This window comes from Onychostoma macrolepis, chromosome 01, assembly GCF_012432095.1.
Source record: "Onychostoma macrolepis isolate SWU-2019 chromosome 01, ASM1243209v1, whole genome shotgun sequence".
In the NCBI taxonomy this organism is placed as follows: domain Eukaryota; kingdom Metazoa; phylum Chordata; class Actinopteri; order Cypriniformes; family Cyprinidae; genus Onychostoma; species Onychostoma macrolepis.
The window spans coordinates 45,811,190-45,883,278 of NC_081155.1; the positions used below are offsets into that span (position 1 = coordinate 45,811,190).

Sequence of the window (72,089 nt, forward strand, 5' to 3'; positions counted from 1 at the left end):
GGGACACAACCAGAACATATGAGCAGTAGTAGCAGGTGATTGTGAGCACCTACCGCATACAGGGCTAATATTTTGGTAAATCTTGGCTAGTTTAAAGTTAGTGAAATGAAGCCTATGGAGAACCTTAAATTGAACTAAGCCATGTCTCGCACAGGGCGAGGAGGAACGCACCTGATTTAAAGCATCTTCACATTCTACATCTGTAAATTCTGCGCCCAAATCATTTTGCCAGGCTTTACGAATATAATCCAGGTTCTGTGGATCTATAGATGTTATAATAGAGTATATGCTTGAGATTAGTCCCCTGCCATGTGGGTTCAAATCAAGCAAATTCTCAATAGGTGATGTAGGGGAGATTTCTGGGAAGGAGACAAAGACCTTCTTAATGAGACTCCTAATCTGCAAATATCTAAAAAATTGAGATCTAGGTAAAGCAAAATTACGTACAAGCTCTTCAAAAGAGCAGAAAGTATTATCTAGATATAAATCTTTCAGAAGCCTAATCCTCCCATATGCAAAAAGCTGAATCCATGTAAAATGGTGGGAATAAACTGTTAGAGACAATAGGACCCAAAATGGAAGCTGATTGTAGACCAAAATGTCTTCTAAATTGGGCCCAAATTTTTAAGGTGTGAGTCAATACAGGGAAAATCCTGTTTTTGTAATCCTGTAATAATAATAATAAAAAAATGCCACATTGATGGCTCAGGAAGGTGTATTGTTTCATTTTAAAATATAAAAAAAAAAAAAAAATTGTAACCCTAATGTGTATTTCAATTGTAATATTTCTTTAAAGTCTAGGGACAGAAAAGTGGACGTTTCTGTAGAATGACCCAGCTAACAAAAACATGTTATAAGAACGTTTTGCTTTTTCCCATTATTATTATAACTCACTTCTGAATGTTCTCTGAACGCTTAAAAAAACTTTTTTTTCTCGGTTGTGTAAACGTTAGCAAAAAATTAGGGGTATGTTCCATTTTATATTTTCACAAACATTATAGGAACGTTACTTTTGAACGTTCTCTGAACCATCTGAAACTAGTAGCATGAGGGAAGTTAGACAAGCGTTCAACTAAAATGTTTCAGAAAACGTTCAGTGAATGATGTTTAAATAACGTTTTTGTGCTAACATTTTGAGAATGTTATTAAAGACCCGTTATTATTTAAGTAACGTTACCAGAACGTTAGTTCATAACCGAGAATGTTCCTTGTTAGCTGGGTTGAACATAATGAAATTAAATTTTTGAGTAATTTAAATGACTGTATGTACAATTAAATGTAGAGCAGAATTTTTTTATTTTTATTTAGCTTAATTTAAATTGCATTTAGCAAACCAGTCGTTTCAGTTTGTAACTCAATCAGAGTCATGCGCAAATCCAGTCACATTTGATAAACCAATCACAACACAGTAGCTGAGTCCAACCAGCCAATCAGAACACACCAACGGAGTCACGAGCGCTAATCCAGGAATGAAAACAAACCTGTCAAGAGGCGAATGGAAGATGTGTGAAGGATTGTGTTCCTCTGTAGAGTTTCTCCCGGTGAAGTGGTTTGTATCGAACCAAATGCTTCATTTTGACGTTTTATCGTTGTTGTGTTGGCAAAACTAACTCAGTGTATCTTAGAAGCTGCGATCTGCGTCAGAACAGCCCGTCGATACTGAGCTAGCGTCGCGATGAATGTAAACTAAAATGTTCTCGTTGTAATGAATGAATGGAGTAACGGGACCAGCGGTGTTTACGTGATTTATGTTCACCAGAACACGCTAAAAATATCGCTGTCAGTGATTTTACCATGGTAAAATGCTACCCGAATCCTTGTTTACTATGGTAAAACGTGCAACTCAACGTCCTCCAGTGCTTTGCCTCAGTATTTCACAAGCAGCAACAGCGATACGATAAAAGATACACAAAAATCATTTGTTTATGATAATATTGATCAGTAATAATTAAAAATGGCAATTATATATTACAATTTAATAATCAGAAACAGTTAATATAATGCTTTAGCCTAAGCACGGCCTCATCACATTGTATTTTTAGTTAGAGGTTAAACTCTGCTATTTTGTGTTTTCAGTCCAGTTTTACAGTATTTAAAACTTTCGAATAAGACACATTAAAAAAACAAAAACAAACAAACATTGATGATAGAAAATATCAGAATATATTATTGCTAAAAATTATAAAACTAATACACATTTACTTCATTTATGTATTATTTCACATTTCTACATAAACTAGATTAAAAATGCAAAATATCTTTGTTAATGTGTAAGATTACTGGGTGCTGAATAATTAATTAAACATGAAATATGTTGTGTTCCTGACAGCTTGGCAAACTTATATAAAATTAGAATATAAATTTCAGTGTGATATAATATATAATTTAGTAAATTTACTTAATTTAGCAGTGCTGAATTATCATCTCAAATATAAAGTTATTTTATGTTCTTAATCAAATTTTATGCTAAAATGTGGAATAAGACAATTTTTCCAGAATTTGTTTATAATTATGACATTCTAATATAAATGTACAGTTATTTTGATCATTTGATATTTTAACATAAAACTATAAAAGAGCTGTGTTTATGTTTAAGAATAACTGGATGCTGCTCAATTAGTTAATTAGTTAATCATGCAAGTGATGATAATCATGTTGCTTGGAAACCTTAAGATAATGAGTTATATTTATACTTGTTAGTGCTTATCAAACTATAATTTACATTTGCGAGTAATATAACACATTATCTTAAGCAACATAATTGTCAACATTGCATATTGAATTAATTGAGCAGCACAAGTTATTATCTTAAACATAAGCACAGTAATTTTGTTTTTTCAAACCAGCTAAAATGTGAGAATGTCAAATAAGATGCAAATTTACAAAAAAAAATCATGTATTGATAATAATTAACAAAATTATAATTGTTTATAGTTATGAAATTGTAATATGAATATGCAAAGATTTCTTCTGACCATTATTAGTCAATAAATGATGAATTTGTGTCTTATTTGACATGTTTATGTAAACACATTGCACATCTCATTGCATATTTATTAATTTAGCAGTGTGAAGTTATTATCTTAAACACTGCATTCAATATACTGTATGTGACCCTGGACCACAAAACCAGTCATAAGGGTCCAGTTTTTGATATTGAGATTTCTACATCATCTGAAGCTGAATAAATAATCTTTCCATTGATGTGTGGTTTGTTAGGATCGGACAATATTTGTCTGAGATACAACTATTTGAAAATCTGGAATCTGAGGGTGCAAAAAAATCTAAATATTGAGAAAATCACCTTTAAAGTTGTCCAAATGAAGTTCTTAGCAATGCATATTACTAATCAAAAATGAAGTTTTGATATATTTACGGTAGGAAATTTACAAAATATCTTCACGGAACATGGTCTTTACTTAATATCCTAATGATTTTTGGCATAAAAGAAAAATGTATAATTTTGACTCATACAATGTATTGTTGGCTATTGCTACAAATATACCCGTGCTACTTATGACTGCTTTTGTGCCAGGGACACATGTATGATTTTTCTTGTATTGGTATATTTGCATGTGTTTGTGGGTGGAGCTTTGGAAAGTGGGGGCGTGGCTAATCACAGCACTTATGAATGCAGCTCTTTTGATCAGAATTAGCTTTATTGCCAGGTATGTTTACACACACGAGGAATTTGTTTTGGTGACAGAAGCTCCACAGTGCAACAGAATGACAGTGACAAGACACAGATAATAAAGATAATAATATACAAATATACAAAATAGACCATGTGCAAAATAGCACAAACATAATATACAAAATAGACAATTTAGTATGTACAGGTATGTTAGGTGCAAATTTGAAATGTAATAAGTATGTGTGTTAAATAAATAAATCTATGATAGTTTGTGTGTTTCATGTTTATTGTTAAGTGTTCATGAGATGGATTGTCTGAGGGAAGAAACTGTTTCTGTGCTGGTCGTTCTGGTGCTCAGAGCTCTGTAGCGTCGACCAGACGGTAACAGTTCAAAGAGGGAGTGTGCTGGATGTGAGGGTCCAGAGTGATTTCAGCCCTTTTGCTCACTCTGGATGAGTACAGTTCTTGGAGAGTGGGGAGGGTTGTACCAATGATTCGCTCAGCAGTCCGGACTACCCTCTGTAGTCTTCTGAGGTCAGATTTGGTAGCTGAGCTGAACCAGACAGTTATTGAAGTGCAGAGGATGAATTCAGTCATGGCGGAGTAGAACTGTTTCAGCAGCTCCTGTGGCAGGTTGAACTTCCTCAGCTGACGAAGGAAGTACAGCCTCTGCTGGGCCTTTTTCACAATAGAGTCTATGTGAATGTCCCACTTCAGGTCCTGAGAGATGGTGCTGAATGACTCCACTGCAGTCACAGTGCTGTTCATGATGGTGAGTGGGGGGAGAGTAGGGGGGTTTCTCCTGAAGTCCACGATCATCTCCACAGTTTTGAGCGTGTTGAGCTCCAGGTTGTTAAGACTGCACCAGACAGCCAGCTCCTTAACCTCCTGTCTGTAAACAGACTCATCACCGTCCTGAATGAGGCCGATGAGTGTGGTGTCGTCTGCAAACTTCAGGAGCTTGACAGAGGGGTCTTTAGATGTGCAGTCGTTGGTGTACAGGGAGAATAGCAGTGGGGAGAGGACAGAGCCCTGAGGAACACCAGTGCTGATCGTACGGGTGCTGGATGTGTATTTTCCCTGCCTCACAAGCTGCTGCCTGTCTGAAGCTGGTGATCCACTGACAGTCGGAGGTGGGCGTTAGTTTGGACAGGAGGAGGTTTGGAATGATAGTGTTAAAAGCTGAGCTGAAGTCCACATACAGGATCCTCACATAAGTCCCTGGTCTGTCCAGGTGTTGCAGGATGTAGTGCAGTCCCATGTTAACTGCGTCATCTACAGACCTGTTTGCTCTGTAGGCAAACTGCAGGGGGTCCAGTGATGTCCTTCAGATAAGCCAAAACCAGTTTTTCGAATGACTTCATGACCACAAATGTTAGAGCCACAGGTCTGTAGTCGTTAAGTCCTGTTATCTTGGGTTTCTTCGGGATGGGGATGATGGTGGAGCATTTGAAGCATGAAGGGACTTCGCACAGCTCCAGTGATCTGTTGAAGATCTGTGTGAAGATGGGGGCCAGCTGGTCAGCACAGGTTTTCAGACAGGCTGATGTCACACCGTCTGGGCCTGGTGCCATCTTTCTCTTGTTCTTTCTGAAGACCTGGCGCACATCATCTTCACTGATCTGGAGTGCAGGAGGGTGGGAGATGGGGTTGCTGGAGGTGTTAATGCAGTTTTTTCAAACCTGCAGTAGAACTCATTCAGATCGCCTGCCAGTTGTTGATTCTCCACAGTGCTGGGGGATGGTGTCTTGTAGTTGGTAATGTCTTTCAGACCTTTCCACACTGAAGCCGTGTCATTGGAAGATAATTGGATCCTTAGCTTATCGGAATAATTCCTCTTTGCCTCTCTGATCTCCTTTTCCAGTGTGTATTTGGCCTGTTTATACAAGACTCTGTCCCCATTCCTGCGAGCATCTTCTTTGGCCTGACGGAGCTGTCTGAGTTTTGCAGTGAACCATGGTTTGTCATTGTTGTAGGTTAAATGAGTCCTGGTAGGAATGCACATATCTTCACAGAAACTGATATATGATGTTACAGTCTCTGTGAGCTCGTCCAGATCGTTTGCAGCAGCTTCGAAAACACTCCAATCAGTGAGAAAGAAACTGTGTGTGTTTTTCAGCACGTCAGCATCCAGAAGAGATGGAAGCGTTGGGATCCGGAGCCGAAGCCGATGCTGAGGAGGCCCAGAATCACTCTGCCATGCTGTGGAGCATCCAGGAGGCCGTTCAGAGGCAGACGCTGCAGATCGGGGCCTCGGCGTGCGGAGCCACGGCGGTGGTGGATGTCTTGCAGGCGCTGGGCATCACGGTGACTCCAGAGACGGTCGATCACTGCGTCAGGACGAGTCTGAGGAGGAACGAGGCGCCGCTGCCCGATTACCTGCACTCCCGCAGCGAGGCCGGTACAGTCTGTGTCTGATGCTCTAAACAAGTCAGCCCAGCTGCTTAGACGTAACATATTTACTTAAAGCTGCAGTCCGTAAGTTTTGCCTCTTTGTCGCCATCTCTGTTTGAAAACCTGCAATTGCAGTTATTTGTGCAATTATCTTTATTATATTTACATTTAGTCATTTAGCAGACGCTTTTATCCAAAGCGACTTAAAATTGAGGACAATGGAAGCAATCAAAATCAACAAAAGAGCAATGATATGCAAGTGCTATAACAAGTCTCAGTTAGCTTAACAGTATATGTAGCAAGGTTTTTTTTTTTTTTAAATGATATAATAAATAAAAAGAAAACAAATAGAATACAAAAAGAATAAAAAGAAGATAGTTAGACAATAGAGAGGCTAGTGTTAGTTTTTTTATTTAAAGAAAAACAAGCAGTTAGTAAATGAATAGAGTGCATCAAACCGTGCAAATTATTATTATTGTTATACTTTATTCTCAAATTGTTAGTGTTAACAACATCAGCATTGTGTGACTGTGTATATAGTGTGCATTAGCGTGTAGATTTCAATTTATGTACAAATTTCTAATTGTCATACCATTCAAATTTCATATTAAGAAATTCTTTTAACCCAAAAAGCAAATTATTCTTCCTTTGAACTGGTTCTCTTTAAAATACAAATCTTGTGTAATCCCAGGCTATCTGTATTTAGATGCACATTTAAAACTGGAATATAATTTTATTTCAGTCACGTGTTTTATAAACTCATAATCCTTTCTGTATTACAATAAGTTTAATTATTCCAGCTTTTGTCAGAAAAGAATACGATCTGCTACCACATGTGATATAGCTACTAGCCGGGACAACTTCTTTATGTTTACAGACGTGACGTAATGATGCAGCAGCATGCTCGAATTTCCCGTGAATTCCTACCAGTACCTCTCAAATTAGAAAACATTATTATAAGCTAACCGTTGTGAATCGGGCTAAAGTTAAGGCGATAGTTTTGAACACTGGCTGGTTATGTACTTGCACAAATATTGATTTAGGATAATTTTTAACCGAAAAAAAGTTACAGACTGCAGCTTTAATTCTTATGTTATTAAGATTTCCCGATAATAATTCAGTAATTAACAGCACATTCATGGCAGACACTGTACTTAATTAAAACTAAAATCATAAAAACATTTTTGTTACTTAAAATAAATGCTAACTGAATGCTAATTTCAGCTAGTTGCCAAAGCAACACATTTACATTTTTATTTAGTTTAACCTGATGTACTAAAATAACTCAAACTTAAAGTAAAATAAAAATAAAACTAATAAAAATATAAAAAAATGACAAAAACACAACAAAATTGCTAAAATTTTAGCTGTACTTAAAAAGAAAACAGAAAATATGTCATTCAAAATTGCAAAAACAAACAAAAAAACTATAATAGTATCTCAGTGATACAGAAATAACTAATAAATAACATGATTCCCTGGTCATGTGACATGCAAGTAAACGGATAAAATATTTAATCATTTATTTTGATTGTTTTTATTTTATTATTATTTATATAAATTATTAAGAACTAATTTTTATACACTGCAAGTTATAATACTATTATTTACATCTAAAATTCTTCACTTTCAAACTTTAAAATCCTCAGGCTTTTTTCAAATCGTTTCATTAAACGATTTGAATGCACTTCGCTGTGCGTCGGGCGGTTCTTCGCCTCCACGTCATGCATTCAAATCGTTTAATGCACAGCTAGCCGTTGATTATCCCTTACATATACACACACAGTCATGGCCAAAAATATCGGCACCCTTGGTAAATATGATCAAAGAAGGCTGTGCAAATGAATCCACATTGTTAATCCTTTTGATCTTTTATTTAAAAAAAAATCACAAAAATCTAACCTTTCATTGGATAATAAGAATTTAAAATTTGGGGAAATATCATTATGAAATAAATGTTTTTCTCTAATACACATTGGCCACAATTAACGGCACCCTTTAATTCAATACTTTTTGAAACCTCCATTTGTCAGTTTAACAGCTCTAAATGTTCTCCTATAATGCCTGATGAGGTTAGAGAACACCTGACGAGAGATCAGAGACCATTCCTTCATCCAGAATCACTGCAGACCCTTTAGATTCACAGCTTCTTCTCTTCAGGTCACTCATGTTCTGCAGGGTTCAGGTCAGAGGACTGGAATGGCCAGCAGAAGCTTGGTTTTGTGCTCAGTGACCCATGTTTGTGTTGTTTTTGAGGTTTGTGTTTGGATTATTGTCCGGTTGGAAGATCCAAACATGGCCCATTATAAGATTTCTAACAGAGTCAGTCACTTATTGATTTTTTTATCTGTTGGTATTTGATAGAATCCACGATGCCATGCGTCTAAACAAGATGTCCAGGACCTCCAGCAGAAATATAGGCCCACAACATCAAAACTACAGCAGTATATTTCATTGTACACATGGGGTACTTTTTATCCCTGTGTTCACCAAACCCATCTCGAGTGTTTGCTGCTAAAAAGCTCATTTTTTAGTTTCATCTGAGCATAGAAGCCAGTCCCATTTGAAGTTCCAGTCGTGTCTGATAACTGAATATGCTGGAGATTGTTTTAGGTGCTGTTTGACAATTTTTTTTAAGGTTTTCTGCCCCCGAGACTCGACTATTTTCTGCAGTTCTCCAGCTGTGGTCGCTCAAACTGTCCTTCTCACCGTGCATTAGGACGATATAGACACACGTCCTCTTCCAGGCAGTTTCCTAACATTTTATGTTGATTGGAAATTCTTAATTATTGCCCTGATGGTGGAAATGGGGATTTTCACTGCTCTAGTTCTTAACTTAAAGCCACTTCACTAATTTGTGAAGCTCAATTATCACTTGCTGCACATCAGAAATATATTCATTGGTTGTTCTCATTGTGATGATGATTAAGGGAATTTAGGCTTTGTTTTCCTCCTATTTATATTTCTGTGAAACAGGAAGCCATGGCTGGATAATTTCATGTTCATAATCACCCTGGAGTGCTCAAAATTGTGAATATGAATATACTTCAGAGATAATTTCTAGGGGTGCCAATAATTGTGTCCAACGTGTATTTGAGAAAAACATTCATTTCATAATGATATTTCCCCATTTTAAATTCTTATTATTCAATGAAAGGTTAGATTTTTGTGAATTTTTCAAATAAAAGATCAAAAGGATTAACAATGCAGATTAATTTTCACAGCCGCCTTTGATCATATTTACCAAGGGTGCCGATATTTTTGGCCATGACTGTAAATATATATATATATATATATATATATATATAATTTATTTTTATTTTTTATTATAATAAATAATAGTATTTTTATTTATTATTACATTATATATAAAATAATTTAAAGAATGTTACTTGAAAGCTGAAATAAAATAAATGTTACATGGAAAACTTAAACTTAACACAAAATTAGAAATGTTTCTGTGGCAACAGAGTTGAAGTTGAAGCACTAATTTTACCAACGGAAAATAAAATAAAAAATCAAACCTAATTAATATTTAAAAACACCTAAAAGTTTAATAAAAGTTACAAAAAATTAAACTAAAATTAAAAGAAAACTGAAAATACACAAATAAAAGCTACTTGGCTACTTGTATAATAAAATAACTATAATAATAAATATATAGTACATATAATAGTACTTAATGCCATTTCTGTTTTATTTCAATTAATTGTGCAGACTTGTTTATTAAAATTTTATTAATTTATTATTTTAATAACATTTTAATTTGCTTAAATTGAATATTTATTAATGTTATACTTATAAACATTTAAATTATTTTAATTTATTAATAAACAAATAATTCAGTATTAAAATATCATATTTATTTATTGATTATTTAAAATATAGTTTAATTATGAGCTTTTCCTCACCCGTTTGGCAGCCGCTGCTCTAAACCAGCGCTCTTGTGCTCTTCCAGGGGCCACACACCTGCAGCTGGTCTCCGGGGCCCAGCAGGCCAGCGGGGGCCGTGTGGTGGGCCGGTTCTTTGGCCTGTATCCGCGGCGGAGGGTGAAGCTGGTGCCGTGGTTGGCGCGCTGGATTCGGCGCGGAGCCGTTCCCGTCGCCACTATGAACATGCAGCGGGCCGTTCCTGAAGGAGAAGAGATTCCCGACGCCTGGCATCACCAGCTCATCTTCGGAGTCGCACCCGGGGCTGTGTTCATGACCAACCCTCTGGACGTGGGTGCGTCCCAAATCACACATCAACAGACTTATTATAGTGAGAACCAAATCTCATTTTCATTTAGTTTAACGTCATGTTCTAAAATAACGAAAACTGAAATACTAATAAAAGTTCATTCCATCTTTATTTGACCCTCTAACTTAAAAAAAAAAAAAAAAGCCTCTTTTAGACTTGCACTCTATTAATTTACAAACTGCTTGTTTTCTTTAAAAAACACTAGCTTTTCTAAGATTTGTGTATTCTGTCTGTTTTCTTTTTATTTATTATACAATTAACAAAATCAAAAAAGGCCTCTAATACTAGCTTGCTCTATTCTTTTTCTATTCTATTTGTTTTCTTTTTATTTATTATATAATAATAAAAAAAAAACCTTGCTATGTGTACTGCGTTAAGCTAACTGAGACTTGTTATAGCACTTGTTGATGTTGATTGCTTCCATTGTCTTCATTTGTAAGTCGCTTTGGATAAAAGCGTCTGCTAAATGACTAAATGTAAATGTAAAAGCCATGTAGACATTTAAAAACAAACAAAACAAAAACGAATGAAATGACCCCAAAAAACTAAAACTTTAACTATAAAATAAATTGAACACAGAAAATATAAAAATAAAAACTAATGCAAAATATTAATAAAAACATCCCCTTGATTTGATAACACCAAAATCGTATTTTATTCAGAAAGCTTTCTGAAGGAAGCATTTATTAAAAGTGTCAACAGAAAAATGTCTTTTTAATATTTTTTTTATCTTAAATGCATCTAAAAATCTTATATATGCATATTATTTTAAATGGTCTTATTTGTCACCTTTTAAACATCTTTATTAATTAGCTTAAATAACTAAAATGATTTAACTGTTAAACTTTTTTTTTTTTTTTTAAATAACGAGTGATTATATATCATGGTAGTGCTATATATTGTTAATAGTTATTTTTAATATATATATATATATATATATATATATATATATATTAGTTAAATTTTTTATATTTTGTTATAAATATGTAGTGTGTATATTTATATATTATATTAAATATTATGTTATATATTATATTATGCTATATTATAAAATAATTTAAAAATGTTACTTGAAATTAAGCTGAAATAGAATATAAATATTACATGAAAAACTTAAACTTAACATAAAATTACAAATGTTGCTGTGGCAACAGTTGAAGTTGAAGCACTAATTTTACCAACTGAGAATAAAAATAATTAATAATTAAAAATAATTAATAAAAACAATCAATATTTAAAAATGCCAAAAAGTAAGATGAAAAACACATAATAAAATGACTAAAAATTTTACTAAAATGAAAAGAAAACTGAAAATACACAAATTAAAGCTACTTGTATAATAATAAAAAAACTATAATAGTATACACTGTACTATTATAGCCCCACTGATAGTGTACTCTTAAAAGATACCACTGATATAGACACACACACACACACACACACACACACAAGTGAATGAAATTTCTTGTTTCTTCTTGGATGCCAAGCTTGTTATTTTCTCCTCAGTGAGTGAAGAGGATGTTCATAAGCGTCTGTGCAGCGAGTCTGTGCTGCTCGTTCGCCGTGAAGACGTTCTGAAGCGACTGACGCCGGACGCTCATCTATCACAGATCTCAGATCAGCATCCCGACCTGCGCTGGAAAACATTAAACGTGGAGGGTGCGACAGTCTTTCAAGGGAGAGTTCACCCAAAAATGAAAATTCTGCCATTAATTACTCGCCCTCATGTCGTTACAAACCTTCATTCGTCTTCGGAGCACAAATTAAGATATTTGTGATGAAATCCGAGCACGGATCCTAACACCATGACAGAATTTTCATTTTTGGGTGAACTATCCCTTTAAGATACCCTCTGTTTATTTAATGACTTTATATAATGCTTCAGCTAAACACAGTGAGCTGACCGTGAGTTTCTTTCATTTATAGACCAGATCAGGCAGATGATCAGCGAGGAAGAGCAGAATGATGAAGAGCATCCTAAGATGATGCATCTCGCGATTCCTGCGGCGTACAGCTCTGGAGTGACTTTCTTCGCTCTTAGAGACTCGGATGTTGCTCAGGAGCTTCTCAGCAGCTCGGATCTGCCTCTGCTGTGATTTTACATCATCAAATCAGCGCTTAATTAAGTTATTCTTGACATTGGATCAGTATTTATGTCTGTTTTTATTCTTGGGATTTTAAATAGATGTTGTCATTTTGTGTTGACAGTGCTGATTCACTGATTATTGTGTCCTTTGAGAGTTTAACGGTTGACGGCATCGTGTTTATCAAATTAAAAGCAAGAAACGTACATGTTCCCCGTTCATGCATTTCTAAGAGGAAAGTTTAGATAATGTGATACCTGAATTGTAAACAAAGTAATACAATTGCAAACAATTTTTAGTGTTTGTGAAGCATTTCTGATTCATTTCAAGCAAATCGACTCGTTCGGACGGTTCGCTTCTGTTAATTATCTCAAATGAAATACTTTTTTTTTATTAAAGTACACATACAGGATGAACTATTACATTGTTATAACTAATTTAAAATAATAAGCAATACCGTAGAAGAATAGTAAAGTCTTCATCTTTTTTTCCCTCCAGAAGCTATAAGAAAGTTTTGACTTTTACATGTTAAGAACCATATACTTTAGCATATATGTACTTATTTACAGTTTAAGTAAGTACAGGATTCGTAGTAGAATTTCATAAAGTCAAAATTGCTAATGGTATTAAATACGAATCTTCTTTGAATCAAATTAAATCCTAGAGGACATTTATTCTTATGGTCCAGTCCTATTAGATATTGGATTATCTTTATTATAAGATATACAGGTGCATCTCAAAAAGTTCTTTAAAGTATGTTTATTTATGCACTCAATGGTCGGGGCTCGTCCAGCATCAGTGAGGCGTGGCATGAAAGCGATCAGCCTGTGGCTCTGCTGAGCCTTCAGCTCGTCTGGATTGTTGGATCGACTGTTTCTCATCTTTCTCTTGAAAATATCCCGTAGATATGGGGTTCAGGTCAGGCATGTTGGCTGGCCAATCAAGCACAGTAATATCATGGTCAGAAAACCACGTGGAAGTGGTTTTGGCTCTGTGGACAGGTGCTAAAGTCCTGCTGGAAAAGGAAATCAGCATCTCCATAAAGCTTGTCAGCAGATGGAAGCATAAAGTGCTCCAAAATCTCCTGGTAAGCGGCTGCATTGACTTCAGACCTGATAAAACACAATGGACCGACACCAGCAGACGTCACAGCGTCCCAAATCATCTCTGACTTCAGAAACTTCACACTGGACTTCAAGCAGCTTGGATTCTGTGCCTCTCCAGTCTTCCTCCAGACCTTGATTTCCAAATGAAATGCAAAATTTACTTTTATCTGAAAAGGACTTTGGACCACTGAGCAGCAGTCCAGCCCGGGTAAGATGCTTCTGGCATTGTCTCTGGTTCAGAAGTGGCTTGGCGGCCCTTTTCCTGAAGACGTCTGAGCTCGGTGACTCCAGCTTCAGTTCTCTCCTTGTGAAGCTCTCCCAAGCGTCTGAATCAGCTTTGCTTGACTGTATTCTCAAACCCTGCTGCTTGTGCATCTTTTCCTACCCACTTTCTTCTTTCCAGTCAACTTTGCATTTAATATGCTTTGATATTAGAAGATTACATACTTTTGGTTCTTTTCAGTCTCGTCTTAAAAAATGGTTACTGACAACTCAGCACTGTCAACATTAGTATTGTATTCTTGACAGTAGACTTCCTTGTGCTAATTGCTCTTGGCTATGTTGCCATCTCTCTCTCTCTCTCTCTTTTCCCTCATATGTTTACTTTATTTACTTATATTTTGTATTTTAGTAGAGATTTTGTTTGTGTGTGAATTTGTTTCTGTAAAAAAAATTCTCTCTCTTCATATGATGTGTATATGTGTGATGCTCTGTCTTTGTTTTTAGGGTGACCTTTTAACATTCTGTCAAGGGTCTACAGATGAAAAATAGCCTTTTGGGCTAATTCTGGCACATTTACAGTTATGTTTATTAATGTGCATTGCCCCTTTAAATAAATAAATAAACAAATAAACAGATAAAGCACTCTGTGAACAGCCAGCCCTTTCAGTAATGACCTTCTGTGACTTACTCTCTTTGTGGAGGGCGTCAGTGTTCGTCTTCTGGATCATTGCCAAGTCAGCAGTCTTCTCCATTATTGTGGTTTCAAAGAACAAGAGATACCCAGAATTTATACTGTAGGGATGGTCATTTAATGAAACTCAAATGTAAATATTCTAATATTTTGAGATACTGGATTTTTGACTTTCATGAGCTGTAAGCTCTAATCATCAAAGTTAAAACCAAATTATTATTTTTTAAATGTTTTACTTTACTTGTAATGAATCTAGAACATATGAAAGTTTTACTTTTTGAAATAAGCTACAAAAATAAATTAACTTTTTCACGATACTCAAATTTTTTAAGATGCACCTGTATATATATATATATATATATATATATATAGGAATAATGTCTTACTATTGGATACCATGCAAATTCTTGGAAAATTTATTGGACATTTTGAAATCCTGAAAGAATCATAGCCATATTGGGAGCTACGTTTTCAAAGATCCAGTTTTCTGTATTCTGTTGTTCCCATTAATCCTTAAGGATTTATTATGATTTAAAATGTCAGTAGGAAACCTATGTAGGAAATTCCTCAAAGATTCCAGGACTATATATATTAATAAGAAACTACATTTCCCATAATTCTCCACGACCCCCGACAGGAAGTTGATAAAAGTGAAACATCAATCTTCAAACAGAAACTTGAAGAGTATATAAAAAAGCTTAAACTCCTAACCTTTACATTATACATTAACTTAACATTTCCATCACTGAATTCCTATGAATTTTACTTAAATTCGCTCTTTGTGTAACGTGTTTGTGAAGTACAGCGTCAAGAAGTCCGATTCACTTCGAGCGAATCGATTCAATCGAACAGCTCGCTTCAGTTCAAATTAAATATTTATTAAATACTGCTGTTTATCACTATGTTTTTGTTTAAAGTACACATATTGTATGAAATAATGCTGGTTTTATGATCCCACCTCATTTTTCGATTCGATTTAACCAAAACATAAAAAAAGAGCTGATTCAAAAGAATGAATCATTTCGCGAATCGAACATGTAGCATGTGAATTACCAGGCAGTGCACGTGGTTTGTGGTGGGAAACACACGCTGGTCTTCTGTCCATCATTCACGACCAGAACATCACAGGATCCCGACTGTAGCCCGCTGTTCATCAGAAATCACGTAAGTCAGCAAGTACACCTATAGAAACAACGAATGCATGGTCAACTAACTAGTTGCATGAAAGACTTGAAGGATAATTCCCATAAAGTTTATCAAACTCACTCATTGTTTTTGCTAACTTACCTGTTGCATCTTTATTTCTGCTCAGAATGTTTGCATGATTGTGCATTTACGAAAGTTTTACACTTTTTGCCACGGTACTACACAGGTTTTTGAACAGTTGTACTGTGGTATTATTTTGTTTGTATGGTCAATACCATTGAAGTAGTAGTTTTGGACATGTTTATAATATTATGGCACATGCACTTTGATAATACCTTTCAGTAGCATGTAAATCTGAATCTTACAACCATATCAATGTACCATAGTACAACCACAGTTTTTCTTATATAAAGGTTTTGCCTGAAAATCTCAGAACAGTAAAACATGTTCATGCATGCTAATTGCTCACACTCAGGCACATGAATATAGCGATCTAATGCATTATTATGCATGCATATGCATTTACTGTTCAGACGATGCACTTAAATACTTTCATAGTAGTAAATGAGCAGCAAACCCTGAATCTCGTGATGTGGGCCACTCATGTGCTACTAGTTAACTTTCTGACTGTGATTGTTTGTTCAGTGTGTTTGATTGATTTGATCATCAGTTATCAGCATCCACTGTTGTTACTCAACATGAGGAATCCTGTCAGTGGGTTTTGAAGGCAAAGTTCAACTAAAACAGTCTCAGTTGATCATCAGTCTTGTTTAACTGATTGTATTTTCCATGCAAATGAAATGCAATGGTTTGTGCACATGCACCATGTTTTTTTTTGCATTTCGTGTGCATGGTGTTTCAATGTTTCTGTATGTTTTTTTCAAAGTCAATTAATGGTATTTTTCATGCAAATGTAATGCATTGAGCACATGCATCAGGATTTCAGTGTTGCAGCGCTTCTGTCTTTGTTTATGGATGTGCTGCTTGATGCTGCTGGACGTTTATGTGTGTTGGGATTTAAGGTCTTACAGCATCACTGAAAGGTCAGCGGTGATAGATGGGATCAAACTTTGCATCACTGCATCCTATTATAGGTCAAACACTTCATGCAATTAAACCACCTCTTCAGAAGAAATAAAAACAATTTAGCATGCAGATAGTGACATTTTGTGGGATAGAGGCTAATATATCAGAGATTATCGCTATTGGACATTAAACACGTCTGCTTGGAGACAGTTAGCAGACGTGTTAGCAGAACTATTTATTTATTTTTCATTACAATTATTTGGTAACACTTTAAAGTAAAGTAATATTTATTTACATTAGTTAACTCCATTAGTTAACATTAACTAACAATGAAAAATATTTCTGAAGCATTTATTAACCTTCTTTTTGATTTCTACATTATTAAATATCTACATTATGGATAAAATCTGTATCTGTATCTAATATTATTTAATGGCTAAGAATTTTGTATTTTTATTAACTAACCTAGCAACCACCAGAACACACTAGCAACACAACGTCCTAGCAGCACACTAGCAATCACACAAAACTGCCCAGCAACCACCCAGAACACCATAGAAACTGCCTAGCAATGTCCTAGCATCCTGTCAAAATAATCTAGCAACTGCTTAGCAACCAGATAACAATGCCTTAGCAACCACACAGAACACCATAGAAACTGCCTGGCAACCACAAAGCAATGCTGTGGCAACTGCCTGTGAACACCCTAGCAACCAAATACAATGCCTTAGTAACCACCCAGAATACTCTAGCAACTGCCTAGCAACCTCATAGCAATGCCCTAGCAACACCCTAGCATCTGCCTGTCAACACCCGAGCACCAAATGCAATGCCCTAGTTACCACCCTAGCAACTACCCAAAACTGACTAGTAACCACATAGCAATGCTCTAGCAACAACCCAGAATACTCTAGCAACACCCTAGCAACTGCTGTCAACACCCTAGCAACCAAATACAATGCACTAGTAACCACCCTGAACACCCTACCAACTCCCACTCCCATTTTCTTCAGAACATTTACATACTGTATCTTGTTTAAAATTGTTATTTAAAATGATTTACTTTTTAGTTTTCTATTAGTTTACTTATTGGAATGGATAAATGAATTTTTTCGACACTATAGCTATATATCACTAGGCTAAATTGTGGCATTTATTTCATGTTTGCGTCAGTAGTCATGCGTGGAGTTGTGTGTTTATCGTGATGTCTCCGTGTTTGTCCAGCAGACGTGATGGCGGAGTGCGTGCTGGTCATCGGCGGCGGCGGACGGGAACATGCGCTAGCGTGGAGGTTAGCGCAGTCGCCGCACGTTCAGCAGGTGCTCGTGGCTCCCGGTAACGCAGGAACCGCCAACAACGGGAAGATCTCCAACTCCGGTCAGCGCTAGTCACACTTTCCTTACGAATAAAAATAAGTGAACAGTATGCATTTAAAAATACGCTTAATGCACGTTCAGACTTTGTGTGTGCATGAAGGCTTGTTCTAATATTTATAATATTTTTTTAATCTTCTTTTTCCAGAGGTGTCTGTGAGCAATCATGTGATTTTAGCTCAGTATTGTAAGGATCATAACGTGGGGCTCGTGGTTGTTGGTCCAGAAGTTCCTCTGGCTGCTGGTAAGAGACACTTTGTCTGATGAATGATGAAAGACTGCCTTTGTGACATTTATTGCATTTAGTTTTTCATATTTTCAGATTAACTGATCATATTTGTGTGCAACTGTCTGATAAACGCCTGAAAGAGAGCAAGTTCACACGCAGTCTAAAGTTGCATGTTCTTTAGTAAAACTTTTCTTCCTGAGAGGGAAAAAATATTACCTATTTCAGTTTACATCCATTTTACGAGTAGAGTTTGATTATTTTAATATATTAATAATAATTTATTCATTTAAACACTGAGTCGTCCTGTGGCCTCCTTGGAAGTAACATGTTGTGAAAACATCTGCTAAATGTTGATTTAGTTATAGTTTCTATACTAACACTAATTATAGAATAATAATAATAAAATATTTAATATAAGTATTAACTAACTCATAATAAAACAAATTATAAGTAATAGAACAAAATTAAACACAAAAAATGTACTTTAAAAATAATACTATACATAACAAATAATGTGATATTATTGAATAATTTTATAATAAAATATTTCACAAATTGATAAATGTTGATTTAGTTATAATTTCTATAGTAACTATAACTGTGTGTGGTAACCATAACTATCTAGTGAAAACATCTGCGAAATGTTGATTTAGATGATGTTTGCTAATAGATTGTCTATTTAATATTTGTACAGTATATGTACTTTTGTGCAGATGTTTGAGCACAAATGTGAGCTTTAAGCAGGAAGATTTTCCTGCTGACTGAGTCTGCGTGCTGACCGTCTCTCAGGTATAGTGGATGACCTGATGGCCGCCGGAGTGTTGTGTTTTGGCCCGTCTGCGAAGGCGGCGCAGCTGGAGGCCAGTAAGAGTTTCTCCAAATCCTTCATGGACCGTCACAACATTCCCACGGCGCGCTGGAGCTCCTTCACCGACCCAGAGGACGCCTGCAGATACATCCGAGGGTAAGCGCCTGCAACATGCAGCAAACGAATGCAACTAGGGATGTAACGATTCACTCAACTCACGATTAGATTTTCTCACGACTTTTTTTTTTTTTTTTACAAAATGAGATTGAAGACATTATACAGTAAATGAGAAGGTGTCCTTGGCTATTGCTGCACGTTTCTTTGTGAAATTGAAATATAACAAAACTAAATTAAAATTTTAAAACAAACCCCAAATCAAATAAGCAAGTTACACAAATAAAATAAACCTCTTCATATAAACAAACTAAGGCTCATCTGTGCTCTTTCCATTTAAAATGAGAGGCAACCACTGCATTTTAATCATCATCCAAACAATGATGCAGCGTACATGCAGCATAAGCAGTTTTTAATCTAAATTAGACTGTATAATTTCGAAATTTGAAGCAAAAACAGAATGGTCTGACTTTAGTTTTATGAAACTCTACTACATAAAATATATCTGAAGGAAACATTGGATTCACTTTCTGCCAGCAGGTGGCGCTTATGAACAGCAATGATACAGTGTTTACTGCTGTAAACAAAGCAGAGCTGCGCTTATGAACTCCACTTTAATATGCATCGTTCAGAGTTAAGATGAAAAGAAAATACCACATTTCTAAAGACAATCAGTTCCCCTCAGAGATACATTCATATAAACTCCTATTGTATCGCGATTTGTTGAGCATCTCAACCGATTTAAATCATCACCTATTTGAATCGATTTTCAACCGGCTTGCGCTGAATCGTTACATCCCTAAATGCAACTTATAACTAGACAAAAATGTTTGTCAAGACAAACTTTAGGTTGGCTTGAAAAAACATGCTGTTAACATGTTTTAGCATTAGCGCGTTGCCAGCATGTTTCTAGCATAATTACCATTTGCTAGCACATTGTTAACATGTTGCTCACATGATTTAGCACATTTCTAACATGATTAGCATGTTTTTACCAAGATTAGCATGTCGTTAGCATGATTAGCATTAACATGCTGTAGCGTGTTTTGCTACCATGTTTTAACATGATTACCATGTTGTTAGCATGTTATTTGCATGTTCTTAACATGTTGCTCATCGTGTTTCTAGCATGTCACTACCACGTTTTTAGCATGATTAGAATGTTGGTAGCATGTTAGCATTATTAGCATTTTGTTACCGTAGCATGTTTCTTGCATGGTGTTAGCAATATTTAACATGTTAACAAGTTTGCTAGCCGGTTTCTAGCGTTATTAACATGTTGCTAGCATGTTTTAACATGGTTAGCATGTTTTAGCATGATTAACATGTTAGCATGTTGTTAGCATATTAGCATGATTTAGCATATTGTTACAATAATTAACATGTTTCCTTGTTTCTAGCATATTGTTAGCATGATCTAACATATTTTGGTAGCATGTTTTAACATGTTGTCAGCATGATTAGCATGTTGTTAAAATAAATTCATCGATAGCATGTTTTAACATGATTTAGCTTATTTTTAGCTTGTTATAGGGTTGAGTTTCGAAAACCGGATCCATTTTAAAACCGATTCAAAATTTCCAAGAACCAGGTATACGATAAGACGTGTGCATTTCGATTCTGTTTAACGATTCCTGCGTTCACATTTTTATGTGATTTAAAGCGATTTTAAGCGTTCTCGAACCGTTCTGTGCATTTCACTGCAGAAAAGATCGTTCCGGGCCAGAACTGACTGACTTTCATATTTATTGACCAGTATGCAGAAAACTACGTCATTATATCATCATAAACACAACCGTTTTTTTGCCTTAAGTGAACGTAAACAGATGAGAAAGAAAACGCACGTGTAAAGTATTTTAGATCTGCGTGCAGTCGGTGTTAAAGAGATAGCAGCCTAATAAAAGCACTGCTTGTCAATAATGTTTATCAAAGAACAACAACAAAAAAACATCTATAATCTATATTTTATTTATGAAAAGAAAACTATGCAGTGTTTCTAAACTTTTGATTACAGTTTCTGTACCTGGAAATTGGTTCAGTTGTATTTATTTATGCTATTGCTAATTGTTTTGTTTGTCCCTATTTTATTACTGACTGTTTACTTGTCTTTTAACACTTTAATATTTCAAATGTATATTAGTGTAGTTGTTTTAGCTGTGGTATTTTTGTTAAAAGCCTAGGCAAAAGTTCCTTTTGTTGACCTTAGTGTTCTGTAGGCTGCTGATTTTTGCTCATGTTATTCAGCAGCAACAGAATGCTTTGGAAAAAGACACAATAAATGTGTGACATCTAAATGTTTGACTTAATTTTTTTAATATTGGATTTTTTTGATCTTATTGGAATCGAAACTAGGAATCGATAAAATTCAAACGATACCCAACCCTATATATGAGGCATATATGTTATTTCTCTGTAGCAGCAAACGAATGCAGCTCATAATAAAAGCACATTTTAACATGCATGTAAAATCTCATTGCTGACGTGTGTTTGTGTTCGTTCAGTGCCGAGTTTCCCGCTCTGGTGGTGAAGGCCAGCGGTCTGGCGGCTGGGAAGGGAGTTGTAGTCGCTCGGGATAAACACGAGGCCTGTCAGGCGGTTCTGGACATCATGAAGGTCAGTCAGCGTCTCGCTGATGGTTATATTTTCACCGCAGTTCTGTTTGTGTCTCTTTGAAAGAATGTAATGCGTCCTTGAATGTTTCACGGTTCACAAAATAATTCACTGATTCAAAGCGCAGAGACGCGGCTTGCTGAGGACAAAAAAACAGTATAAAGATTTCAGGCGAGTCAAAGTAATGCATTAGAGATTACTGCTCTGTAACTCCTTAAATATACAGTTCAAACTCTTTACTGAATATGTAACAATTTGTGTGTAATAAGTGACACTTTTGATTATTTAATCATTCCTAACTTTTTGGAATAATTCTGATTTTATGTTTTTGAAAGACTCTTCTGCTCAAAAGAGCTGCATTTATTTAATCAAAAATACAGTAAAAATTGTGAAATGTTAATCAAATTTAAAATAGCTGTTTTCTATGTGAATATCTGTTAAAATGTAATTTATTTCTGTGATCAAAGCTGAATTTTCAGCATTATTACACTCTTTAGTGTCACACGATCCTTCAGAAATCATTCTAATATGCTGATTTGCTGATCAAGAAACATTTCTGATTATTATCAATGTTGAAAACAGTCGTGCTGCACAATATTTTTGTGGAAACTGTGATACATTTTATTTTTCAGGATTCGCAGATGAATAGAAAGTTCAAAAGAACAGCATTTATTTGAAATAGAAATCTTTTATAACATTCTTGATGAATGAAAGCATTAATCTCTTAGTTTTTCTGATGTTCCAGGATAAGGCGTTTGGTTCTGCGGGTGAAACTGTGGTGGTTGAGGAGCTGCTGGAAGGAGAGGAAGTCTCTGTAAGTATTTCCTGATGTTAACGAGCGTCTCAGGTGATCAGAAGGCACTGAGCGTCTCGTCTGTTCTCAGTGTTTGTGTTTCAGTGACGGCGTCACAGTGTCACCGATGCCACCGGCGCAAGATCACAAGCGTCTGCTGGACGGAGACCAGGGGCCGAACACGGGCGGGATGGGCGCCTACTGCCCCACACCACAGGTCAACACGCCCCATACATCTCACGGGTCAATTATCACTTGTGGCCTGTTGCATTTTTATACTCCCTTCATGAGCATCTTACTGTTTAATCAAGAAAACCTAGTATCAGATACACACAGAAACTCAAAGATCTTCACCACAACCTGTCAAAATAAAAGTTTGATTTAACTTGAAGAAATTGTGACAGAATATATATTACATATTATAAATAAAATTATATTATAAATATAACACAATATTTAAAAAAACAACTTTTTTACATTTTAAAAGCAATTTAAATGTTAATAAATAAAAATTAGAATTATTGATTATAATTAATGTTATAAATATATTATATAAAATAAAATTATAACAATTAATTATTTGTAAATACATTACATTAATATATAAATTAAATTAATTAGTGAACAAATTAAGTTATGAATTTATACATTATATTATAAATATAATATGCTTCTTTCTCAAGTAATAATAATAATAATACATTTAAGATTTTTATTTAAACTTATTTTTCATTTAAGCTTAATTTTTAAACACTTTTTTTTAAGAATATCCCTTTTATGCAGCACTTTGTTTACCAGAAAATAAAATTAATTGTTGAATTTTCATTTGATGAAATTTACAATTCTTCTTTTGATTACCACCATTTTTCATATTAAATTTGTATTAAATCATAAATTCATTATTAATTACGCCATTATAATGGTATACAGAAATATTCAAATGGAAAAAAATGGAATTTGAAAAAAAAAAAAAAAAAGGTTTAATAGGGCCCTAATATAATGTAATTTTTGTTAAACTCTTAATAAAATGTTGTTAAATTGTATATGTTCCATTATTTAAATTAAATTGACATGCTTTTTGATTATTAAAATTTAATTTAGCCATTAAAACGAATTCCTGAAAAAATAAATGCATAAATATATTTCTTTCTATATATTTCCAACAATTTGGGAAGAAATTATGTATATGTTCATAGGGTCCTGTGTTTAGTGACGTTATTAAAGTGTGTGTGTGTGTGTGTGTGTGAAGGTTTCAGAGGAAGTTCTGCAGGAGATCAAGAGATCGGTTCTTCAGAAGACGGTGGACGGCATGAGAGAAGAGGGAACGCCGTATGTGGGTGAGATTGACACAAACACACACTAAGTACACTTAACCTCAGATTAACCCTATAAACCTGCTTAAGCATATCTGAATGATCATCATGATCAAACTCTGCTGTTCACAGTCTACTGCATGCCTTCTGTCTCTGATTGATAGTTTAGAGTATATCTTATGTGTAGCCTATTTGATTTTATCAGACGGCGGCTTGATTTATCAGGATTTTTGTGCAGATTAACATCTTGGAAAGGAGAACTGGTTATTTAGTCTTAATGGGTTGCGTTTCAGTCACTATTTCATATGCATCCCGTTGTCTGACAACAGAAACAGTTAAATATATCAGTGAAAACAGTTTTATTGAGAATTTAGCTGCATCAAAATACAGTATGTGCGAACAGAAAGGCAAACAAATATAGTAATAAATGTACAGCATGTTCAGCATGTTCCTGTCGTGCAAAAATGTAAACCGGTTTGTGTCAGTAAATTGCTCCGTGCACAGAAAGAGAAGTAATGGGAATCTGGTATTTCTTTTTTCACGTGTCTAATAGACATGAACAAGTTCTCTGAAAAACATCTATGACCTTTGAAACATGTCTACTCTTCATGCTCTGTTGACTATGGTTTCACTAATAATAAACATACTTTTGCATAAAGCATCCATATTTGTCAAATACATTTGAGTATTAAAAAGTTGAAAAGTATTAAAGGTACATTTAGAACAAATAAAAATGTGTGATTAAGTTGCAATTAATCACGAGTTAACTCATGACAGTCATGCGATTAATCACGATTAAATAGTTTAATCGATTGACAGCCTATATATATACAATTGGTAATATATTATTAAATAATACGTTTTTTATAGTTTAACAAATATATATATTTTTTTGCATGGAGTTTTAACATTTTTATATATATATATATATATATATATATATATATATATATATATATATATATATATATATATATATATCTCGTGCACTGTTTCATGTCTTCAGAAGTCATTCAGTAAGTGTGTGTAAGAAACAGACACATGTATGTCATCTGTTCCTGTGATTGCATAGAAAGAGCATCTGTCGTGAGTGATTGATGTGTGAGTTTGATCAGTCACGGATTCCTTGAAAAGAACATGAGAACTCGAAGAGAAATGAACGTGATGTTCTGATTGTGATTGTTATTATCATCAGTCAGTCATTGCTGGTCTTGGATGTGATTGCAGGTGTTTTATACGCGGGTCTGATGTTGACTACAGAGGGACCGAAGGTCCTGGAGTTTAACTGCCGCTTCGGTGACCCCGAGTGTCAGGTGAGATCAGTTCTCTGGAAATCATCCGTTTGATTTGATAATGCCTGATTTTGACATGTTGATCCTTGAGGCAAAGTCACACCGGAATCATAAAATAACACAGCTACTGATTTAATGACATGCTGTACAAGAAAACAAGTCGATTACAGGGGTTCAGTCAAAGAGTCCTCATTTACTCTCTCATGCTCCGTGTGACACACAATTACTTTTACAATGACATTTTCAAATTGATTTTTTTACATTCACATTTATTCATTTAGCAGACGCTTTTATCCAAAGCGACTTACTTTTAAAACTTTTTTTTTGTTGTTGTTCAAACACCAAGCCATAAAATAAAATAATTATAATTAATAAAATAATTCGATATTGTAAATTAAATTTTTATATATATATATATATATATATATATATATATATATATATATATATATATATATATATATATATATATATATATATTTTTTTTTTTTTTTAACATTTTTATTTATTTATTTTTTTTCTAATCTTAAAAATAATATACTGTAATATGTTGTATATAATCTAAATATATTCTAGAAATTACTATAACTCTTATTCCTGTTTTGTTTGTGACCTGGATCAGTTCTCAGGTCATCAGCAGGTGTAATGTGGCTGTTGTTGTGATTTGTCCGTGTCTCTCAGGTGCTGATGCCGCTGCTGGAGTCTGATTTGTACGAGGTGTTGATGAAGACTCTGCAGACGGAGCTGAGTTTGAGTCCGGTGCAGTGGCTGCAGGACAGCGCGGCCGTCACGGTGGTCATGGCCAGCGGAGGATATCCAGCCTCATACAAGAAGGGTCTGGAGATCACCGGTGCGTTTACGTGAAAAATATATCTGTATCAGCATCCCCACATGTCCTTAAAGAATCCTAAATACATAAAAAGTCTTGAATATGTTAAGCAAAATCTTAATTATCATTTCTTTGAATGAGCAGCTCGAAATAAAGCATTGACATTTAAAAATAAGAGTCTAGCATAATATAATATAATATAATATAATATAATATATTATAAAATAATATCAAGTTATATAGCTTTCATCATTATTATTATTATTATTATTATTATTATTATTAATTATACATTAATCAATTAATTTTTTCAAATAAATGTATTTATTTTTCCCTGGATAATTATAGTAATTACTACAACATTTTATTAAATATGTGTTCTCTAACAAATATATTTTCCTTGTTTGGGGTTAGAAAAATTATAATTGCTATAATGTATTATTACATATTTAAAATATTTTTAACAAATATATATTTTTGCTTGAGTTTTATCTTATTATTATTATTAATTATTCATCAAGCCATTATTTTTTAATAAATGCATGTGTTTTAAAGAATAATTATTATAAAATATTATTAAATGTGTCTTTTAACAAATACATTTTCTTGCTTGGGTTTTAGAATAATTATAATTACTATAATATATTATTAAATACTATTTTTAATATTTTTAACAATATATATGTTTTGCTTTTAATTTAAGTTAATTTATTATTTTTGTTATGATTATTAATAATCGATTAATCCATTATTTTTGTTTTTAAATAAATATATATTTTTAAAAATAATTATAATAATTACAATAAAACATTAAAAACATTTTAAAAAATATTTCTTTTTTCGTGCTTGGGGTTTTAACATTCTGAACAAAATTGTCAAATGATCTGATCAGTTTTTATTTGATAATCAGGTGACCCGCAGTCATGAGGGTCACAAGGGATTTTATCTGTGCTTGTGAATAATCGTTTGCGGTTTCCTCAGGTTTGTCTCAGGTGTCGGAGATGGGCATTCAGGTGTTTCACGCCGGCACTGCGCTGAAGGAAGGGGGTGGGGTTATGACGAGCGGTGGGCGTGTCCTGACGGTGACTGCGGTCCGGCCCACCCTCGAGAGCGCCTTGCGCAGCGCTAACGAAGGAGTGACTTTGATTAGCTTCCCAGACGCAATTTACCGCCGAGACATCGGCCACCGCGCCATCGCTTACCTCAACCACAGCAGGTGTGTGAGCGCTAACTAACACTAACCGGTTAACACTGCAGGACACCGCAGAACACTAACTAACTATGTGTTTGAATGTTGATGTGTACTAAACAATTCACCTTTGATATCAGTGTTATTTCTGATTTGTTTACATATTTCTAATAAACAAAATCATAAATACAGTATTCTGTCTTCATTTACAACCCGAATTACGGAATTGTTGGGACGTTTTTTAAATTTGAATAAAATGAGAACTAAAAGACTTTCAAATCACATGAGCCAATATTTTATTCACAACAGAACATAGATAACATAAATGTTTAAACTGAGAAATTTTACACACTTATCCACTAAATGAGCTCATTTCAAATTTGATGCCTGCTACAGGTCTCAAAAAAGTTGGGACGGGGGCAACAAAGGGCTGAAAAAGCAAGAAATTTTGAAAAGATTCAGCTGGGAGAACATCTAGCAACTAATTAAGTTAATTGGCATCAGGTCTGTAACGTGATTAGCTATAAAAGGGATGTCTTAGAGAGGCAGAGTCTCTCAGAAGTAAAGATGGGCAGAGGCTCTCCAATCTGTGAAAGAGTGCATAAAAAGATTGTGGAATACTTTAGAAACAACGTTCCTCAACGTCAAATTGCAAAGGCTCTGCAAATCTCATCATCTACAGTGCATAACATCATCAAAAAATTCAGAGAAACTGGAGAAATCTCTGTGTGTAAGGACAAGGCCGAAGTCCTTTGTTGTATGCCCGTGGTCTTCGGGCCCTCAGATGACACTGCATCACTCATCGGCATGATTCTGTCATTGACATTACTAAATGGGCCCAGGAATACTTCCAGAAACCACTGTCGGTAAACACAAGCTGCCGTGCCATCTGCAGATGCCAACTAAAGCTCTATCATGCAAAAAGGAAGCCATATGTGAACATGGTCCAGAAGCGCCGTCGTGTCCTGTGGGCCAAGGCTCATTTAAAATGGACTGTTTCAAAGTCGAAAAGTGTTCTATGGTCAGAGTCCAAATTTGACATTCTTGTTGGAAATCACGGACGCCGTGTCCTTCGGGCTAAAGAGGAGGGAGACCTTCCAGCGTGTTATCAGCGTTCATTTCAAAAGCCAGCATCTCTGATGGTATGGGGGTGCATAAGTGCATACGGTATGGGTAGCTTGCATGTTTTGGAAGGCACTATAAATGCTGAAAGGTATATAAAGGTTTTAGAGCAACATATGCTCCCCTCCAGACGACGTGTATTTCAGCAAGACAATGAAAAACCACATACTGCAGCTATTACAGCATGGCTTCGTAGTAAAAGAGTCCGGGTGCTGAATTGGCGTGCCTGCAGTCCAGATCTTTCACCTATAGAGAACATTTGGCTCATCATTAAACGAAAAATACATCAAAGACGACCACAAACTCTTCAGCAGCTGGAAACCTGTATCAGGCAAGAATGGAACCAAATTCCAACACCAATACTCCAGAAACTCATAACCTCAATGCCCAGACGTCTTCAAACTGTTTTGAAAAGAAAAGGAGATGCTACACATTTTGTGCATAAAATTGTAAAATTTCTCAGTTTAAACATTTGTTATGTTCTCTATGTTCTATTGTGAATAAAATATTGGCTCATGTGATTTGAAAGTCTTTTAGTTTAAAAAACGTCCCAACATTTCTGGAATTTGGGTTGTAGTAGCATGGTCTGCAAGTCAAGCATCTCTAGTACTACTGATCTGGTTTAGAGTTAGGAGTTTGTTCAGATCACTTTTGTGCCACAACCACCCAGAACACCCTACCCTAGCAACCGCCCTAAACACCCTACCCTAGCAACTACCTAGAACACCCTACCTTAGCAACTGCCCAGAACAGCCTACCTTAGCAACTGCCCCAAACACCCTACCCTAGCAACCACATGGAACACCCTACCCTAGCAACTGCATAGAACACCCTACCCTATGCATTTTTAATTAATACTATTTTTATTTATTTAATACTTTTATGCTAACTTTTTTTTTTTCATTTTAATTACTAATATTTTTATTTAGTACTTATTAAAATGTCATACTTTTAATATGCAATTTTTTATTTTAATTACTAATATTTTTAATACTTTAAACATACTGGATATTAATAAAATATTAATTAAGAATATCAGTAATTAATATGAAAAATTAGCATATAAAAATAAACTCATTGGATAGTAATATTTTTATATGCTCATTTTTCCATTTAATTGTAGTTTGTCATTTTTAAAGTTTTAGTGATCAAGTAACTTGTCATTTTTTTTATTATTTTTTTTTTAAATATTTCTATTTAGTGTTCATTTGAGTTTTAGTGAATTTAGTTCAACTTAAACTTATTTCAGTTTCCAGTGTAATATTTATAATTTCTAAATAAATGATGAAAGTATAATTTTATGTATTTGTATAATTTCATGTAATAGTCATGTTTTGTTATATTTCAGCTTTATCGGTGCTAGTTTTAGCAGTGAATGGCATGTTTTGTGTCTGTCTGTTAGAGGACTGACGTATAAGGACAGCGGTGTGGACATCGCAGCGGGGAACAGACTGGTGGATCTGATCAAACCTCTGGCCAAAGCCACGGCTCGTCCAGGTCTGTCCTCTCTGATGAGGCTGATATAACACTTTCCTTTTATTTGGTGTTATAACCGCCGCTCTTTTCTCAAGAACTGATGATTGATGGCTGATTAATCTCCCCGTTCACTTCAAGAAACCTGTGAACTTTGCGCAGTTCTTTGAGGCTGATTTTTCTCACAGGACGTTTCTGAGTTCAAAGCTTGATCTCGTGTTACAGCATCAATCATGCTGTCGATTAGCTCATCACACAAACTACAGACAGCACTTTCAAACCTGTTTATCGCACGATAGGAGAGTTTAGTGGGTCAAAAAACTCCTGTCATCTCACTCATTTCACGTTTATCATGTCTCTGATTTGAGTGGCAAATATTAATATTGTTTTGTTTGTTAACATGAGTCCTAAAAATTTGAATTATTATTTAATTTATTTTTGTAGTGATCTAAAAGTAGAATTCACCATGAGACAGACAAAGAAACAATGCAAAATAAATAGCATAATCAAATGCAAACATATTCATGCAAAAATGTTTTTGGCTTCATTTTGTGATTTTGCTCTCGGTATGATTTATGCTTCTGGACGAGGACACTAAAATAATTTTATTAATTGTTTTTTAGTTTTTGTTCGTCAATTTGAGCAAGTATACAATTTTTTGTTTATTTTTATTATACAGTACTTTTATCATGTTTGATGATATTTTGAGTTGGGATTTTTTTTCTTCATATTTTCATTTTTCATTTTATTTTTCAGTTTCATTTTAATTTTAATCATTTTTTTTTTTTTTTTAAAGTTTCTTTAATTTAAATTTTATCAGCTGAATATAAACAAACTAATTAAAATGCCAAACGCACATAACAAAATTACCAAAAATTAAACTGTTATTTTTGTTTTTAATTAATTCAATAAAGTTGAATTTACACTTTTTCCTCTAATACTTTATATTAATATTGTTTTGTGTGCATTTATTCAAAAGTCACGCTTTGTTTTAATTTAATTGCAAAAACATATATATAATTTGTTTGATTTGACCATCAAAATTACACTGTTATATACAAAAAAGTGCTCCAGACATGAGATTTATTGTTTTCAGCTTCACTTCTGGACTCACTCTGAGGACGTTTATTACTTTAAAAAGTTTTTATTTATTTAATTTTTATTTATTTTGTTTGTTTGAGCAACAAATATTAATATTGCTTTGTTTATCATTTATATACACAGTATTTTAATGTACTTTATACTTTGAATAGTATTAATATTTTGAATATATAGATTTTATTTATTTATTTATTTCAGATTTAGTTTTGGTGATTTTCGTAATTCAACTTATTTTATTTCCAATTAATATTTATATTAACATTGTTTAGAAGGTAATGTATGCAGCATGCTTTGCCAAATTAAAATGCGCTTTCAAACCTGTTTATGTCACGAGAGGAGAGTTTAGTGGGTTAAAAACACTTAAATGCGAGTGTTTCTCCTGAACTTTGACATGCGGTTTTTCTAAGCACTGCTGGATCGTGTGTGTGTGTGTGTGTGTGTGTGTGTGGTTCTGATGGTGTTTCTCTGCGTCTGTGTTCTAGGCTGTAACGCGGAGCTCGGCGGCTTTGCTGGCCTCTTCGATCTGAAAGCCGCAGGATTCACGGATCCCATCCTGGTGTCCGGGACAGACGGAGTGGGAACCAAACTGAAGGTATGACGAGCGCTTGGTTTCACTTTGGCTTCAGTGGCGCTGGAACATCACGGTGAAGCGGTGCTGCTTTTGTCTGACAGGTGGCTCAGGCGAGCGGCGTCCACGGCTCTCTGGGTCAGGATCTGGTGGCCATGTGTGTGAACGACGTCCTCGCTCAGGGAGCCGAACCGCTCTTCTTCCTCGACTACTTCTCCTGCGGCCGTCTGGACGTCAGAGTCGCGTCGTCTGTGATCGCCGGCATCGCAGATGCCTGTCAGACGGCTGGATGCGCTCTGCTAGGTCAGTAACACACAACACATCCATGCTGGAAATCAAAACATGACTGCAGTTCTTTACAGCTCTTCTTTTTAAAAAGAAAATTAATCGTATAATAAAATGCAAACAGAAATCAACGCAGGCAAAATTGTTTTTACTTAGATTTAGACATTAATCACTCAAATTAGTTTTTTTTACATTAATTTGAGCAACAAATACGTATTTTGATAGCAAGCCTGCATATATATGTTATATGCAGTTTGTCATGTTTTGTTAAATTAAAGAAATACGTAATTTTTTGCAGTCAAATTAAAATAGCACTTAATAAGATCTTATTTACAAAAATGAGTCACGCTTGGGATTTAATGTTATTGAATTTGATTTAACGGTTATACTGATTTCTAAAAGCCTTTTTAAATAAAAGTTTTGTTTAAATAATATATGAGTGTATACTGTATTTATTATGTGTATAATATATTTATTATGTGTATATATAAATACAAACACATGCATGTGTATATATTTAAAAGTTTATATATATATATATATATATATATATATATATATATATATATATATATATATATATATATAATATAAAATATAAGACTATAAATATATAAACGATAGGGTATAACGGGTAAAAGGCGCCTTTGATATTATTTTCATCTAAACCACTAGGTGGCACAAAAACGTGGCGTAGCACTTTCCAAAACATCCGCTTTTCAAGGTGCACGTGTATATTTGTCTGATCTTTGACGCGATCGCACACAGCAGCGCGAAGTTGATTGTGCTTACTTGATCTAATATTTTATGTTTTTTAAAGTGTTGTAGATTTAAGCAGCAAATGAGAATCACTAAAATTAATGCATATATTTTGAGACAAAGGTCTTCTTAACTATTTTCAGTTTTGTTTAAGATAAAGCAACAGTTTTTAAATAACGAAATATGTAAAAGTATGGTATTTGGGGTAAAAAGCGCCCCTGCTGTTGGGGCTAAAGGCGCAGTAATTAACATGATAATTAATAGATGGCTGACTTTTCCATTTGTTGACATGGTTAGATTCAGATGGTAAATATCATTTATTATGTTGGGTGTCCATATTAGAGATTATCACCATGTTTATAATGAAACCATCATATTTCAAAAATGATATTAATCATATCATATAATAAAATATCATTTGTTACTACTGTAAATATATATTAAATTATTATTGGATCTCCTTCAATGCTTTCAGAATCTTTACTAATTAAAATAATTTTGTTTCTGTATTTTAAAATATATATTTTTTTATATTAACACATTTCAATGACAGTATATTTATTGAACAAAAATTAATACCATGTGTGCCACCTCATACATTTATAAGGTTTTTAAACAAAATAAACAACTTGAGTGTATATATTTTTTCTGCAATTATACATTTTAGGTGCAGTGAATAGCAAATTTTTTCTTAAGGTGTGCCTTTTTTTATGTAAAAATTTTCAAAATATATACTGTATGTGTGTGTATTTATATATACATAATAAATATACACAGTACACACACACATTATGTAAACACAAACTTTTATTTTGGATGCGATTAATCACGATTAATCGATTGACAGCACTAATAATTATATACACACACGCATACTACAATGACAAAAATTTAAATGGTAACAGATACTATAATAGTATCTCAGTGCTACTGTAATAACTGTGTGTGTGTGTGTGTGTGTGTGTGTGGAGGCGGTGAGACGGCGGAGATGCCGGGTGTTTACGGCCCCGGTGAGTACGATCTGGCTGGTTTCTGTGTCGGAGCCGTGGAGCGAGGAGCAGTTCTGCCCAGACTCAAGGACATCGCGGAGGGCGATCTTCTGATCGGTGTCGCCTCGTCCGGTCTTCACAGCAACGGCTTCAGTCTGGTGCGTCAGATCCTGCAGCGCAGCGGCCTGCGGCTCGACTCGCCCGCGCCGTTCGGACGCCCCGGACAGACCGTCGGTACGTCTGCCTGAGTTCTGAGGAAACCTACTTTTAAAAGTAATGCATTACGATATTGCGTTACTCCCTAAAAAAGTAACTGATTACGTTAGTTACTTTTTATGGAAAGTAATGCGTTACGGTACTTTTGAGTTACTTTTTAAATCTGGGCAGGGCTTGCTTGTTTGTTTTTAATATAAAAAGTTCTTTTTACAAAAGTAGAATCCCTTTCACACCAAAAGTGAAGTGAATGTGCCTCAGACTGAAGGAAATGTAGATTCACGTCTGTACAGTAGAGGGCGCCGCTCAAACTAATCACATGAAGAATATGACGCAGGAATAACTCAAATCAAACACACATGTCATTTTTGCTTAGTGTGGTTGAATTTGATCATCGAAGGTCAGTAGCAAAGACATTGGATTGTCACTCAACACATGAGAAACACAGTAACTGGAGTCACTTATTGGAAAAATTAACTCGGATATTTCCTTCTAAATGAAAAAGTAATGCGTTACTTTACTAGTTACTAGTTATAATATTTTTTGTTTGTTTTACCAGTTTTCATAATGTAGATGGAGAGAGTGCATAAGTCTTTATTAATTTATATAATAAATAGCCTAAAATAAATCAGTACACTAAATGAGGTAAATAAACTCCACATTCTATTGATTTGTGCTCACTGTTGAAAATGCAATACATGAAATGTTAAAGTAAATTTCTCACGACAAAAATAAATTTTAATAGTTTAATAAAAACTTGACTCAACAAAAGCTGGACAAGGTACCCCAAGCAAGTTATAGCCATTTATTACAATATTGTTGAAGGTGCTTTTCAGTGAAAAACAGGTCTATTTAATTTACTAACACTATATATGTGTCCAAAAACGTTTAGGAAGTAAAAACAAATGGAAGCAGTGTTATATAATAACAAAACACAGAAGAAAGTGACTTTTTTCAGAGAAATATATTTTCAATCCGAGTATGAAGAACAAACACAAACCGTGCAGCTAATAGTGAAAAAATCTAAATATTGAGAAATCACTTTTAAAGTTGTTCAAATGAAGTTCTTAGCAATGCATATTACTAATCAAAAATGAAGTTTTGATATATTTACGGTAGGAAATGTACAAAATATCTTCATGGAACATGATCTTAATATCCTAATGATTTTTGGCATAACAGAAAAATGTATAATTTTGACCCATACAATGTATTGTTGGCTATTGCTACAAATATACCCGTGCTAGCTTATGACTGCTTTTGTGCTCCAGGGAGACAAATATGATAATAACTAAAATGTACATTTGAGACCGGACTAAGACTAAATTAAAAATGTCTGCCAGAATGAACACTGTTGTTTGGTCCTCGCGCTCTGCTTCGCAGGTGAAGCTCTGCTGACTCCCACCAAGATCTACAGCCGCCTGCTCCAGCCGATCCTGCGCAGCGGAGCCGTGAAGGCCTACGCTCACATCACCGGAGGAGGACTCCTGGAGAACATCCCTCGCGTTCTGCCTCCAGAGCTGGCCGCGGAGCTGGGTGAGCAACATCCGCTGATTAACTCTGATCATTCAGTGAGGAAGAGCTTAGACACGCAGCACTTGATCAGAGTTTACATCTCTAGCTGATATACGCGCTTTTTGTGATTGACAGTCATAAGGGTCAATTTTTCAAAATTGAGATTTATATAGATTTCTGAATAAATAATCTTTCCATTGATGTATGGTTTGTTAGGATCGGACAATATTTGTCTGAGATGCAACTATTTGAAAATCTGGAATCTGAGGGTGCAAAAAAAATCTAAATATTGAGAAAAATCACTTTTAAAGTTGATCAAATGAAGTTCTTAGCAATGCATATTACTAATCAAAAATTAAGTTTTGATATATTTATGGTATGAAAGTTACTAAATATCTTCATGGAACATGATCTTAATATCTTAATGATTTTTGGCATAAAAGCAAAATGGATAATTTTGACCCATACAATGTATTGTTGGCTATTGCTACAAATATAGCTGTGCTGCTTATGACTGCTTTTGTGCTGCAGTACCTGAAATGCACGTTAATATTGAAATGTTTCAGACGCGTGCCGCTGGAGGATCCCGCCCGTGTTCTGGTGGCTGCAGCAGGAGGGCGGTCTGTCGCTGGACGAGATGAGCCGCACGTTTAACTGCGGTCTGGGCGCTGTGCTGGTGGTCAGTAAACCGGACGCCCAGCGGGTGCTGCGGCTGCTGCAGGCCCAGGAGGAGGCCTGGATCGTGGGTTCACTCGCCCACAGACCCCCCGGTGAGACACGCAGACGTCTGCATTCACCGCCATACTGCAGCATAAACATACAGACTGCATACAGACAATCAAAGTCAATTAAGTCCAAAAAACCTTTTTACAATTTTTTTTTTTTTTTGCTTTTCAATTTTACACTGTGTGCATAATTATTAGGCACGTTGATATTCTGGTCAAATTTTTTTTCCAAGCACATTTTACCAGTTCCAAACCACATCAATTTTAATAACTAATATTAATTTTGTATTTAATCATTTATAAGTGATATATTTAATTGTGTATGCATTTTTTGTGTAAGTGTAAGGACATTTTACTCTTAAACTAGTAAGACTTTTTTTTTTTTTCGTATTTGTTTTATTCTCGACGTGTAAGCACAGTGCTTTGGGGGTTAAATAGCAAATTATTTTACCCTAAAAATCTTATTACTGTAATGCCCAATCAATCAGTATTTGACTACATACATAAATACATGCATCCTGGCTGGACACACAAAAACCTACATTCAGTAATGCTAATTATAAATAATTCTGATTATTATAAATATTTTGCATGGAGCCTTTAAAAAAAAAAAAAAAGTTATGAAATTTTTTTATGGAATTTTATTTGCATAAGATTTTAATATTTCTGTCATAACTAAGCACTAAACTCTCTGTAATCATTTATATAATTTTTTTTATTTGTTTATTAAGCGCTATAACTTTTGCTATACACAAATATTATTATTAATATAATTATATTTATAAAATTAAATTATTTATAATGATTTTGTGTATATATATTTTTTAATATATAGCAAAAAAAATTATAACAATTATGACAAACAAAAATGTTTATAGAGAGCGAGAGAGGGAGAGAGAAATTGTATTTCTATCATTTAATTTTTTTCATTATTTTTGTATTTAAATTTGAAAATAAATATTTAAAATGTTTAAAACAACATTATAATGAATGCAAATAAATCTTAATTTTCTTTCAAGCAAAATAACATTTTATTTATTTCTGCTTTATTGTGGTGTGAAATTATATTGTGGTCAGACTGACTCAAGCTGGACCTCAGCTTAGATTTGTTATTTGCATGATATGTATGCATGTATTCATGTTCTTTGCAAATGCATTAAGACTAAAGGAGCATGCAGTGCAATGTTAATGAACCAACATTAGACTAATATAGTGTTTGTGTGCGTCCAGGAGCCGCGGCGGTGCTGATCAGGAACCTGGAGCGGAGTATAAAGGACAGTCCGAGTCGCCCGCCGGACACCGGCGCTCTGCAGAACGGAGCGGATCACGGAGAACAGGCCTCGCGCCGGAGGACCAGAGTCGCCGTCCTGATCTCAGGAACCGGTGCGTATCGGCTGTGAATCACACACACGTGAATACAGACGTGATCTCTGACGCTCTGCTGTCTGACAGGAACAAACCTGCAGGCGCTGATGGAGCAGGCGAAGAAACCCTCGAGTTCGGCCGAGATCGTGCTGGTCATCTCCAACAGACCGGCCGTCGCGGGACTGAAGAGAGCCGCTCTGGCCGGCATTCAGACGCGGGTCTGTCTCAAATACACTCAAACCCTAATTCAAGTTTTCATTGAGACGGAAAACAAAAATTATTTAATAATTAAATAAACCGAATCATCTTAAATAATTAAAAATAATCAATTAAATGAGTCCATTTATGTATTCATTAATTTATTAATTCATGTTTAAACAGTAAAAAAGTAATGTAAACTTGAAAATAAATAACACATAATAATATAAAATTAAATTTAAATTGCACATAAGCCCATTTTTTTAAATCGTTTTTTTTTTTTTTTTATATATATAATTGTTTTGACCAGTTCGTTGTTGAAATATGAACATTTATATGGTCTTCAATATTTAATGTAATTCTTAAAGTATATAATATAGTGCATGTATTTAGCAAAATGCTGCCCTCTAGAGTAATTTTTCTAAACTTCAGTCAGATGCAGGGTTATTATAATTAACTACAATTAAAACCACAAAAATAAATCAACAAATGAATAAAACATTTTCAATACTTGGAATAAATTAAATGTGCACTGTTATAACTTATTTTATTTCAGCTAGTTGCCAGGGCAACGTTTCTCATTTTCATTTAGATTAACGCGATGTACTAAAATAACTAAAAGTAGATAAACTAAAACAAATAAATGAATTGTAATAAAATTTATATAGACATTTTCTTTAAAAAGTAAAAATTCTTAAAGTTTAAACTAAAATTAAAATGAAAACTACAAAATATAATATCACTGCTGTTAATGCACTCTAAAACTGTTAAAAACGGGTTTCATGTAACTGAAATAAAATAAATATTCGATTTAAAAAAAATAATAATAAAAAATACAAATGTTGCCAGAATTAAATTAAATAAGTTTAAGTACTAAAATAACTAAAACTGGAAAAAAAAGAAAAGCTAAATGAAATGTATATTTTTTTAAAAAGTGATAAAAATTACAAACTACTACTTTAACTAACATTGAATTAAAAGTGAAAACAGAAACTGGACAAATAAAACTGTAATAATATCTCAATATTAAAATAAACACTGTGGTATAAAACAGAAAGCATGCATTCATTCATTCATAATACAGAAACACACACACACACACAGAAGAGTGAATAAGAGTGTTGTTGTTGTTTTTGGGGTCAGGTGGTGGATCATAAGCTGTACGGCAGCAGAGCCGAGTTCGACGGCACCATCGATAAAGTCCTGGAGGAGTTCGGTGTGGAGCTGGTTTGTCTGGCCGGCTTCATGCGGATCCTGACGGGAAACTTCGTCAAGAAGTGGAGCGGTGAGTGTTAGAATACATGACAACCTGAGGTTCATTCTCTGCTGTTTATTTCATTTGATTGACACACACCAACTAAAACAACCATCAGATACACTGAGAATACCTATTGATTTCCCTCCAAAATGATGTCACTTCCTGCAGAATGATGTCATTAAAGAACTGGCAGGACGCCAAGTGGTAGAGGACCATCATCATACGATGATGATCACATATAGTAATAAAATTAAAACCATTAAAAAAAAAAAAAAAAAAAAAATATAAATATATATATATATATATTATTTTTGAAATAAAATATTACTTATTATTATTATTATTATTGTTTATAATATAATTATTCATATTTATGTATTATTTATACTCATTAAATATATTTATCCAATACTTTGGATAAAGTGTTTGCTAAATGACTAAATAAATATTAACAAATAAAATAGAACATAGTCAGCTAGTTGTCAACATTTTAAAATGACACAAACTAATGAAAAAACAAAACAAAAAAACACCATCAAAATTAATAAAATGTACCAAAATTATAATGAATTACTAAGACTCCATTAAAAATATTAATACAACTATAACACCTTAATGATCTTAAAATACCACCGTTGAGGAAAGAAAAACAATTATTTATTTATTTTTTTAAATCAATTAAAAATATTTTTTACCTTTTTTATTTTCGAATATTGAACTTCTATTTTTTTTTTTATTTCTTTCAGAAAAACTGAAGAAATGTATTTATTTAGAAGCAATAATGACATGATTTCTATCTGAAACAGTTGTATATTAAAGCATGATTTGATGGTATGATGTGAATGGTGTCTTTGATCAGGGAAGATGCTGAACATTCACCCGTCGCTGCTGCCGTCCTTCAGAGGAGTGAACGCTCAGAAACAGGCTCTTCAGGCCGGAGTCAGAGTCACCGGATGCACGGTGCACTTCGTGGCGGTCCGTCTCAGTTCACCTTCACTCACACACTGTTAGAAACGTTTGTTAGTGTTTTACATTTGAATTTATTTTAGTCAAATATTTTTGTTTTCGCTTTAATTTCAGTTGAAGTTTTAGTAATTTTGTTGTGCATTTGTCATTATGTATTTTTTATTAGATTTAGTTTATTTCATTTTAGTATTTCAGGTTAAACTACTTTAAAAAGTAAAAAAGAGAGAAATGTTGCTTTTGGCATCTAGCTGAAATATTTAACCTTTTTTATATTTTATTATATTTTATAGTTAATGTTTTTAATTTCAAGTAACAATTAATTTTTTTTTTTTTTATTATTATTTATATATATTTTTTTAAATGGTCAGTCTCATTTTACCATCACTGACACACTGTTAGAATTTTTGTTAAGTGTTTTAAATTTGAATTTATTTTAGTTAAATATTTTTGTTTTCAGTTGAAGTTTTAGTAATTTTGTTGTGCATTTTAATTGGATTTAGTTTTTAATTTGAGTTATTTTAGTACTTCAGGTTAAACTACTTAAAAAAATAAAATAAAATAAAAAATATTGCTTTGACAACTAGCTGAAATGTTTAACCTTTTTATATTTTATTATATTTTATAGTTAGTTTTTCATTTCAAGTAACAATTTTTTTATTTTATTTATATATTTTTTAAATGGTTTTAGTTTTAGTCAGCTATAATAACCCTGGTGCCATTTTTTTAATGATTGTTGTCTCATTCTGACAAATCCACAGTTTATTTGTTTTACATGATTTTTTTTCATGGATTAATCTGAATCAGAGACGCCACAATAATAGACCAGCATACAACACACAAATAAATATAGCATTAAATACCATGCCCATAGTTCTTATGAATTCATTACATTTTTAGTTTTGTTTTATTTTTAGTTTTTTTAGTACTTCAAGATAAACTAAACAAAAATGAGAAATGAAGATGAAGAGAGAAAACTATAAAAATTATTTATTTTTTTATTTGGGTTTTATTAACTCTTTCCCTGCCAAACGTGGAATTTTCCGTCTCGATCCAGAAAATGCTAAAAGCCATCTACTGCATTGAATGTTAATATTTTTAAATAAAATGTATTAGTTTTACCATTTTTGGTTTTATAATTTATTTATTTTTCCTTGTTTTAGTACTTTATTAAATGTAATGCAATGCATTGAAATATTTCCTTGACTGCTGTATTTTTGATCCAATCAATAATATTAGTTCACTTGACATGAATTTTATTTATTTATTTATTTTTGATTAAAGATCATAAGCCAGGAGTGAAATATGATGGTGAATTTGACTGGTTTTGCAGGAGGAAGTGGATGCAGGAGCGATCGTCGTCCAGGAGGCGGTTCCCATCCTGGTGACTGACACCGAGGACAGCCTATCAGAACGCATCCGGGAGGCGGAGCATCACGCTTTCCCAGCAGCCCTAGAGCTGGTGGCCAGCGGCGCGGTGAAGCTGCGAGACGACGGGAGGATCGTGTGGAGCCAGAGCGCTCAGGGATAAGCACACACACATATATATATATATATATATATATATATATATATATATATATATATATATATATATATATATATATATATATATATATATATATATATATATATATAAACGCTTATTATAACACTAGTGTACTTCAGTTCAGATCCAGATCCAATCATTCCAGAAATGCATTCCTTATAATGTTCTAGTGCAGGATCCTGAGCCGTATTAATCAGATTCTCTGTTGAGGAATAGAGTTATTGGAGATGTAGATGATGAGCTTCTTTCTCTGCATGTAACAGAACTAGATCGGTATTTGCTCTTGGCATTAAACTTGCTCTGCTCTGACAAACCTGATCGTTTGTATTATTACATTGTTCTCGCTCGTTTATGAACAGCAGATTTATAGAGGCTTTCAAGCACATCAGATGACATTAAACATGGTATCATGTAGTACACAAGCCCCTGAGATCATTTATCAAGCAGAAACCTAAATACAAAGTGCATTACAGAAATATAATTGAATTTTATTGAAAGGATAGCCCCTTGAGATGTGACATCAAGGGGGTTCTAAACACAAAAACAAAATATTACAACATAACCCAATATAAATGGTTTTGATTCGCAAAGATTGCATATTATCCGTAAGTGTTCAGGGATTGTTCACAGGACTCTATCACTGTCAGATGAACAACTGAAGTGCCATTAAGGACAAATATTTATAAATAATAAATCACTGACTCAATCTTATTCACAATATATAATCATTAAAATATTTAACCACTCGCTGCCTTGGTCCAGAAATCCTGTTTATTTTCTTTAAATAAAGACCTGCTGTTAATTCCAAGGTTATTAATTGATATATTAATTTGCATACACCTGTTTAGACGTCAGCATTTTTTTTGTTCAACAATTTGAAAGTGTCACTGTATCACCCTCATTAATAATCTAATGTAAATATTAATATTCACATCTTTCAATATACATACTTTCAATTTAAGGCATAAAAAAAAAAAGATTAATTCATCCAAGTTTTGAAGAAAGTTCAGTTCAAAGTTTTATATATATACACACACACACATATATATATATATATACACGCGCACACACACACATATATATATATATATATATATGTATATGTGTATTCCACTGAGTGAATCAAAAATACAGCAAATTGTATTTCACAATATTTCTGTTTTTACTGTATTTTTGATCAAATAAATGCAGCCTCGGTGAGAAGATATTTTTTAACATCTTTATTCCAAAGTTTGACTTGATGTATACAATTTATACAAAGTATTATAAAAAAATTACAAAACTGAAATAAAAACTATATAGACATTTAAAACACCAACACTCATTTAACTTCATTTTTGGAAGAAAAAAAAATATTTCCATCTTTATATCCAGTCATTTTAAAGTATAATGGGAACAACATGAATAACTGGTGTTACTTTTTTCAGGGTTTTTAAACATTTATTTTAGTTTATGCTGACATTTTAAAACACCAACACTACTAAAACGTTAAGTAAAAATATTAAAAACTATTAAAAGTATCTCTCTTTTTTCATTTTATGAGAAAAATACATAAAATATACAATTATTCTAAAGATGGAAATATATATATACAGTCATGGCCAAAAGTATTGGCACCCTTGGTAAATATGATCAAAAAAGGCTCTGAAAATAAACCTGAATTAATAATTTTGATCTTTTATTTTAAAAATTCACAAAAATCTAACCTTTCATTGGATAATAAGAATTTAAAATGGGGGAAATATCATTATCAAATAAATGTTTTTCTCAAATACACGTTGGACACAATTATTGGCACCCCTATAAATTCTTATGAGTAAAATATCTCTGAAGTATATTCCCATTCATATTCACAATTTTGAGCACTCCAGAGTGATTATGGCCATGAAATCATCCAGCCATGGCTTCCTGATTCACAGAAATATAAATAGGAGGGAAAACAAAGCCCAAATTCCCTTAATCATCATCACAATGAGAAAAACCAACGAATATATTTCTGATGTGCAGTAAAAGATAATTGAGCTTCACAAATTAGTGAAGTGGCTTTAAGAAAAGAGCTAGAGCAGGGCAATAATTTGGAGTTGTGATTGATAAGTAGAATTTCTCAGACCACTTTGCTAAAACTGCCCGGTCCTGCAGATTTGCATTATACAATATTAAGAAGATCAGGCCCTTTCTCTCAGAACATGCTTCACAACTCCTTGTTCAGGCTCTTGTTCTGTCCAGACTTGACTATTGCAATGCTCTCTTGGCAGGTCTTCCAGCCAATTCCATCAAACCTCTACAATTAATCCAAAATGCCGCTGCAAGATTAATCTTTAATGAGCTGAAAAGAACGCACATCACACCTCTGTTCATCAATCTGCACTGGCTACCAATAGCTGCTCGCATTAAAATTCAAGGCATTAATGTTTGCCTACAAAACCACCACTGGCTCTGCACCCCTTTACCTAAATTCATTACTTCAGACCTATGTGCCTCTAGAAGCTTGCGTTCTGCAAGTGAACGACGCATTATTGTTCATCCCAAAGAGCCACAAAATCACTTTCACAGACTTTTACATTAACTGTTCCCTCCTGGTGGAATGACCTGCCCAACTCAATCCCAGCAGCTGAATCCTTAGCCATCTTCAAGAAACGGCTAAAAACACATCTCTTCCATCTTTATTTGACCCTCTAACTCTAGCGCTCTCTATTCTAATTCTATTTGATCTATCTGTCGTCTTTTTGTTAAAAAAAAAACACAAACACACACACACACACACTTGACCCTCTATCAATTGCATATTTATTCTCTAACTGCTAGCTTTTCTTGTAAAACTAACACTAGCTTTCTTTTTTCTATTCTGTTTCCTTTTTTTTTTTGCTATATTCTATCTACTCGTTTTCTTTAAAAAAAACAAAAGACAACCTTTCTACTTGTACTGCGTTAGGCTAACCAAGACTTGTAATAGCACTTGCATGTTGTTGCTCTTTTGTTGGTTTTGATTGCTTCTAATGTCCTCATTTGTAAGTCGCTTTGGATAAAAGCATCTGCTAAATGACTAAATGTAAAATGTAAATGAAATTAAGAATTTCCAATCAATATAAAATGTTATGAAGCTGCCTGGAAGAGGACGCGTGTCTATATCGTCCTAATGCACGGTGAGGAGGAGAGTTTGAGCGGCTAAAGAGACTCCAAGGACCACAGCTGGAGAACTGCAGAAAATAGTTGAGTCTCGGGGTCAGAAAACCTTTTTAAAAAAAAAAGTCAAACAGCAGCTACATCAGCACATGTTGTTCAGGAGGGTTTCAAGAAGAATTCTCCTCGCTCAGACACGACTGGAACTTCAAATGGGACTGGCTTCTATGGTCAGATCAAACTCAAAAAGCCTATATTTCTGCTGGAGGTCCTGGACTTCTTGTTTACAACAGATCAAATACCAACAGATAAAAAATCAATAAGTGACTGACTCTGTTAGAAATATTATAATGGGCCATGTTTGGATCTTCCAACCGTACAATAATCCAAACACAAACCTCAAAATCAACACAAAAATGGGTCACTGAGCACAAAACCAAGCTTCTGCTGGCCATTCCAGTCCTCTGACCTGAACCCTGTAGAACATGAGTGACCTGAAGAGAAGAAGCTGTGAATCTGGAGTGATTCTGGATGAAGGAATGGTCTCTGATCTCTTGTCAGGTGTCTCTAACCTCATCAGGCATTATAGGAGAACATTTAGAGCTGTTAAACTGGCAAATGGAGGTTTCAAAAAGTATTGAATGAAATAAAATTTTAATTGTGGCCAATGTGTATTAGAGAAAAACATTTATTTCATAATGATATTTCCCCCCATTTTAAATTCTTATTATCCAATCAAAGGTTAGATTTTTGTGAATTTTTTAAATAAAGGATTAACAATGCAGATTAATTTTCACAGCCATCTTTGATCATATTTACCAAGGGTGCCGATATTTTTGGCCATGACTGTATATATATCCATCTTTATTATGACTGGAAAAAATATACAATTATTCTAAAGTTTTTCCCTTTATTTTCTTTTTTGTTTTAGTTATGTCGACTCTTCTCTTAGTTTGTGTAAAATGGACCTTTTATGGAAAAAACAAAACAAAAACAACAACCAAGACAAAAAAAAAAAAGTTTAATACAGTGATTGATAACCGTGGCATTCTGGGTAGTGCCATGTGCTCTGGATCTCAGTGCGGGTCAGTAAGAGCGTTTAACCCTCGATAGTGAACACGTGCTGCTCAGAAGAGAAACGGATGGAATGAAACACGCGACTCGGGCTGATGTCCGTCAAACACTCGAGGATCCGTGAGGAATCACTAACTAGCTTCTTGTGACCCAGCTGTTGAGCTCCAGCAGACTTTATGGAAACAAACGCAGCGGGTTCAGCGGCGGGACGAAGCTCAGAACATCAGCTGGGTTTATATCATAACAGTCAGGATTTACTGAAGCGCAGTATAGAGAGTCTCTCTCGTCCAGCCTGACGGGTCAAACACACCTCTCCGTTCAGTCCTGATTTACCCAACACATCCACGATCTCTTCTAGAGGAGACAAACACGAGTCCAGATCAAAGCCTGTACAGATACTGATGCATAAAATATCAAATAAAATGTGACCCTGGACCACAAAACCAGTCATAGGTGTCAATTTTTTTGAAATTGAGATTCATACATCATGTGAAGGCTGAATAAATAATCTTTCCATTGATGTATGGTATTTGGCTCAGATACAACTATTTGAAAATCTGGAATCTGAGGGTGCAAAAAAATCTAAATATTGATAAAATCGCCTTTAAAGTTGTCCAAATGAGGTTCTTGGCAATGCATATTACTAATCAAAAATGAAGTTGATATATTTACGCTAACCCAAACTTACAAAATATCTTCATGGGACATGATCTTTACTTAATATCTTAGTGATTTTTGGCATAAAAGAAAAATGGATACTTTTGACTCATACAATGTATTGTTGGCTATTGCTACAAATATTCCTGTGCTGCTTATGACTGCTTTTGTGTTGCAGGGTCCAGAGATGCAAAACTTACTAGAAGTTGCCAAGTGGTTATCAGTCTTACTTTTCCAATACAAACAATACCTTTTCATAACTGAATATAAAAAGTTATGACGTCTACAACCGGCCCCAGTTATTTATTTACACTTGTAAGATCACAAGTACCCTTGAAAGACCTGAAATTAAATTGAACTGAAATTAAAGTGAAACACACCTGGGTCGTTCTCTGACACGGTCACCAGATAAAACAGGCCGTGATCTGACAGCAGCTGTGGAATCATGGGAAAGACTCGATCCATCACCTCTCGACCGCGGATCCCGCCGGCCCATGATGCCTCGATCCCGCGGCTGCCCACCTGAGCACAAAACTCACTTGACTCATGATGATGTTACACATTACAGCATCACATGCACCGCTTACATGTTCAACTACCAGCTCTTAACTAGTCTCACATGGAGAGTTTAAGAAGAATCTCACTTAAAGTAAAGGGCTATTTAACACATAATGAAAACTAAAATGATTAAAACTCGTTTTTGTTAATTGAAATAAAGCTGTAATTGAATAAAACTTAAATATTAGACAAAAAAATGTAAACTTAAAAAAATTAACTATTAAAACATGTTCTCTTTAACTGAAATAAAGAAATAAAAATTATAAATACAACACATATTAAAAAAAAAAAAAAAAATGTATTGAAGACATATTTCTGTTTCACAATATTTCTGTTTTTACCAAATTTTTTTCTCACCTTGGTGAGCAGATTTGTTTTTGACCAGTATATATATATTATAAAATGTATATAACATTTAAATAAATATACATAAAATAAATTAAAGCCAATTAGAAATATAAAGAAACAACGAATAACAATGACAAAAGCACATCAAAATGAATAAAACTTGCATTACTAAAATGAAAACTGCAAATATAGAAATACAAGCTAATTAAATATTAATAAATTCTATACTATTAGTATATAAATAATAGTAAAATAACACTGCAATGACAGTTTCCTATAAAATCTAATAAAAAAAGCACATAAATAAAATGAATATTTAACATTTAACAACGACAAACCTTGGTTCAGCACTGAGGCCAATCAACAACTGGCTGAAGACCTGAATGAGTTTTACTGCAGGTTTGAAAAGCAAAAGCCTGTTCTGACACCCCACACCAGCTCTGACCGTCTCACAACACAGCCATCAACACCCTCCCCCCCCCCTACTGTTTCTCAACCTGCTAACTGAGTGGTCCTGATGTTAGCTTCAGATTAGATGTTAGATTTATTAATTTACTTTTCTTTTCTTTTTTTAATGTGTTTTTCAAAGGATAATTGATTAAAAACATTTGAATTTTAATTTAAGTTTTAATTTTATTTATGAAAAGGAAAGGGAGAACTGTAGCTGAAATAAAAACAAATATATATATATATTTTAAAATCTCATTTATTGTTTATTTTATTTTAAGTAATTTTTTGTTTGTTTGTTTTTTGGTTATGGTTTTAGTTTTCATTATAAAAACCCTGGTTTGACTATACAGCATTAATATGTCATGACAGACTGAAATATTTTGATTTCTGCATCATTTCTGGAGCTGTTGGAAATGTTTTCTTCACATTCACTTGTTTACCTCCTCTGATGGAGTGATGACGTACGGCGGATTGAAAACAAGCACGTCCACTTTTCCATTCAACCTCGGCTGAAGACACTGAACCTGTGAGACGAAACCAACATCTGAAATAAAGTCAAACAAGCTTAAGACATAAACAGTGTTGTTACTGTTAACTGTCACTGATATACTATTTTAGTTTTTGTTAATATTTTAAATTAGATTTTTATTTTTTGTTAGTTATTTTTAGTAATTGTGTTACTACACTAATATAACTATAACTATATATATATATATATATATATATATATATATATATATATATATATATATATATATATATATGCTTGTTTTAGAAATGTTTTGCTTTTATTAAATGTCTCTGGTTTTAAGTGTTTTTTTAATTTTATTTTTAGTACATCGTTAAAACGAAAATGAGAAATGTTGCCTTGGAAACTAGCTAAAACATTTTTTTAAGTCTTTTAATATGTTTTATATAATGTATATTATAATATGTTTTCAAGTAATGAAAATGTGTTTTATGGTTTTCATCTTTCCTTTTATTTTTAGTAAACAATAACAACCCTGTTGTTAACAAAAAATAAACAATAATAACAAACTCATTTTCGGTAACTGATATAAAAGGGAAATTATATATATATATAGACCCTGGTGGTCTAGTGGTTAGGATTCGCGCTCATCGCCGCGGCCCGGGTTCGATACCCGGTCAGGGAACCATATACGCTGAAGAATTCGGTTTTATTTTCATATTTCTTTTGGTAGTCAGTTTAGAGGTTATAAGGATTGTTTTGTTTTGTTTATTTCTTTGATTTGGGTGACACTCTGTTTTTTTCCTGTGTTAAATTTCCCAATTTCTTTCTCCTTTTGTAAATGTTATTTGTATTTGTCTACAAGGCGCCCAGTAAAGATCTTTTTCTTGCCATCTACTATTCTCAGGACCATCTTTGATCCGCACCACATCCAGTAACAATTGTCTCATATAAATGTTATGGTATCATCCCGTTTTAACATCAAACACGTAACATTTATTGGTGGCAGCGGTGGGATAATATGATCATTCCTTTGTTGGGATGATATGTGAGATGTTGTTGGTGTGATGACGGATCAACCCTGAACAGAGTATTGTTTGAATGGTAAATTGGAGGCTGTTTAGTAAATGTGTCGAACGTAACCGGTATGGCTGATTTTGACTTGGAAAGTTTTGTTAGTGCACCAACTGTCGAACAATTAGATGCGTGTAGAAAGGATGATTTGTTGAGAGTCGCTGAGCATTTCCAAATTTTAGTTTCTAGACAGCAGTTAAAACGAGATATTAAGAGAGTCGTTGTGCAGCATTTAGGGGAACGAGGGGTGTTGGTGTTGGCTGGTAGTTCACCTGGCGTTGACACTCGCTCTTCTGGGTTAGGCAAGGGGGAAGCGAGTGGAGCTGCTGCGGCGGAGGGTTCCGAAGCCAAAGCTGCTCTGCCGCCCTTCGAACCTTTTTCTCCGGCTGGGTCTGGAGGTGATGCTCGCTTAAAGTTACGTCTTGCGAGACTTCAGAGTGAAGAGCGCGAGAGATTAGCGGTCACGCCGAAAGGGAACTGCGACTTGAAATCCGTCGGCTCGAAATCGAGGCCGATACGCAAATCAAGTTGCGAGAGCTTGAACTGAATGCAGCCAGAGACGCGCCGGTTCCACCTGTGCAACTTGCGCAGAATGCTGCACCTCCGACTGACTCTGGACCAGCTGGGCGTACGTTTGACGTGAGTAAACGCATATCTCTTGTACCTCCATTTAGAGAAGCTGAGGTTGATTCTTATTTTAATGCTTTCGAACGAATTGCCTCTGCTTTACAGTGGTCTAGAGATGTTTGGCCTTTGCTTCTGCAGTGTAGGTTAATTGGAAAGGCTCAAGAAGTATGCGCTGCTCTGTCTTTGGAAGACAGTTTGGATTATGACGTTGTTAAAGCGGCAATTTTGCGAGCATATGAACTTGTACCTGAAGCGTATAGGCAACGTTTCAGGAATCATAGGAAAAATTCAGGTCAGACTTTCGTAGAATTCGCTAGAGAAAAATGTGTATTGTTTGACAAGTGGTGCACATCGAATAAGGTGTCAGATTTTCATGCGTTGCGCGAATTAATCCTCTTGGAGGAATTTAAGAGTTGTATCCCTGATCGCATTGTGGTTTACCTCAATGAACAAAAAGTAATTTCTTTGTCTCAGGCATCTGTTTGTGCTGATGAGTTTACATTGACTCATAAAAATGTTTTTACTTCGGTTCGTACTGAGAAAGTTTTGCCTGTTTCGTCTACTTCAAAAGACCAGTCGCGTTTGAAAAGTAATGCTACAAAAATTAGAGAGGATAGGGAGTGTTTTTATTGTCGTAAAACCAGACATGTTATTGCTGATTGTCTTGCCTTAAAACGCAAGCAACAAAGCACTGGTCCTAAAAATGTTGCCTTTGTGCAAACTTTTGATATCACTGATGCTGAGAGTGGTGAAAAGCTTGATGCCAGTTATCAACCTTTTCTGATTGAAGGGTTGGTATCTGTTGATGATAAGCTTACAAATCAGGTGAAAGTAACCATGCTTCATGACACTGGCGCCCAGCAGTCCTTCATAAGGACGGACGCGTTGTCTTGTCCTGAGCAAACTTTCTGTGGTAGTCATGTGTTGGTCCGAGGTATCGAAATGGGTACAGTAAAAGTTCCTCTGCATCAGATTTATTTAAAATCAGACTTGTTTACTGGAGTTGTGAAGGTTGGAGTGTGTGACAAATTAGCTGTTTGAGGCGTGAACTTCATTCTTGGCAATGACATAGCTGGTGGGAGAGTTATGTCTTTGTTGGAGGTTTGTGATAAACCTGATTTGTTGGATTCCGATGAACTGTCAGAAGAGTTTCTGAAGTTTTTTCTGTCTGTGCTATTAGACTTATTTTCAACTTTTATGGCCCCTACGTTTGTGAACGATGTGTTAAATCTGTCTTTTCAAGTTTAAACAACTTGAAATTGCACGTAACACGTGATAACCTTATCGCTACTCAGCAAGATGACTCCACATTGCTTAAATGTTTTTCTTCTGTTGTTTCTCCAGAGGTGGCACAGGGGAGGAAAACTGCTTTTTGCACGGAGAATGGAGTGTTGATGCGTAGATGGTGTCCGGACGATTCAAATGACTCTGAATGGAATGTGTCAAGCCAGATTGTTGTTCCCGCATGTTACAGACAAATGATACTCTCTCTGGCTCACGACCATGATTTATCCGGACATCTGGGTATTAAAAAAACATACCATCGAATATTGAAGCATTTCTTCTGGCCTCGATTAAAAACTGATGTTTCGAAGTACTGTAGAACGTGTCAGATCTGTCAATTCTCTGGTAAGCCGAATCAGACTATTCCGCGCGCTCCATTGGTTCCTATTCCGGTTCTGGGGGAACCTTTTGAGCATGTTATTGTTGATTGTGTGGGTCCATTGCCCAAAACAAAAACTGGTAATCAATATTTACTGACAATAATGTGCGCAGCGACGCGTTTTCCTGAAGCGATTCCGCTAAGGAAAATCACGGCGCCTGTAGTAATTAAGGCGCTGGTGAAATTCTTTTCATTGTTTGGACTGCCCACAGTTATACAGACTGACCGAGGTACAAATTTTATGTCAAATCTTTTCGCTCAAGTGTTAAAAACCTTGAAAATTTCTCACAGGACTTCGAGTGCGTATCACCCAGAAAGCCAGGGTGCCTTAGAAAGGTTCCATCAGACATTAAAGGCTGTGCTTCGTAAATACTGTATGGACACTGGTAAGGATTGGGACGAGGGTACACCTTTAGTTTGCTGTTAGGGAAGCCGTACAGGACAGTTTAGGATTTAGCCCTGCGGATCTGGTATTTGGTCATTTTGTGAGGGGTCCAATTAAGATGCTCAAAGAGGACATGTTATCGGTGGAGACAAGTGTCAAAATGAATGTACTGGATTATGTCAGCAAGTTTCGCGAACGGTTGCATCAGGCTTGTTCTGCGGCAAAGGAGGCGTTGAAGAATGCACAACTTACAATGAAGAGTCACTTTGATCGTAAATCTGTTCTGCGCGATTTTAAAGAAGGTGATGAAGTGCTGGTTTTATTGCCAGTTGTCGGTTCTGCTCTTTCTGCACGTTTTTCGGGACCGTACGAAGTGCTGAAAAAATTGAGTAACACAGATTATGTCATTCGCACTCCTGATCGCCGAAAGAAATCACGCGTATGTCATGTGAATATGTTGAAGGCGTTTCATGCTCGAGAGCCGTTGTTGAAAGATGTTGCAACGGTTAAACAACCTGAAGTCACTAATGCACCGGTTATTGCACTAGTCTGTGACGTTACTCCTGACAATGAAGATGATGGAGTAATTATTAGACACACGCACCAACAGTGCGCTAGGTTTAAGAACTCTGAGATTTTAGCTGACTTAAATTCTCACTTATCTCATTTGACTGATACTCAGAGACGGGACATTAATGAGTTGATCGGCTCTTTTCAGTCACTTTTTCACGATGTTCCTTCTTGTACCACTGTACTTAAACATGACATCGATGTTGGTAATGCTGTCCCGGTGAAGCAGCATGCTTATCGAGTTAACGCTCTGAAACGTTCTGTAATGAAAACCGAGGTAGAGTATTTGCTCGAAAATGGGTTGGCGATGCCAAGTTGTAGTCCGTGGAGTTCCCCATGTCTACTCGTAACTAAGAGTGATGGATCTGCTAGATTCTGTACAGACTATCGAAAGATAAATGCACTGACTGTTCCCGACTGTTTTCCTTTGCCGCGCATGGAGGATTGCGTGGACACCCTTGGACCAGCAAAATTTGTCAGTAAACTGGACTTGTTAAAAGGCTACTGGCAAGTGCCTTTAACAGCCCGTGCCTCGGACATTTCTGCTTTTGTAACTCCAGACGATTTTATGCAATATTGCGTGATGGCATTTGGCATGCGCAACGCACCGGCTACATTTCAAAGACTTATTAACCTCGTATTAGCAGGAGTTCCTAATTGTAATGCTTATTTGGATGATCTTGTGATTTACTCTACAGATTGGTCAGAACACGTTTCAACTCTTTATGAAGTGTTTACACGCCTTGAGAATGCTTCTTTAACGTTAAATCTTGCCAAATGTGACTTCGGTCAAGCCACCATCATGTACTTGGGTAGGGAAGTGGGTCAAGGACAAGTGCGACCTATAGAGGCGAAGGTGAGCGCTATTGCGGAGTTTCCGGTCCCTGCTTCGCGTAAAGAACTGCGCAGATTTTTAGGGATGGCTGGTTATTACCGGAATTTTTGTAAGAACTTCTCTACAGTTGTTAGTCCCTTGACGTCACTTATCAGTCCTTCGCGCACATTTTTGTGGTCAGATGAATGTCAGAATGCTTTCGAGAATGTTAAGGCTTTGTTATGTAGTATTCCTGTCCTTGCAGCACCAGTGTACGAAAAAGCCTTCAAGTTGGAGATTGACGCAAGCTTTGTTGGCGCGGGCGCAGTGCTTATTCAAGAAGACATCTACGGTATTGACCATCCTGTATGTTACTTCTCACGAAAGTTCAACAAAAGCCAGTTGAATTATTCTACTATCGAGAAGGAAACCTTAGCTTTACTGTTGGCATTGCAGTATTTTGATGTATATCTGAGTTCAAGCAATTTGCCAATAATGGTATTTACTGACCACAATCCTTTAGTATTCCTGTCTCGTATGTATAACCAGAATCAGCGGCTGATGCGCTGGTCGCTGGTTGTCCAAGGTTACCACCTGATTATTGAACACAAGAAGGGTTCAGAAAATATAATGGCTGATGCTTTGTCAAGAGCGTAAGAAAAAGGAAATTGTTAAAACTATGTGTTTTTCTTTTAAAATCCATAGTTTTGTCTTAAGGGGGGGGAGTGTTACGTTCCACGTGTATTTGTGTATATTGTTTTGTTTTTCTCGCTCTCCTGTCTTTTTGTACTTTGATTTGCTCCGCTTCTAGGTCGATGTTTATTGGTGGACTCGACTGTCAATCATCATTCTGACGTCACGATGTTCTGCCCATCCCAAGTGCCAGCTGTATTTGAGGACGCAGGTTGATTGTGTGTGCGTGCGCCACACCAGCGTACCTTGTGCTTCCAACGCGATCAGCAGTCTTGCGTCGACACCAATTGTCTCCCGAGGCTTAATGTATTTTGCCTTAAGGAGTTATGCTGTGCTTTATTTGTAGATTTGTTTATTGGCTATTGACTTGTATCGAATCCTTTGGAAAAGATCACGCCGATGTGGGTGTTGGAGTTTCAGTCCTATCATGGGTTAAGTTCAAAGTAAAGGTTGCATTTTAGCGCCTCGAATCTGCTTAGTCAAATGTGTCTATCAGTGATGATTTGAATACTTAGTCAACTGTTGTGATATTGTTTTCTTGTCTTTGATTAGGTTAGTTTGTACTTTGTTAGATTAGATTTCTGAGTGTTACGCCACCCCTGTATTTTTGTTTGTAGTTTAATGGAGTTTAGTTTGAGCGTCGTATACGCTGAAGAATTCGGTTTTATTTTCATATTTCTTTTGGGTAGTCAGTTTAGAGGTTATAAGGATTGTTTTGTCTTGTTTATTTCTTTAATTTGGGTGACACTCTGTTTCTTTTCCCTGTGTTAAATTTTATAATTTATTTCCCTTTTGTACATATTATTTGTATTTGTCTACAAGGCGCCCAGTAAAGATCTTTTTCTTTGGCAATACTTGTTCTCAGGACCATCTTTGATCCGCACCACATCCAGTAACAATTGTCTCATATAAATGTTATGGTATCATCCCGTTTTAACATCAAACACGTAACATATATATATATATATATATATATACACACACACACACACACACACACACACGTATGTGTGTACTAAAGAAATCCATTTTTTTGATAATTGAATTAAAGCAGAACTAAAGTAAAATATAAATGAAAAAGCACTAAAATGGCTAAAATGGAAAAACTTAAAAATTTTCTATAGTACTATAATACTTAAAAAAATAAATAAATAATAACAAAAGCACATAATACATAACTCCTAAAATGAAAACTAAAATACAAAAATAAAAAGCTAATTTAAAGTATAAAAAAACACTATAATAAAATAAATAAATAAATAAAATACATTATGTAAAAATTAAATAAAAAGTAAAATTTCAAATATATAAATAACAGAAAGTGTGCTTGTGTGTGTCTCACCAGGTCAGTGATGACTGGCTGCAGCTGCAGGTGATTGCGGTGAGACGTCTGCAGTGTGCACTGCGCAGCCGCTGGATTCACATCAGTGCAGCTGCAGAACAAACACAGCCAGTGAGTTTCATTAGTGCAAACAGAGAAGAGCCGACGTGATCCATCTATACTCACAGATACAGCGCTTCAGGCCCGACCACAGACGCGAGGAAAGCCGAGACGACTCCAGACCCGCTGCCCACCTCCAGACACACAGACGGCCTGATCAGAGACACACAGCGGGCCTCATTTATAAAAGGTTGCTTATCCACCTTATTCTTCCTGTAAGAATGGGCACGACTTTTTGTAAATTCTATGAATCCTGCTTCCGGTCTCATTGGCTTCCAACTATTTTTAGCTGTACAAAGCTGCTCTTTTGCTGCTTGATATTGCAAATCAGTGTGCCTTACCATATTAATCTATTATCTTAATTATGAACACTGGTTTGTAGCGCAAACACTTTTACCGTTTACTGCACGTTGCAATTCTACTCGTTATTTTCCTATAGTGGCTAATAAACCGTAAGTCTCGCCCATAGGCTTACTTCCACTCTGAAGAATAAGGTGGATAAATCGTCCTAAATTTGTTCATTTCTCAAAAGTGCATTAGTGCGATTCACAAAAACACTGTACTCCTCTCTTGATTTGACATCTATAAATCGCAAATGATCTTGAAATTGTGAGCTGCTGACTGGTGTCATATCTCCACCTTGTAAACACCCCCTAATTAATATCATTAGCATATGTGACCCTGCAGCACAAAAGCAGTTATAAGCAGCACAGGTATATTTGTAGCAATAGCCAACAATACATTGTATGGATCAAAATTATCCATTTTTCTTTTATGCCAAAAATCATTAGGATATTAAGTTAATCATGTTCAATCAAGATATTTTGTGAATTTCCTTCCATAAATATCAAAACTTAATTTTTGATTAGTAATATGCATTGCTAAGAACTTCATTTGAACAACATTAAAGTCAAATTTCTCAATATTTAGATTTTTTTGCTCCTCAGATTCCAGATTTTCAAATAGTTGTATCTCAGCCAAATATTGTCCGATCCTAACAAACCATACATCAATGGAAAGATTATTTATTTGGCTTATTTATTTATTCATATGATATGAACGTTCCCGTGGTTTTAAGCGTGCACACTCTGAGATCAAATTTGTTCGTACGCACGCATTATAAATGAGGCCCAGTGAGTCGAGAGACTAGTAGCTTCACCTGCTTCCCTTCAGACGCTCAGCGTCTTTCTCCAGAGCGTCCATCAGCAAGAACGAGTCTTCGGCCGGTTCATACACGTCTGCGAAAGCGTCACAGCCGGCCGGAGCGTACAGAGGCGTCGGGTACATGACAGCAGCAAGGCCTGATGGGAAAAATAGGGATGTATCGGTTTCATCAATATCGTGGTATCATCATATATTAGGGGTGTAACGGTACACAAATATGACGGTTTGGTACGTACCTCGGTTTTAACTTCACGGTTCGGTATGATTTCAGTACAGCAGGGGGACAAACTAAACTATTTATTTATTTATTTTTTAAATAAACAATGGTTTACTGAACAAGTTGCTCTTTCTTTAAATACATTCAGTTATAATTTTAATTTTCTTAGTGATAAAAATCTACCTCAGCTTATGCTTTAAACTATAGGGAGCCCATTTACATCATAAGGTTACAATTAACAACTTTACCCAAACTTAAATTTAATTACTATTTATTTTAAAACTCGTTGGCTCTGTATAGTAAATGCTGCTCCATCTGAAAGCACATGCTTTATTAAAAAGCACCACATTTAATAACATGTTTTTACTCCAAACTGTGACATGATGTGGCTTCTTACACAGAATAAGGCACGCAACATATTTAATAGAATTCTAAGTAGTGATAAGGCTATGTCTATTAGCATTGCATTATGGGAGATCATGTATACTTTTAAAGTGCCCCTATTATGGGTTATGAAAGGTTCATATTTTGGTTTTGGGATCCCCAACAACAGGTTGACATGCATGCAAGGTCAAAAAACACTTTCATTGTCTTATAATATGCATTTATTTTACTTTATTTGCTCAACGACTCCCAAATGATTCGTTCATCGATTCATTTTTCCAAACCACTCCTTTGCGTGACGCTAATCTGCGGTGATTGGTGGATTTAATTTAAAGCAATGTTTGTGAGCGCAGTGCTGCTTTGTGTACAGCGTTACCACGGAAACAGCTATTTTTAACGCTCCAACAGCGGCACCTAGTGGCAAAGAATGAATTTGCATTTTCATTCAGACCAACGCGAAAAGACCAACAAGTGAGCGGACAATATGTTAATGTTTCATGTTGACTTCAACATGAAATGGCTTGGGATTCGTTTTAAAAACGACTCGATTCAATGATTCAGAGTCGACTCTTTCTTTTGAGAGACAATAACTTTATACACGGTGCACTTTCAGATTTAAAACTTTGCAGGATGTTTTCATTCACTTAGAGTTGTGTTACACACTGCATGAAAGATCATTTTCAAAAATACATAATAGGGGTACTTCCAAGTCTTCATTTGTCTTTTTTTTCATTTTTTAATATCGCAATAAATATTGTACCATGGACTCCATATCAAGATATTATCACACCATGAGATTTTGATATCGTTACATCCCGAGGAAAAAAACAATGCAAGTTATTAGTGGGGTTCACAAACAAGGTCCAGTTCTGCTGGTTGGGTGGTCAGACGTTTCTGAACAGATTTCATGCGCCTCACGCGCTGACGAACCCGCCGCAATCTGGTTTTAAGTGTCGTTTCACACGCAAACGCCTTGATTGGGGCTTTTATGGATTTATTTTCTGAGCTCTGGCACGCCGGAGCGCTCGATGGTGTGAATTTTAAAAGCCCCGAGCGTGTAAAATCTGCTCTGAAAACAAGCGGATTAAGAGAGGAGAAGTTTACAATGACTTAATGAAGTCTATAAATGCAGCAGCATCCGTCTGAACATGTCACATAAACCTGCTTCCAAACATCTGGAATAATTTCTGTCCTTTCATACAGCCAGCATAGAATATACTGTGCTGATAGCATGGTACAGTGATGGTAAGACTAAGGTACTTTGATACATATAGGCTATATATATATATATATATATATATATATATATATATATATATATATATATATATATATATATATATATTAGTGCTGTCAAAAGATTAATAAAAGTTTTTGTTTACATAATATATGTGTGTGTTCTGTGTATATTTATAATGTACAAATGCACACACGTGCATGTATATATTTAAAAATATTTACATGTATATATTTATATAATTAATATTATATTTATTATACAAACATAACGTTTCTTAAATATATACATACATGTGTGTGCATTTATATATACATAATAAATATACACAGTACACACACATATGCGATTACTTGTTTGACAGCACAAATATAGCTATATATTAATTGATACTGAAATAAAAAATTTTCCACTGAATGAGTACCATATTAATTTACTATGGTATTTTCAAGACACTTCAAAGAATACAGTAAAAAAACTGTACTTTTAATAGGAAAACGTTAAAATTCAGTCAAAATTATGACATGAAAAGTAATACAATTTAGTATCGCATTTTATATTTCATAATTATATTTTATTTATTAATTTGTGTAAATTATTTTAATTTTTATTTATTTTGATACTGAAATGCATGTTCCACTGAATGAGCTTAATTTGTTTACTACGGCATTTTCAAGGCAAATACTGTATTACATGTCTAAAAAATAGGGAAATTAAATCAGATTTATGCCATAAACAGTAATGAAAATTCCTCACTTAGTATGTCAATAAAGTATCATGTTTTTCTCTGTTTTTTGGTTTGTTTTACTTCATATATCAGAATTTTATATCTATCTATCTATCATAATTTCAACTGTCATAATTGTGTTTTTAATATTATTATTTATTTATTTTCTTTGGTACAAACTATGGCACTTTAACATAGCATGGTACTTTTAATAGGGAAGCATTAAAAATTCAGCTGTTTTAAAATTCCCTTCTGTCATGCATTATAAAAGGTACTTTACCATAGCGGTACCATGTCATTGTTATATATTTTTTGGTAATATATCACAGTACATGGAAGTTATTTAAATATCTCACAGTACATAACATAATTATCATATTAATATACGTGACATTTACATGATACACAGAACAGCATTAACAAAAAAGTACCAGGGTAATGCCATGGATTTTTGGAGATAGTACCATGATAACACAACAGTATTGTTTTATTACTTTACTGTAACAAGTAAAGACCATGGTTTGTGAATCCTGTAAGCAATTGGCACTATGGTATGTGTCGGAATACTATGGTATTACCACCTTTTTTGTAAAGAGGGGACTGACGCGCACTCATAATCGTTATTTATAATATTTTAAACTTTTTGATACAGGCATGTATTTTAAACTTTATATTAAATATGATAATAAGGTTGTTTCTTACCCTGCCTGCTCCAAGCGCATGATTTTCAAACACAACAGCGCGTGGACTCGGTACACAGCACTTCCGGTTACTGTCACAAGTGCATTATGGGAGTCGTAGTTTTTCAACATGGATTCGTATTCCATGACCCCGCGTCGATTTTCTGTATGTGCATCATAACGAAAATATTATAAAAACAACTTAAGATCGATAATTTACTCTTTATGGTAACGTGAAGACAGAGTGTATATTATTTTCCATGTTTGTAAATCCCAAATCAGTGACACTGAAAACCTGTTTAGGGATTTTCCTCAGTCCACAATTCTTGTATGTGCAGTTTTATACATATATTGTCATATACATACATATCAGAAATAAGTACTTTTATTTTGTCAGTGCAAACGTGAGCCGCTCCAGATGGCCCTAGTTAGAGCGTCCATGTGCTGTTTTACCTTTTAACAGCCCTGCAAACTCTCAATTATAGATACAAGAGAGACTCATAAAAGACAAGCAATAAAACATGTAATTTTGCATGCAGCGAGTGATAAGGCAAATGACTCACTTTAATTTAGGCATTCCTGGATCTACAGAAAGGCCAGAGCTTTACAGGGGCCAGGATGGGGCCCGAGGGGGCGGAGCCTGGAACTGTCACTCTTTAGAAGTCGACCAAAGGGGTGGAAGTGAGTGACCAGTACTTTGACCACTGAATTGATATTTATGTATGTATGCATATGTCTATATCCTATGTATAGGTCACTACCAGCGACGATTTTTATTTATTTTTTATTTATTTTTAAATTCTGCTCACCAAGCCTGCATTTATTTGATCCAAAATACAGCAAAAGCAGTAATATTGTGAAATATTTTTACTATTTAAAATAACTGCTTTCTATTTGAATATATTTTAAAATATAATTTATTTCTGTGATGCGCAGCTGTATTTTCAGCATCATTACTTCAGTCTTCAGTGTCACATGATCCTTCAGAAATCATTCTAATATACTGATTTGCTGCTCAAGAAACATTATTATTATTATTATTATTTAAAACAGTTTAGTAAAAAATTTTTGTGATTCTTTGATGTATAGAAAGATCCAAAGATTAGCATTTATCTGAAATAAAAAGCTTTTGTAAAATTATACACTACACCATTCAAAAGCTTGGAGTCAGTGTATTTTTTGTTTGTTTGTTTTGATGAAAATAAATTATAGAAATTAATACTTTTATTTAGCAAGGATGCTTTAAGTTGATCAAAAGCATCGATGATAAAGACATTTATAACATTACAAAAAATTTCTATTTCATATATATTATATTTATACACAAAGCAACCCTGATTTATTTACTAAATATTATATATTTTATTTATGTTACATATCCAGATATGTCTTAAACTCTCAATAGAGGGCAGCATTGGTCTATGTGTGCTTTTCTTTCAGGCTCTTGATTTTTCCTCCAAGTTGCAACTTTAAAGCACCATTTGGCAAGATTCTCACCAGTATTAGTCGATATCACTTTAATCTTCATTCTGGATCATACTTAATACACTGTTAAAATAAATAATCTGACTCGACTCGTAGAAGCAGGACTGGTCAGTCTCCGGAGCAAAAATACATCCAGGTGCTGCTGCATGTAAATCCAGCCATAAGAAAAACAGCTATAAATCAACAGCGTACAAAACACCTTCAGATGGCTCTTATTTCATTCACGCCTTCAGCTCCAGGTGCTAAACAAATACATATCGAGAATTAATACTGACACTAAACTCAGCAGAGACGCCGGGGAAGGAAACACTGCAGAAGCTGACACAGTTCACTGGAAATCTGCTTTAAAACAGGTGTATCACGACCCAAAAGCTGCTCACGGGTCACAGACAGCAGGGAAAATAATGTCCAGATACAGACAATGTAATATAAATATCCATAATTGTGTATAGGCTAGCAAAACAACCACATTTATCCCCAGCTAACTTTCTGGCAAGGTTATGAACAAACATTCTTCCAGTAACATTTCACACAATGTTCATTCAAACTTATCTGGTCTTTAGTAATGTTCTCAAAATGTCATTTACATTATATATGTGACCCTGGAGCACAAAACCAGTCTTAAGTCGCCGTTTGTAGCAATAGCCAAAAATACATTGTATGGGTTAAAACTATCAATTTTTCTTTTATGCCAAAAATCATTAGGATATTAAGTAAAGATCATGTTCCATGAAGATATTTTATAAATTTCCTACCATAAATATATCAAAACTTCATTTTTGATTAGTAATATGCATTGCTAAGAACTTCATTTGAACAACTTTAAAGGTGATTTTCTCAATATTTAGATTTTTTTGCACCCTCAGATTCCAGATTTTCAAATATTTGTATCTCAGACAAATATTGTCCGATCATAACAAACCATACATCAATGGAAAGATCAGCTTTCAGATGATGTATAAATCTCAATTTTGAAAAATTAACACTTTAGATTGGTTTTGTGGTCCAGGGTCACATACAGTATGTATTTCTTAAATGTTTTAGTTGGATGAAACATTTTTAAATGTTTCTAATTGTTTCAGAACGTTCAGAGAACATTCAAAAGTAACATTGCATAATGTTTGCAAAATGATACAATGGGATGTTCCTTTAATGTTCACATAACCAAAAAAATGCCTTATTCTCAAAAATTATGAACAAAACTACACAAAGATAAAAGACCAACCTAGCAAATCACCAACCTAGCAAACAAAATATGTTATAAGAACGTTTTGCTAACGTTCCCATTAAGTTACGAAAACGGAACGTCCAATTAAATGTTTAAAAAATGTTCTTTCTTGGTTATGCAAACATTAAGGGAATATTTCATTGTATCATTTTGCAATCTTTGAACGTTACTTTTTAATGTTCTCTGAACGTTCTGAAACAAGTAACATTTAAAAAATGTTAAACAAACAAACAAACAAAAAACTGTTCCACGACCGATGTATAAGTAATTTTTTTATGTTAACGTTTTATTCCAGATAACTTTAAACAAACGTTCTATCAACGTTACCGGAAGAACGTTTGTTCATAACTTTGAGGGAAGTTCTGAGAACGTTAAATGCACGATTCTAAGAACGTTTTTGTTTCTGTTTTGAAGCAGTGGAGAAGCGCTGATCTTTCTTCAGGATACTAATGAGTTCAGAGACTGGTCTTCACTCGTTGCTCATGTTGATCGTGTCGCTCGGACCATGACCCGGCTGTGATCTACAGGAGGGAAGATTTAACACTTCCCATCCTCCCTTCCCCCAGAAGGCCTCTCAGAGACCAAATACGAGTCTGAACAGAAAACTCCTGCTTTTTCACTTTATGTTCTGCAAATTTTTTTTTGTTTAGTTTTTTTGCAAAGATTGCAAGGTTTGTCCATGCAAAAGAGGTAGTTCCCTTAAAATAAAAATTATGGTATTTCAAACCTGAATGATTTCAGCTTTGTAGTTGCACGAGTTGCATTGAATACTTTTAGGTGTTCCGAGCTAATAAAATATGAATAAGAATGTTTTGCTAGTGTTCCCATTGAGTTATGAACACATTCTCTGAATATTCAAACATCCATTTTTTTAAAGGGCTTTAAAAAATAAAAAATAAAACTTTTTTTTTTTTTTTTTGCAATTCGAACATTATCGGAAACATAAGGGAACATTTCAACATTCAAAATTAAAATTGCCATAATGTTTGCAAAATGATAAAATGAAATGTTCGCTTAACTAAAAAAAAAAAAAAAAAAAAAAATTTTAAATGTTTTAAAAAATTTGATTTTCCTTCCTTTTTCTTTTCTTTTTTTTTTTTTAGCAAACATTCTTTCTGAGAGCATACATAGAACATCTGGAAAGTAATAATGTAAGACGAACATCCAATTAAAACTTTTTCAGAAAAAAACAAACAAAAAAAAACATTTTAATGATGTATAAATAACATTACCATTTTACAAATGTTATTAAAGACAACTTTGAACAAATGTTCAATTAATGAAGCATGTTTGTTCATAACCTTGAGAGAACATTGCCAGAACATTCTGAGAACGTTGTTTTTTGTGTTTTTTTCTTTTCCTGCTGTAGTAAAGTGATACAGGTTCAGAACGACATGAGTAAACGATAACAGAATATTAATTTCTCAGTGAACTTTAAAGATTCAGCATCTTGCCACTGGCATGTGACCTTATAGGTTCACAAGAAGATCTTAAACTGTAAGGAAGTGTAAAATGTGTGCAGTTCTCCTCTGAGCCAAACGTTCAGATCCTAGATCCGTCTCTGTGGTCGCAGCGATGCTTTTATGAGGCTGGAGTTATAACTTGGATTAAACGAATGAAGTGTCTGACTCTCTGCATTAGAAAGCTGTGTGCGCTCATTGAAGCCAGCTGCGTGTGTTATTCAGGGCGCTTTGTTCAGGATGTTCTGCTCTTCTCTGGAGACGCTGAGCTGTGTGGAGAGCTTTATGAGAGATCGGCTGGCACTGAGACATCAGCAGAACTCGTTCTGAAGCTCATAAACATGCGCTTCAAAGCGCTTCAACAGCACAGACGCTTCTTTAGCGGATTTGTACTTGTGAAGCACAAACTGAAAGTTTACTCTCTCTCATCTGAGTTTCTGTCAACATAATGGGAGTGGATTTATAATATAATATAATATAATACAATCATATTTCAAGCAGCTTCATAAATAAGAGTGTTAGTGCAGTCAAATTTATATAGTCAAAATAATGCTGATTTATATCATGAAAAATAATGAATCTGATATATAATATGAAACTGAACCAACAAGATTTTTCAAAAACTTATTCAAATCAATTTGACCCTAAAGAGATCTGTGGATGAATATTTATTATTATTTAATATTTAATATAAAAGCATTTTGCAGCCAACCTCACTATTTTAAAAGCGATGTTCCTGACAATAAATAAATAAGCTAAATAAATAAATGAATAAAAAATAAATAAAGATCTGAATTTCTGTCAAGATAACGGAAGTGGATTTACAATATAATACACTGTAAAAAAAAAAAAAAACTGTTAATAGTTTAACAGCAAGTTCCCATTCTATATACAGGGAAAAACTGTAAAAGATCTAACCAGACATTTCATTTACTTTTACATGAAATGCTGTTAATTTTAGAAGTAAAAAAAAAAAAAAAAAAAAAGATATAATTTACAGTCAAAACCTGTAAACTGATATTTCCAGAATTCCCTGCATAACAAAATTTATTGTTTGTAAATTACAATTTTATATTAGTCAAATTTACAGTTTAAAAAAAAAAAAAAAAAAAAAAAAAAAGATATAATTTACAGTCAAAACCTGTAAACTGATATTTCCAGAATTCCCTGCATAACAAAATTTATTGTTTGTAAATTACAATTTTATATTAGTCAAATTTACAGTTTAAAAAAAAGAAAAAAGAAAAAAAAAGCTGCCAAATATTGTGTAAAAACTATATTTTTTTACAGTGTATAATATAATATAATATAATATATTCTCATCATCTCAATCTTTTTCTCAAATATATAATAGTCAAAATAATACTGATCTATAATATAATATAATAATACTGATATATATATATACATATGACTGATACAACAGGACTTTTCCTTTTAATTCATTGTAATTCAGCATATTTAATTCTATATTTTATTTAATTCAGTCCAATACTACACTGACACCGATCTGTTGATGAATATTTAGCATTTTTAAATATTTACCAAAAAATTTACATTTTGCAACCAATCTCACAATTTTAAAAGCTGTCACTGATAACAAAATAAAATAAATCACCTGTCTTAAAGTAAATAAATAAATACATACAAAAGTTTTTAATTAATAAATTGTGTCTGGTGTGCAGGAATTACTAGAGTTACTGTCATCATAAAACTCATATAAAGTCAATTCACAACAACCTCATTTATGGCAGTTCATAAATGTCAGTACTGTTGAAGTATGAGTAATGAGTAAAAGTATTCCAGTAAAATTACAAAAATGTTACACATACTGTCACGAGGATTCCAAAGAATGCAGTTAATGCCATTTTTGAAGCATCAGCGCACAGATGTCCTGATTATTGGACGCCCGCTGAGGAATATGACTGAAAGAAACCGGTCTAGTCACTTATTAAATTATTATGGGTCCGTGAGGGAAACCATTAGATAGATAAACGGGGTACGGCTGGAATTTGTAGCAATTTTCACAGGTGATGTCTGTGGTTGCAGGGATTGGGAGTCACTCAGGGGTATTTGTGTATAAACGATAGCTCGACAGGGCTGATGGAGCCAGATTTACAGCGGCGTGGAGCACATGCTGCACGCAGGAGTAACTTATACTGTGAATTTATCACAGCGAGGCTCTGTGAGCCATTGGATTTATTGCACCCTGCTGTCCATCATCTTCAGCAGAGATGGAGAAAGAGAAGGAAAAACAAGCAAAGCTTGCATGAAGGCATTTTTAGTGTGAGTGTTGCTCAAGAAGATCTTTGACACTTGAAGAAAGCGAACCGTTAGTGTTCCCATTCGTCTCTATTGTTGCTCAGGTAATGCAGGACTCAGCGGAAACGGGCCTGTGTGACAGAAAATGTGCTCTTTTTTGCGCTGAAAAATAGGGCCTAATATGTACTATGCTAATATGAAGAAATTTTCCATATTGATTTTTTACCTGTACTTTAAATTAAGCATTGCACTGTGTTGGGTTGAAGGAAATTTCTGTAAACTTAACAGATCATGTCCTTGCAGAAAATTGCTAGTAGCTTTTCTATAGAATTGTTTCTCACAGTGCACTATAATATATTTTTAAGTAATTAAATAGGGGTGAGGTGTCCAAGTCGCAACATCTAGCTACTGGGGTGCCTCAGGGCTCAGTTCTTGGACCGCTTCTCTTCTCTGTCTACATGGCATCACTAGGTTCTGTCATTCAGAAACATGGATTTTCATATTACTGCTATGCTGATGACACTCAACTCTACCTCTCATTCCATCCTGATGATCCGACGATAGCTGCTCGCATCTCTGCTTGTCTAACAGACATTTCTTGCTGGATGAAGGACCATCACTGAACCAAGGACCAAGGACTGAACTGCTTGTAGTTTCAACAAACCCATCACTCCATCACAATTTCACCATCCAGTTAGGCACGTCAAGCATAACTCCTTCAAAAACAGCCAGAAACCTTGGAGTTGTGATTGATGATCAACTGAATTTCTCAAACCACATTGTTAAAACTACCTGCAGATTTGCTTTATACAACATTAGGAAGATCAGGCCCTTTCTTTCAGAACATGCTTCACAACTCCTTGTTCAAGCTCTTGTTCTGTCCAGGCTGGACTATTGCAATGCTCTCTTGGCAGGTCTTCCAGCCAGTTCTATCAAACCTTTACAATTAATCCAGAATATGGCTGCAAGATTAATCTTTAACGAGCTGAAAAGAACGCACGTCACACCTCTGTTTATCAATTTGCACTGGCTACCAATAGCTGTTCGGATAAAATGCATTGATGGCCTACAAAACCACCACTGGCTCTGCACCCCTTTATCTAAATTCATTACTTCAGACTTATGTGCCTCTAGAAGCTTGCGTTCTGCAAGTGAACGACGCATTATTGTTCATCCCAAAGAGCCACAAAATCACTTTCACAGACTTTTACATTAAATGTTCCCTCCTGGTGGAATGACCTGCCCAACTCAATCCGAGTATCCGAGTCCTTAGCCATCTTCAAGAAACGTCTAAAAACACATCTCTTCCATCTTTATTTGACCCTCTAACTCTAGCGCTCTCTATTCTAATTCTATTTTGTTGACTTAACCCTCTAAAGGCCTTTCCACATTGAAACGAATATCGTACGCGATGTCGTGCTGGAATAAAACAACAGATTCCTATGGATGCTTCCACATAGACTGTGAACATTCGCACACCGAAAATGTGAATGTTTTTTTCAAACCAGTCCGATGAATCTTTTCAGTTTCGCAAAGCAAAAACATGGGCAGTCCAATAAGATTTGAGCATTACATCACGTGCCTGGAGCAGCTGCTGTTGCACAAAAGGCAGAGAGTGGTGGCGCTGTTTTGAAAACCAGCGTAAACAAACAACAAAGAGAAGTGAATGGATGCTGAGTTCTTGTTATCATTGGTATCTGAGAACAGATTTATTTTCACGTTCTTAATATAATTTCTATTAATTCTCCACTGAATTATGTGATCTGAAGAGCACTGTTCATTTTCTTCCATGTGCGCGAGTGTTTATGAGTCAGAGAGCGTTCACTCTCTAGATCTTCCGTATAAAAAAAACGAGTGAAACATGTTTCTACACATGAAATATTAAAACAAATAGAAATATGATTATGATGACATATTTTCTGTATGTGTTTTGTATGCAGCTCATGGTATTTTTTATAACAATAAAGGATGATTATAACAATGTTAAATCCATATACAAGATACCTATCGGAGGAAAAATGCATTGTTGGTTGGCGCCACCTAGCGTGCAGGTGTGAATTAGCAGAAGGCGAATAATTGTTTTGTGCTTGGTGTGAAAGCACCGTTTGTCCGCATTTTGCCTCACTTTTTCGCATCGTGCTCAGTGTGGACTGGCCTTAACACTAGCTTTCTCTATTCTTTTTCTATTCTATTATTTTCTTTTTGTTATATGCGTGTGTATATATATATATATATATATGCACACACACACACACGCACAACCTTGCTATGTGTAGGCTACTGCGTTAGGCTAACCAAGACTTGTCATAGCACTTGCATATTATTGCTCTATTGTTGGTTTTGAGACAGACTAAATCCAAAAGAACTGTGTCTCCAAGACGCTTCAAGAAAGCTACCTGCAAAGCTCCTAAGAAACTCTGCTCAAGTGCATCGAGGGCAAAAGCTGCTTTAAACCCAAAGGATGCTCACACCAAATGTTGATTTCATTTACTTAACAGAAGTTAATTGATTAAAAAAAATCTATTTATGACATTATTATTTTCTCATTTTAGAGCATTTTTACACAAGGGCCTAAAACTTTTAACAGTTCTGTAGCTTTGCAGGTAGGTTTCTTGAAGCGTCTTGGAGACACAGTTCTTCTGGATTTAGTCTCTGTTCTGTTTCTTCATGTCATTCCAGACAGACTGATGATGATCAGATCAGATCTCAAAAATCTCACTGGATTATTACAATTAATGGCAAAATGAATCTTTGGAAAACTGATATTTTACAAAAGAATATCTTTTTCGAAAATATTAAAATACTTTTTCAAAATATTAAAACATATATCAAAAATAATTAAATAAATCATATTAGTTATCATGATGTGCGCTTTATAACTAAAATACACTCTCATAAAGGTAGAAATGGCCCTGAAAATCCACTTAATAAAAATCCTACTATTTTCCAGCCTATTTTAATCATCCTCAGTGCAGGAAGTTTAATACTCAGGTCAGGGGTTTGTTTAAATCTCTGCCCCTAGCATGAGTATCAGCGATGGCTGGCTACTAATTAAGAGTTATTAAAGGAAGGAGGTCAGATGAGAGGTGAATGGATTTATCCGTCTGTAGGGAGTTTGAGCGTTCCTTCTTCAGCTGCTGCGTGTTAAAGTCAAGCCGGCGTTATACTAGCACGGAGAGAAGATACGCTGAGCACTGAGAAACGGCTCAAACGCTGACTTTACTGCCTCTATAAACAGCAGTTTGGCCTACTTCCACCACAGGACTAATAAATGGCAGAGCGGCTTGTTTTGCTGGTTAATGATGGCGTGTGAGGGCACAGGGTTACAGCACTGTCCTCTGGGGCGTCAGGAGCCACAGACTCGTTTATGACGATTAATGATTCATGTGTGTACATCAGTATCACAAGGCTTGTAGTGCCACAACTTCTGATTATTAAGAGTAACAACAAGATGCTTCCAACCATCACTGGTCAAAAAAGTTCCATGGTATTACCATCAATTCATATGGAGTTCACATTTGTAGAAAACAAAATAATGCTTGGTTTAGGGGTTTTAGCACGCAGCACTAAAAATATATAATTGAAAAACTACGCTTATGCTATGTTTTCTGGGACACTATCGTGACAGTAAAACCATGACTTCACCATCTAATACCATTCCAGCAAACAGGGAACGTTCTTACAACGTTTTTTAAACGTTACATAAATGTTAGGAGAAAACGTTCTTAAATAAATGTTTATGGAATGTTCTTATAACTTTATTAATGCTTGAAACACGTTCTCATAACGTTGAGAAAATGTTCTGAGATCAACATTCTTTGAACGTCCGCATCATGTTATTTGTACTTCAATGATCAAAGAAATATATATATTTTTTTGTAAGCTTTAAATAATGTTCTAATCACAACAAGAAAACTGGACACTTCAGCATTTTAGAAACACTTCAAAACAATCTTCCCACAACATTTTTATAACCTAAATTTCATACCTGGGCATGTTTTGCTAACTTTCCGATTAAATTATGAAAATATTGTTTCTGAACATCCAGTTTCAAGAACATTTTTTCTTATTTATGCAAACATTCCATTGTATAATTTCGCAAACATTATATGGAAGCATTGCTTTTGAATGTTCTCTGAACGTTCTGAAAAAAGTATATAAATGTAAAAATTTTTAGATAAACTTCCAACCAAAATGTTTCAGAAAAAAAGTTCCATTAATGATAATGTTTTTGTGCAAATATTTTCAGAACATTTAAATAATAATAATAATAATAATGTTTTAAATACATTTTTTCTTGGTTATGCAAATGTTAAGGGAACATTCCATTTGATCATTTTGCAAACATTATGGGAACGTTACTTTTGAATATTCTGAAAGTAGATACATTTAAAAAAAGATACACATCCAACTAAAACATTTCAGAAATAAATGTATAAAAGATAAATGATGTATAAATAATGTTTTTGTGCTAATGTTTTGAAAACATTATTACAGACTAGATGACTTTGAACAAACCTTCCAAAAAATGTTACTGGAAGAACATTAGTTCATAACTTTGAGAGAACCTTGACAGAATTCCCTGTTAGCTGGATTTAATAAAGCATCAGAAAGGCAGCGCCGGAGGTCTGGAAGAGTTTAACTGATGTGTAGAGGTCAGGATCACACAGGTCAGGTGGAGGATCTCTGACATCGGTGAGGTCAGGCAATGGAAACGAGAGGAAATCTAGCGGGATTGAGAAAATCTCCGCCCGCGGCGCTCAAACTTTACAGCTACAGCCGTTGAGCTTCACACAAGCCAGACTAAAGCGCGCTTTACGGCCCATCGGGAGCAGCCAATGGGCTCGTCTGAGAGCGGGACATCAGATCGGTGCGTGGGAACTGACCATACATGGTGCTCAACGCCTTCCCAACAGTGCATTTCTGTTTAGATGCATGAAACTGACTGTGTTTGGATGGTGAATATACAGTTTGGATATACATGTCCATATACAGGATGCAAGTCAAAGCAAACTTTCATGCACAAAGGTAATTCAAAGTGCTTTACATAAAACAAACAAACAAATAAATAAATCATAAAGTAATGACAAGAAAAAATATAAATTGATTATAAATTTATTTAAAAATAATATAAATAATAAATGTAATATATATATATATAGATATATACCTGTATATATATATATATATATATATATATATATATATGTATATATATATATATATATATATATATATATATATATAAAGATGAAGAAATAAAAATAATAATAAAAAGTAAAAATAAGTAAGTAAACAAGCCAAAGTGCTTTAAAAAGGATAATATATATATATCAACAGTGTTTAACAGCGTGTTCTCTTCCACAGATCAAATGAATCTTTGGTCACACTTTTTATTAGGTGGCCTTAACTACTATGTACTTAAATCAAAACACAAGTACAATGTACTTATTGTGTTCATACTGTATTGCAAAACACTTCTGCTGCTATTGAGGTGTGATACGGGTAAGGTTAGGGACAGGTTTGGTGGTATGGGTTGGTTTAAGGGTGGGTTAAGGTGTAAGGGACGGGTCAACAGTGTAATTATAAATGTAATTACAGAAATTAATTACAGATGTAATTACATACAGGTATTTTTAAAAATATAAGTACAATGTAAAAACATGTATGTACACAATAAGTGCATTGTATCAAATGATTAATACAAATGTAAGTAATTTATGTTCCTGGTTTTATTGTGAATGATTCATTGATGCATTTAAATCTCATTGACTTTAAAATGTTCATTTCTGAAAATATGGTCTGTTTTGCTAATGTTTTAAGAAAATGTTATTTCTAAATGTCATTGTCCCAAATTAAATGTCCAGTTTTTCAAAATGTTTTAAACCCTTTTTCTTGTTTATATGAACGTTAAGAAAACATTCTATTGTATCATTTTGCAAACACTGTGAGAATGTTACTTGAACATTCTAAAAACCAGTAGATACAAAGTTACAAATGTTTCAAAGAACTGTAACGTAAAAAGTTCCATGAATGATGCATAAATAATGTTTTTGTGCTGAGAACATTAGTAAAGACCAGATAACTTTGAATTAACATTCTATTAATGTTACTGGAAGAACATTT

The 72,089-nt window shown here is 34.6% G+C and overlaps 3 protein-coding genes across 7 annotated transcripts; 2 read left to right on the top strand and 1 right to left on the bottom strand.

Moving 5' to 3' along the window:
- Nucleotides 1–1,424: 1,424 nt before the first annotated feature.
- On the top strand, nt 1,425–14,332 carry LOC131548938 (uncharacterized). 2 transcript variants are annotated; one of them, XM_058790551.1, is made up of 5 exons: nt 1,425–1,549; nt 5,754–6,035; nt 9,987–10,289; nt 11,775–11,927; nt 12,195–14,332. In XM_058790551.1, exons 2-5 carry the CDS (start codon nt 5,774–5,776, stop codon nt 12,362–12,364), a joined length of 888 nt encoding a protein of 295 aa, XP_058646534.1. In that variant the 5' UTR covers nt 1,425–1,549; nt 5,754–5,773; the 3' UTR covers nt 12,365–14,332. The 2 variants fall into 2 exon arrangements, with proteins under 2 accessions (XP_058646534.1, XP_058646542.1); XM_058790559.1 differs by having other exon boundaries at nt 9,987–10,253.
- Nucleotides 14,333–15,375: 1,043 nt separating this feature from the next.
- Nucleotides 15,376–41,925, top strand: gart (phosphoribosylglycinamide formyltransferase). Of its 3 annotated transcripts, none has more exons than XM_058777169.1 (22): nt 15,376–15,535; nt 17,771–17,920; nt 18,065–18,160; nt 18,935–19,109; nt 21,569–21,680; nt 22,423–22,491; nt 22,562–22,687; nt 23,720–23,807; nt 25,011–25,096; nt 25,757–25,925; nt 26,886–27,120; nt 29,618–29,712; nt 31,272–31,381; nt 31,462–31,660; nt 33,373–33,624; nt 34,987–35,139; nt 35,685–35,888; nt 37,074–37,226; nt 37,296–37,426; nt 38,550–38,691; nt 39,524–39,639; nt 40,961–41,925. In XM_058777169.1, the coding sequence occupies exons 2-22, from the start codon at nt 17,776–17,778 to the stop codon at nt 41,156–41,158; spliced, it is 3,054 nt and encodes a 1,017-aa protein (XP_058633152.1). In that variant the 5' UTR covers nt 15,376–15,535; nt 17,771–17,775; the 3' UTR covers nt 41,159–41,925. The 3 variants fall into 3 exon arrangements, with proteins under 3 accessions (XP_058633152.1, XP_058633168.1, XP_058633160.1); XM_058777177.1 differs by having other exon boundaries at nt 15,383–15,535; nt 17,768–17,920; XM_058777185.1 differs by lacking the exons at nt 33,373–33,624; nt 34,987–35,139; nt 35,685–35,888; ... (3 more) ...; nt 39,524–39,639; nt 40,961–41,925 and having other exon boundaries at nt 31,462–31,668.
- A 456-nt stretch (nt 41,926–42,381) lies between these two features.
- n6amt1 (N-6 adenine-specific DNA methyltransferase 1) lies at nt 42,382–59,673 on the bottom strand. Of its 2 annotated transcripts, none has more exons than XM_058777207.1 (7): nt 59,551–59,673; nt 56,279–56,420; nt 55,186–55,272; nt 55,021–55,111; nt 47,824–47,907; nt 46,408–46,549; nt 42,382–45,724 (listed from the first exon to the last, which is right to left on the bottom strand). In XM_058777207.1, the coding sequence occupies exons 2-7, from the start codon at nt 56,404–56,406 to the stop codon at nt 45,618–45,620; spliced, it is 639 nt and encodes a 212-aa protein (XP_058633190.1). In that variant the 5' UTR covers nt 56,407–56,420; nt 59,551–59,673; the 3' UTR covers nt 42,382–45,617. The 2 variants fall into 2 exon arrangements, with proteins under 2 accessions (XP_058633190.1, XP_058633180.1); XM_058777197.1 differs by having other exon boundaries at nt 55,186–55,332.
- Nucleotides 59,674–72,089: the final 12,416 nt, after the last annotated feature.

Excerpts from the sequence above, each read along its gene's own strand:
- gart (XM_058777169.1), top strand. The coding sequence starts at position 17,776 with ATGGCGGAGTGCGTGCTGGTCATCGGCGGCGGCGGACGGGAACATGCG. Across the intron at positions 18,161-18,934 it reads AGAAGTTCCTCTGGCTGCTG|GTATAGTGGATGACCTGATG; the intron begins GTAAGAGACACT and ends ACCGTCTCTCAG. Across the intron at positions 27,121-29,617 it reads GCTTACCTCAACCACAGCAG|AGGACTGACGTATAAGGACA; the intron begins GTGTGTGAGCGC and ends TCTGTCTGTTAG.
- LOC131548938 (XM_058790551.1), top strand. The coding sequence starts at position 5,774 with ATGGAAGCGTTGGGATCCGGAGCCGAAGCCGATGCTGAGGAGGCCCAG. Across the intron at positions 6,036-9,986 it reads GCACTCCCGCAGCGAGGCCG|GGGCCACACACCTGCAGCTG; the intron begins GTACAGTCTGTG and ends GTGCTCTTCCAG. Across the intron at positions 11,928-12,194 it reads GAAAACATTAAACGTGGAGG|ACCAGATCAGGCAGATGATC; the intron begins GTGCGACAGTCT and ends TTTCATTTATAG.
- n6amt1 (XM_058777197.1), bottom strand. The coding sequence starts at position 56,406 with ATGTACCCGACGCCTCTGTACGCTCCGGCCGGCTGTGACGCTTTCGCA. Across the intron at positions 55,333-56,278 it reads GAGCGTCTGAAGGGAAGCAG|GAAGAATAAGGTGGATAAGC; the intron begins GTGAAGCTACTA and ends CCATTCTTACAG. Across the intron at positions 45,725-46,407 it reads CGTGTCAGAGAACGACCCAG|AAGAGATCGTGGATGTGTTG; the intron begins GTGTGTTTCACT and ends TGTCTCCTCTAG.